Source organism: Lissotriton vulgaris, chromosome 1_1 (assembly GCF_964263255.1).
Source record: "Lissotriton vulgaris chromosome 1_1, aLisVul1.2, whole genome shotgun sequence".
Lineage (NCBI taxonomy): Eukaryota > Metazoa > Chordata > Amphibia > Caudata > Salamandridae > Lissotriton > Lissotriton vulgaris.
The window spans coordinates 202,583,319-202,653,476 of NC_141685.1; the positions used below are offsets into that span (position 1 = coordinate 202,583,319).

Sequence of the window (70,158 nt, forward strand, 5' to 3'; positions counted from 1 at the left end):
TCTGCCCCCCCCCTACCCTCACGTGTCTCTGCCCCGGTCTCCCCTTCCTGCCCAGGGTGCCCACTCCTTTTTCAATTTCCCAAGCCCCACCCCTTCTCCTGTCACTCTGCCCAGTTCTGCTGTCTGCCCTCCGGGCTTCGGTCTGCCCCCTGTGCCACTCTGCCTCCCTACCCTCACGTGTCTCTGCTCTGGTCTCCCTCCCTGCCCAGGGTGCCCACTCCTTTTTCAATGCCCCCACGCCCCACCCCCTTCTCCTGTCACTCTGCCCAGTTCTGCTGTCTGCCCTCTGGGCTTCAGCCTGCACCCTGTGTCACTCTACCCCCCCCCCCCCTCCCCCCTACCCTCACGTGTCTCTGCCAGGTCTCCCCTCCCTGCCCAGGGTGCCCACTCCTTTTTCACTGCCCCCACCACCCTTCTCCTGTCACTCTGCCCAGGTCTGCTGTCTTCCCTCTGGGCTTCAGTATGCCCCCCTGTGCCACTCTGCACCCCCCTACCCCCACGTGTCTCTACCCAGGTCTCCCCTCCCTGCCCAGGGTGCCCACTCCTTTTTCAATGCCCCCACGCCCCCCCCCCCCCCTCTTCTCCTGTCACTCTGCCCAGTTCTGCTGTCTGCCCTCTGGGCTTCAGTCTGCCCCATGTGTCACTCTGCCCCCCGCCCCCCTATCCTCACGTGTCTCTGCCAGGTCTCCCCTCCCTGCCCAGTGTGCCCAGCCCGGGCCTGACCTGCGCCCGCCTCCTGATCGTGCCCTGTTTCATTTGGAAACTATGAAAGTAAATAAATACACAACTGTCCCTTAGCAACCCTGCTCCAGAGCAGGGGAAGTGATGTCACGCCCACCCTGCTCGCGAGGTGGAGTGGAGCTCTCAGGGTGTGAGAGTGAAAGAGACAGCCCAGGAGCGGCAGGAGAGAGGCGGGGCAGGGGTGGGTGGGGATGCCAGGGGGTGAGTGAGTGAAAGCGTGTGCTGGAGTCAGAGCTGTCAGGGAGGCTGTGGGGAGAGGGTGGAGAGACAGCTGGACTGCACTACAGGGACAGAAAGAGACAACACTGGACAGAGGAAGAAGAGGCAGCGAGACTGCACTGCACGGAGAGAAAGAAACAACCCTGGACAGACAAGAGGAGAGGCAGTGGAGATAGGGCAAGAGACAGCACTAGAGGGAAGGAAAGAGACAGCACAGCACTGGACAGAGAGTGAAGAGGCAGTACAGATTGAGAGAGGAGACATTGCAGAGAGGAAAAGTGAGAGACGGCAGTGCGGACAGGGAAGGGGCAGTGTGGGGAGAGACGGCAGGGCAGTGAGAGGACAGTACAGAAAGAGACATTTATAATTAGTGTGTTCTGGAAAGGGTTCACAGAGAGACATTTCAGGATCCGCGCGTAGGGGAGACCCTGGCACGGAGACCCTTCTGGAGGGGTTTGGAGAGCCTGGCAGGAGAGTGCACCGGGAGACCCCCTGCTGCTGGCACCGCGATGCCCTGGGTGCCCCCACCCCCCTCCGCCCTGGCATGCTTCTGCCTCCTGCTACTAGGGGTACTCGGGTCCCAGGGGTACCGGGGGGAGCCGGCTGTGCCCAGGGCAGCAGGGCAGAGGCACCAGGGGAAGGTAGCCTTTTCCAGGGCAGGTGGGCTAGAGCACCCGGGAGAACAGGCTCTGCCAAGGGCAGCACGCATGGGGCACACGAGAGAGCAGCCGGTGCCAATGGCAGGGGGCAAGGGACGCGCGACAGAACAGCCTGTGCCAAGGGCAGGGGGCACGGGGCACCTGGGAGAGCAGCCTGTGCCTAGGGCACTAGGACAGATACCCATGGGAGAACAGGCTGTGCCCAGGGCTGCAGGGCAAAGTCTCCAGGGGGAGCCCGCTGTGCCCAGGGCCGGGGGCACGGGGCACCTGGGAGAGGAGGCTGTGCCAAGGGCAGGGGGCGAATTACACACGACAGAAGAGGCTGTGCCAAGGGCAGGGGGCATGGGGCACCTGGGAGAGGAGGCTGTGCCCAGGGCCGCAGGGCAGAGCCTCCAGGGGGAGCCCGCTGTGCCCAGGGCCGCAGGGCAGAGCCTCCAGGGGGAGCCCGCTGTGCCCAAGGCCGCAGGGCAGAGCCTCCAGGGGGAGCCAGCTGTGCCCAGGTCAGGAGGGCAGAAGCTGGCACGGCGACAGGAGAGCTCCGGGGCAGGAGCAGAGGAGCCGGCGAACCCCCAGCCAGGTCTGGTGCAGAAGCAGGTAGAAGCGGCGCTGGACTTCTCGAGGCGCTATTGGCACCACATGTCTCGCCAGTTGTGGCCAGAGGAGTGCATCGACGAGGTTGACGCCGTAAAGCCAGGTAAGAGCCGCCCCTCCGGGCTCCGCGGACCTCGCAGCGCCCGGTTCATGTCCATGGCTAGCGCCTGGTTCATGTCCATGGCTAGCGCCTAGCAGCCTCTCGCGGCACAGACGGCGCTCATTCTGTGGCTGCGAACTCTGCAGTAGGCTCTTTTATTTCTCTCTGTGGTGCCATCAAAGTGACTGTCTCCCTCCCCTTTGTCCTTAGCGCTGTGACTGCACTGGCATACAAAGGAGAGAGATGAATGAAGATAGCGAGAGATAGACAGAGTGAGAGAGAGAGAGTGAGAAAGAGACAGAGAGAAAGAAAGAGAGAGATAGATAGAGAGAGGGGGGTAGAGAGAGAAAGAGAGGGGGAGAGAGGGAGAGAGAGAGAAAGAAAGAGAGAGACACAGAGAGACAGAAAGATAGAGGGATAGAGAGAGAAAGAGAGAGAGATAGACCGAGAGAGAAAGAGACAGAGAGAAAGAAAGAGAGAGATAGATAGAGAGAGGGAGATAGAGAGAGAAAGAGAGATTTGGGGAGAGGGAGACAGAAAGCGAGAGAGAGATAGATAAAGAGAGAGAGAGAAAGAAAGAGAGAGACACACAGAGAGACAGAGAGACAGAGAGCGAAAGAGAGGGAGAAAGAGAGAGGGATAGAGAGAGAAAGAGAGAGAGATAGACTGAGAGGGAGAGAGAGAGAAAGAGAGGAGAAAGATGAGAGAGAAAAAGAAAAGAGAGAGAGAGAGGAGAGAGAGAGAGAGAGAGAGAGAGAGAGAGAGAGAGAGAGAGAGAGAGAGAGAGAGAGAGAGAGAGAGAGAGAGAGAGAGAGAGAGTTAGTTAGTTAGTTAGTTAGTTAGTTAGTTCCAGGGCCGGGCAGAGAGTTATGAGGGAGGACAGTGAGAGTACCAGGGCCTGGCAGAGAGTTAGACATCATGTAGGACAGTGAGAGTACCAGGGCCTGGGAGAGAGTTATGAGGGAGGACAGTGAGAGTACCAGGGCCTGGCAGAGAGTTAGACATCATGTAGGACAGTGAGAGTACCAGGGTCTGGCAGTGAGCTATGAGGGAGGACAGTGAGAGTACCAGGGCCTGGCAGAGAGTTATGAGGGAGGACAGTGAGAGTACCAGGGCCGGGCAGAGAGTTATGAGGGAGGACAGCGAGAGTACCAGAGCCTGACAGAGAGTTATGAGGGAGGACAGTGAGAGTACCAGGGCCTGGCAGAGAGTTATGAGGGAGGACAGTGAGAGTACCAGGGCCTGGCAGAGAGTTATGAGGGTGAGAGTACCAGGGCCTGGCAGAGTTATGAGGGAGGACAGTGAGAAAACCAGGGCCTGGCAGAGAGTTATGAGGAGGACAGTGAGAGTACCAGGGCCTGGTAGAGAGTTATGAGGGAGGACAGTGAGAGTTCCAGGGCCTGGTAGAGAGTTATGAGGGAGGACAGTGGGAGTACCAGGGCCTGGCGGAGAGTTATGAGGGAGGACAGTGAGAGTACCAGGGCCTGGTAGAGAGTTATGAGGGAGGACAGTGAGAGTACCAGGGCTTGGTAGAGAGTTATGAGGGAGGACAGTGAGAGTTCCAGGGCCTGGTAGAGAGTTATGAGGGAGGACAGTGAGAGTACCAGGGCCTGACAGAGAGTTATGAGGAGGACAGTGAGAGTACCAGGGCCTGGCAGAGAGTTTTGAGGGAGGACAGTGAGAGTACCAGGGCCTGGCAAAGAGTTATGAGGGAGGACAGTGAGAGTTCCAGGGCCTGGTAGAGAGTTATGAGGGAGGACAGTGAGAGTACCAGGGCCTGGCAGAGAGTTATGAGGGAGGACAGTGAGAGTACCAGGGCCTGGTAGAGAGTTATGAGGGAGGACAGTGAGAGTACCAGAGCCTGGCTGAGAGTTATGAGGAGGACAGTGAGAGTACCAGGGCCTGGTAGAGAGTTATGAGGGAGGACAGTGAGAGTATCAGGGCCTGGCAGAGAGTTAGACATCATGTAGGACAGTGAGAGTACCAGGGCCTGGGAGAGAGTTATGAGGGAGGACAGTGAGAGTACCAGGGCCTGGCAGAGAGTTATGAGGGAGGACAGTGAGAGTACCAGGGCCTGGTAGAGAGTTATGAGGGAGGACAGTGAGAGTACCAGAGCCTGGCTGAGAGTTATGAGGAGGACAGTGAGAGTACCAGGGCCTGGTAGAGAGTTATGAGGGAGGACAGTGAGAGTATCAGGGCCTGGCAGAGAGTTAGACATCATGTAGGACAGTGAGAGTACCAGGGCCTGGGAGAGAGTTATGAGGGAGGACAGTGAGAGTACCAGGGCCTGGCAGAGAGTTATGAGGGAGGACAGTGAGAGTACCAGGGCCTGGTATAGAGTTATGAGGAGGACAGTGAGAGTACCAGGGCCTGGCAGAGAGTTATGAGGGAGGACAGTGAGAGTACCAGGGCCTGGTAGAGAGTTATGATGGGGGACAGTGAGAGTAGCAGGACCTGGCAGAGAGTTAGACATCAGGAAGGACAGTGAGAGTACCAGGGCCTGGGAGAGAGTTATGAGGGAGGACAGTGAGAGTACCAGGGCCTGGCAGAGAGTTATGAGGGAGGACAGTGAGAGTACCAGGGCCTGGTAGAGAGTTATGAGGAGGACAGTGAGAGTACCAGGGCCTGGCAGAGAGTTATGAGGGAAGACAGTGAGAGTACCAGGGCCTGGTAGAGAGTTATGATGGGGGACAGTGAGAGTAGCAGGACCTGGCAGAGAGTTAGACATCAGGAAGGACTGGGAGAGTAGCAGGGCCTGGTAGAGAGTTATGAGGGAGGACAGTGAGTGTAGCAGGGCCGGGCAGAGAGTTATGAGGGCCTGGCAGAGAGTTAGACATCAGGGAGGACAGGGAGAGTACCAGGGCCTGGTAGAGAGTTATGAGGGCCTGGCAGAGAGTTAGACATCAGGGGGGACAGTGAGAGTACCAGGGCCTGGCAGAGAGTTATGAGGGAGGGCAGTGAGAGTACCAGGGCCTGGCAGAGAGTTATGAGGGAGGACAGTGAGAGTACCAGGGCCGGGCAGAGAGTTATGAGGGAGGACAGCGAGAGTACCAGAGCCTGACAGAGAGTTATGAGGGAGGACAGTGAGAGTACCAGAGCCTGGTAGAGAGTTATGAGGGAGGACAGTGAGAGTACCAGGGCATGGCAGAGAGTTATGAGGGAGGACAGTGAGAGTACCAGGGCCTGGCAGAGAGTTATGAGGGAGGACAGTGAGAGTACCAGAGCCTGGTAGAGAGTTATGAGGGAGGACAGTGAGAGTACCAGAGCCTGACAGAGAGTTATGAGGGAGGACAGTGAGAGTACCAGAGCCTGGTAGAGAGTTATGAGGGAGGACAGTGAGAGTACCAGGGCATGGCTGAGAGTTATGAGGGAGGACAGTGAGAGTACCAGAGCCTGGCTGAGAGTTATGATGGGGGACAGTGAGAGTAGCAGGACCTGGCAGAGAGTTAGACATCAGGAAGGACTGGGAGAGTAGCAGGGCCTGGTAGAGAGTTATGAGGGAGGACAGTGAGAGTAGCAGGGCCGGGCAGAGAGTTAGACATCAGGAAGGACTGGGAGAGTAGCAGGGCCTGGTAGAGAGTTATGAGGGAGGACAGTGAGAGTAGCAGGGCCGGGCAGAGAGTTAGACATCAGGAAGGACTGGGAGAGTAGCAGGGCCTGGTAGAGAGTTATGAGGGGGGACTGGGAGAGTAGCAGGGCCTGGTAGAGAGTTATGAGGGAGGACAGTGAGAGTAGCAGGGCCGGGCAGAGAGTTAGACATCAGGGAGGACAGTGAGAGTAGCAGGGCCTGGCAGAGAGTTATGAGGGCCTGGCAGAGAGTTAGACATCAGGGAGGACAGGGAGAGTACTAGGGCCTGGCAGAGAGTTATGAGGGCCTGGCAGAGAGTTAGACATCAGGGAGGACAGGGAGAGTACTAGGGCCTGGCAGAGAGTTATGAGGGCCTGGCAGAGAGTTAGACATCAGGGAGGACAGGGAGAGTACTAGGGCCTGGCAGAGAGTTATATGGAGGTGTGGTGGAGGAGTCTGTGATACCTCTGTGGGTCGGTGGGGCATCTTCAGGGAGTGCTCTGAGTGTCTGTCTCTGGGACATCTCATTGGTGTCCGAGGTGTGCATGGAGTATCAGTGGGTGTCTCTGGTGGCTGGCCGTGTGAAGAGTCTGTGTGGTGTTTCTGTACGGTGTGTCTTTAGTGTGGCTGTCTCTCCTCGGCGTGTGTCTCGCCTCCTCGGTCACTGCTGCTGTGTGTGGAGTGTCTGTGGGTGTCTCTCTGCGGTGTGGCTGTCTCTCCTCGGTGTGTGTCTCGCCTCCTGCTCAGTCACTGCTGCTGTGTATGGAGTGTCTGTGGGGTCTCTGGTGACTGGGAAGTGAAGGGTTCGTGTGGTGTGCCTGCAGGGTGTCTCTCTAGTGTGGCTGTCTCTCCTCGGCGTGTGTCTCTCCTCCTCGGTCACTGCTGCTGTGTATGGAGTGTCTGTGGGTGTCTCTCTGCTGTGTGGCTGTCTCTCCTCGGTGTGTCTCGCCTCCTCCTCAGTCACTGCTGCTGTATGTGGAGTGTCTGTGGATGTCTCTCTGCGGTGTGGCTGTCTCTCCTCGGTGTGTCTCGCCTCCTCCTCAGTCACTGCTGCTGTGTGTGGAGTGTCTGTGGATGTCTCTCTGCGGTGTGGCTGTCTCTCCTCTGCGTGTGTCTCTCCTCCTCGGTCTCTGCTGCTGTGTGTGGAGTGTCTGTGGGTGTCTCTTTAGTGTGGCTGTCTCTCCTCTGCGTGTGTCTCTCCTCCTCGGTCTCTGCTGCTGTGTGTGGAGTGTCTGTGGGTGTCTCTTTAGTGTGGCTGTCTCTCCTCTGCGTGTGTCTCTCCTTGGTCTCCGCTGCTGTGTGTGGAGTGTCTGTGGGTGTCTCTTTAGTGTGGCTGTCTCTCCTCGGTGTGTCTCGCCTCCTCCTCAGTCACTGCTGCTGTGTGTGGAGTGTCTGTGGATGTCTCTCTGCGGTGTGGCTGTCTCTCCTCTGCGTGTGCCTCTCCTCCTCGGTCTCTGCTGCTGTGTGTGGAGTGTCTGTGGGTGTCTCTTTAGTGTGGCTGTCTCTCCTCTGCGTGTGTCTCTCCTCCTCTGTCTCTGCTGCTGTGTGTGAAGTGTCTGTGGGTGTCTCTTTAGTGTGGCTGTCTCTCCTCTGCGTGTGCCTCTCCTCCTCGGTCTCTGCTGCTGTGTGTGGAGTCTCTGTGGGTGTCTCTTTAGTGTGGCTGTCTCTCCTCGGCGTGTGTCTCTCCTCCTCGGTCTCTGCTGCTGTGTGTGGAGTGTCTGTGGGTGTCTCTTTAGTGTGGCTGTCTCTCCTCTGCGTGTGCCTCTCCTCCTCGGTCTCTGCTGCTGTGTGTGGAGTGTCTGTGGGTGTCTCTTTAGTGTGGCTGTCTCTCCTCTGCGTGTGTCTCTCCTCCTCGGTCTCTGCTGCTGTGTGTGGAGTGTCTGTGGGTGTCTCTTTAGTTTGGCTGTCTCTCCTCTGCGTGTGTCTCTCCTCCTCGGTCTCTGCTGCTGTGTGCAGTGTGTGGAGTGTCTGTGGGTGTCTCTTTAGTGTGGCTGTCTCTCCTCTGCGTGTGTCTCTCCTCCTCGGTCTCCGCTGCTGTGTGTGGAGTGTCTGTGGGTGTCTCTTTAGTGTGGCTGTCTCTCCTCTGCGTGTGCCTCTCCTCCTCGGTCTCTGCTGCTGTGTGTGGAGTGTCTGTGGGTGTCTCTTTAGTGTGGCTGTCTCTCCTCGGCGTGTGTCTCTCCTCCTCGGTCTCTGCTGCTGTGTGTGGAGTGTCTGTGGGTGTCTCTTTAGTGTGGCTGTCTCTCCTCTGCGTGTGTCTCTCCTCCTCGGTCTCTGCTGCTGTGTGCAGTGTGTGGAGTGTCTGTGGGTGTCTCTTTAGTGTGGCTGTCTCTCCTCTGCGTGTGTCTCTCCTCCTCGGTCTCCGCTGCTGTGTGTGGAGTGTCTGTGGGTGTCTCTTTAGTGTGGCTGTCTCTCCTCTGCGTGCTCCTCTCCTCCTCGGTCTCTGCTGCTGTGTGTGGAGTGTCTGTGGGTGTCTCTTTAGTGTGGCTGTCTCTCCTCTGCGTGTGTCTCTCCTCCTCGGTCTCTGCTGCTGTGTGTGGAGTGTCTGTGGGTGTCTCTTTAGTGTGGCTGTCTCTCCTCTGCGTGTGTCTCTCCTCCTCGGTCTCTGCTGCTGTGTGCAGTGTGTGGAGTGTCTGTGGGTGTCTCTTTAGTGTGGCTGTCTCTCCTCTGCGTGTGTCTCTCCTCCTCGGTCTCCGCTGCTGTGTGTGGAGTGTCTGTGGGTGTCTCTTTAGTGTGGCTGTCTCTCCTCTGCGTGTGCCTCTCCTCCTCGGTCTCTGCTGCTGTGTGTGGAGTGTCTGTGGGTGTCTCTTTAGTGTGGCTGTCTCTCCTCGGCGTGTGTCTCTCCTCCTCGGTCTCTGCTGCTGTGTGTGGAGTGTCTGTGGGTGTCTCTTTAGTGTGGCTGTCTCTCCTCTGCGTGTGTCTCTCCTCCTCGGTCTCTGCTGCTGTGTGCAGTGTGTGGAGTGTCTGTGGGTGTCTCTTTAGTGTGGCGGTCTCTCCTCTGCGTGTGTCTCTCCTCCTCGGTCTCCGCTGCTGTGTGTGGAGTGTCTGTGGGTGTCTCTTTAGTGTGGCTGTCTCTCCTCTGCGTGTGCCTCTCCTCCTCGGTCTCTGCTGCTGTGTGTGGAGTGTCTGTGGGTGTCTCTTTAGTGTGGCTGTCTCTCCTCTGCGTGTGCCTCTCCTCCTCGGTCTCTGCTGCTGTGTGTGGAGTGTCTGTGGGTGTCTCTTTAGTGTGGCTGTCTCTCCTCTGCGTGTGTCTCTCCTCCTCGGTCTCTGCTGCTGTGTGTGGAGTGTCTGTGGGTGTCTCTTTAGTGTGGCTGTCTCTCCTCTGCGTGTGCCTCTCCTCCTCGGTCTCTGCTGCTGTGTGTGGAGTGTCTGTGGGTGTCTCTTTAGTGTGGCTGTCTCTCCTCTGCGTGTGTCTCTCCTCCTCGGTCTCTGCTGCTGTGTGTGGAGTGTCTGTGGGTGTCTCTTTAGTGTGGCTGTCTCTCCTCTGCGTGTGCCTCTCCTCCTCGGTCTCTGCTGCTGTGTGTGGAGTGTCTGTGGGTGTCTCTTTAGTGTGGCTGTCTCTCCTCGGCGTGTGTCTCTCCTCCTCGGTCTCTGCTGCTGTGTGTGGAGTGTCTGTGGGTGTCTCTTTAGTGTGGCTGTCTCTCCTCTGCGTGTGTCTCTCCTCCTCGGTCTCTGCTGCTGTGTGTGGAGTGTCTGTGGGTGTCTCTTTAGTGTGGCTGTCTCTCCTCTGCGTGTGTCTCTCCTCCTCGGTCTCTGCTGCTGTGTGCAGTGTGTGGAGTGTCTGTGGGTGTCTCTTTAGTGTGGCTGTCTCTCCTCTGCGTGTGTCTCTCCTCCTCGGTCTCCGCTGCTGTGTGTGGAGTGTCTGTGGGTGTCTCTTTAGTGTGGCTGTCTCTCCTCTGCGTGTGCCTCTCCTCCTCGGTCTCTGCTGCTGTGTGTGGAGTGTCTGTGGGTGTCTCTTTAGTGTGGCTGTCTCTCCTCTGCGTGTGTCTCTCCTCCTCGGTCTCTGCTGCTGTGTGCAGTGTGTGGAGTGTCTGTGGGTGTCTCTTTAGTGTGGCTGTCTCTCCTCTGCGTGTGTCTCTCCTCCTCGGTCTCCGCTGCTGTGTGTGGAGTGTCTGTGGGTGTCTCTTTAGTGTGGCCGTCTCTCCTCTGCGTGTGCCTCTCCTCCTCGGTCTCTGCTGCTGTGTGTGGAGTGTCTGTGGGTGTCTCTTTAGTGTGGCTGTCTCTCCTCTGCGTGTGTCTCTCCTCATCGGTCTCTGCTGCTGTGTGTGGAGTGTCTGTGGGTGTCTCTTTAGTGTGGCTGTCTCTCCTCTGTGTGTGCCTCTCCTCCTTGGTCTCTGCTGCTGTGTGTGGAGTGTCTGTGGGTGTCTCTTTAGTGTGGCTGTCACTCCTCTGCGTGTGTCTCTCCTACTAGGTCTCTGCTGCTGTGTGTGGAGTGTCTGTGGGTGTCTCTTTAGTGTGGCTGTCTCTCCTCTGCATGTGCCTCTCCTCCTCGGTCTCTGCTGCTGTGCGTGGAGTGTCTGTGGGTGTCTCTTTAGTGTGGCTGTCTCTCCTCTGCGTGTGCCTCTCCTCCTCGGTCTCTGCTGCTGTGTGTGGAGTGTCTGTGGGTGTCTCTTTAGTGTGGCTGTCTCTCCTCGGCGTGTGCCTCTCCTCCTCGGTCTCTGCTGCTGTGTGTGGAGTGTCTGTGGGTGTCTCTTTAGTGTGGCTGTCTCTCCTCGGCGTGTGTCTCTCCTCCTCGGTCTCTGCTGCTGTGTGTGGAGTGTCTGTGGGTGTCTCTTTAGTGTGGCCGTCTCTCCTCTGCGTGTGCCTCTCCTCCTCGGTCTCTGCTGCTGTGTGTGGAGTGTCTGTGGGTGTCTCTTTAGTGTGGCTGTCTCTCCTCGGCGTGTGCCTCTCCTCCTCGGTCTCTGCTGCTGTGTGTGGAGTGTCTGTGGGTGTCTCTTTAGTGTGGCCGTCTCTCCTCTGCGTGTGCCTCTCCTCCTCGGTCTCTGCTGCTGTGTGTGGAGTGTCTGTGGGTGTCTCTTTAGTGTGTCTGTCTCTCTCGGCGGGTGTCTCTCCTCCTCGGTCACTGCTGCTGTGTATGGAGTGTCTGTGGCTGTCTCTCCTCGGTGTCTGTCTCTCCTCCTCGGTCACTCCTCTGTCTTCTCTTCACAGGCTGGAGCCTGCCTCTGGTGGGGCGAGTCTACCTGGAGATGCTGGCCAGCTGGTACTGCGGCGTGTGGGGGTGTGAACCCTGGGACTGTAAGGTGCCCCTCAATCTAACAGGTAATGGGTGTGCTCCCAGCGCCTCTGCTGCTTCTAAGCGCCTGCGCTCGACTCTTCCTTCCATGTTTGTCCAGGCCTGCATTGCCTTTGCTCTGGCGTCTGTCTGAGGGGGCCGGATTACCAACAAGGCCGCACCCAGAAACTACAAAATGCCTCAGCACGCCGTCCGTCCGTGTGTGTGTGGTGGTGGCGGGGTGTTTGCTTCTTGATCACGTGACCAGGTCACCACTGGCCTGCAGTCTACCAAGGGCTGAGTGCAAGACCCTGCACCAGGCGATTAGTGTGAACTGACCTAAAACAAACACTGAACAAGATATGTGTGTAACCGGCACACCCCTTTATTTTTAAACCTTAGTGTTACTTGATTTTAAACAAATCGGTGCAGACCCGCTACCTGACTAGCCCCTGTCAGGTCTTTCAAAGAACTGTACTTGCAGACACAACTATGTCTAATGCAGGAATGCACTGTTCGAACTTGCACAGGTGCAACTACATTTTTCTTCATTTACTACATATTTTTCAAATATTTCAACATTATTTTAAACATTTAAACGTAACATGTAATACATGCGTTAGTCAATATTATGCCTCTTTTTCAAAACAGAAGTAACCAACTCAATTATAGTTCATTGATTGTTTACTATCAGTTTTCACAACATTCTTTATATTTCAACTTTTTCAGTTATTCATGAACATATTCTTAATTCATCTTCATTAGAAATATGATTTACTTTTTTCTAACAAGAGCCAAACTAATACTGGTGTGATAAAGTGATTTCATCAGAACTCGCGATGACTCCCAATGCATTTCGATGCTTCAGCATCTTCGTCAGGGGAAATACTGGGTAAAAAAATGTTTTAGAATATGAGATCAAATGATGATATATACATGTTTCTCAAACAATCATTTTTCAACGTGTGCTTATACATTATACAATTTGTAAACATGCACTCTAAGTTATCATGCTGTTGCATTATCTCTTTTTAACCAAGCGAACTAGCAATTCAAAAGTCAAACAGTTATTTATGTTGTGATTGTGCCCTATATATGCCATCAAGTGTGGTATAGTGTATCCAACATGTGTATTACGCTACATGTACCAGTGCAAAAAATGGAAAAAAATGTATGAATATTAAACATACCCTCCAGACGGGTGTGCTGTCTCTTAATCAAAACCTCTGATAAAAACGACTGTATCTGAATCTGAAAACAAGACGGGACTCCTATAAGTAAACACCTACGCCATCGCAATTGTTTTTGAGCCAACTTTTTGAAATACATCACTTACTTCCTCTTATTCCTCCTTTCGGCTCGATTAATCTGTATACGCTGTTTGTCCTGTAAAACAAATGAACTGTCCTTACTATCTAAGTTGCTTAAGATCTGTACTACCCAACTCTCGCATCTACTCAACAACCAAAAAGACTGCCCCCGTATCCTACCTTCGGCTTCCTACCGACCGCTGACACCGGCTCCCTGTTTCACTTCCGTGTACTGAAAACACGCGATATCTCAGAGTCGCGTGTTGGAACGTCTTTTAGTGTCCAACATCAACGACGGACTGGTGTCCCTAGCCCCTTTTATTTACACATCAACACTATTAAAAATGCCGAGCTGTTCACAATGAAAGATACTGCGAAAATACTGGAAAGTGAAATCTATACTGAAAAGACCAATTTACATTTATCGACATGTTTCTTGAATCATCAAAATCAAAAACGGACTACCGCTTTTCGCTAACTACAGATATCGCCTCCTCACACTAGTAATAGAAGACAGACCATCGCTTAGCTTGAACATCTATTTAGATCTAAAAAGCGAGTCTATTACGTCTCACGTATGTGAATCCGAAGTAAACAATAACTAGATTCACGGGTGTGTAGGTAGTGAACCTAAAAATAACATAAGTAAAAATGAAAATGAACAAAGTGCTTCTAGTCGTACATGTATGTGTGCACAATTGTTGGTAACACTTTATCAGAACTTGATCCTGTATTCACACCTCATTGAACACCACAATCACATAGGTATAAATTCATCATAAATAACACTTCATCATAAATAACAAGCAAATTCAATTTTGTCATTCAGCCCTCCAGGTTTAACGGTATTCAAGTACCTCATCCAGAATGTCTCTCTTTGGGTTATCCGTATGTTGGGATCCACATGGGGCTCAACCAACACCTGCTCCAGTACAGTATATCTTAATTGAGGGATAGTGTGTTGCCTCTCCTTCCAATGTTGTGCTAGACTCGATTTCTCATTCCCTAATCTTATATTAGATTTATGCTCTGTGAGCCTAACCTTGATCTTCCTGGTAGAGCGTATATCACTGAGCTTGTATTACAATCCGAGGTATGTCTGAGTTTGATCTGTTTTCCTGTATGAGGATGCGTGAATGTGTCTCCCAATAATACGTTACCACAATGTCCGCAGTTGAAACACTTGCACATTCCTTTTATCCTCTCCTGTGGTGTCTTTATTTGTTTTAGTTTCAGAAGTTCTTTTAAGTTTTTTGATCTCGAAAGTGCAAAAATAGGTTTGTCTATGAAAACTGTTCTAAAGTCTTCCTCTTGTTCAATTAGTTCCCATCTCCGCAATATGCACTTCTTAATCTTGGGTGTCAACGTTGATTGTTTCAACACACAAATTTCTCTTCTCGTTGGATTTCTTTCTACTTTCTTCAATAGAACTTCCCGAGGTTTTGATAAAGCTTTCCGTTTTGCTTCAGTTAGTATCTTGTCTAGGTATCCTCTAATGCTGTATTGTTGCGCCATTTCTTCTATATCCACCCTGGCTTGTGTTTCATCGCAGCTGATCCTCTTGATTCTCACAAATTGCGAGAATGGCAGGTGATTCTTCAGAGTCTGGGAATGAAAGCTAGAGTAATGCAGTGCATTATTTCTATCCGTCGGTTTCTTGAATGTTTTGGTTGAAATCTGGTTACCCTGTTTGGTTATGGTGATATCTAGAAAGTTTCTGGTTTTCTGGTCAATGTGGTTAGTAAATTTGATCATAGAATGACACTGATTTAGAGTTTCAATGGCCTTTTCCAATTGTATCCTGGTTCCTTGCCAAATTACCAAAATGTCGTCTATATAACCCAGGTAAAAAAGGTTAGAAACCTGGGCGTCATATATGTCGAAAACTTTTGCAGCTCAGGTGAATACACTCGCCTCCTTCAACACTTTGAGAACAGTAAAAAAATATCTTCCTTTTATCCCCCTTGAACTCCAGGAAACAGTAATAGTTACCTAGTCCTGCCAAAAATCGACTACTTCAATGCTTTGTACTTCAACATGCAAGAAAGTCTGCTAAAAAGCTGCAGATATTACAGAATGCAGCTGCCTGGGTGCTGCTAACAATCCCCAAGTTCCAGCCAACCTCCCAAGCACTGCACAGACTCCACTGGCTCCCCACTAAGAAACGTATCCCCTTTAAAGCCCTCTGTAGAGCTCACAAGGCCCTACATGGCCCAGGTCCAGAGTGTTTCAGACAGAACCTCCATTGCTATACCCCTGGCAGGACACTGTGCTCGGGCTCAGCAAAAAACGTGAGCAACCCCCGTTTTAAAGTGACAACCTGGGGAGACAGAAGTTTCATCGGCAGCACTCCCAAACTTTGGAACAGTCTCCCTCGCCACCTAAAATCAGAGAAAAGTTCAAGTTTTTATTTATTTATGTTTTGGAACTCATAACAGAGGTCCACATAAAATCACCAAACATTAGAATTTATACAATTATAACAAATGTAACAAAAAAAGAAGAGAGAGAAAAAAAGGAGACTAATATATATCTAAAAAACTTTTTAAAAAGTTAAAAATTGTACAACAAAACCTCTCATTAGGCGGATTACAAATAGCATCTAAGAAAGCAGGGGCAGACAAGATACTTAGTCTTAAACAAATAGGTCTTAACCATTTAAGACGATGTTGTTTTAGAGCCGGACATACCAATAATACATGCTTAACATCCTGATTTGGGTTATTACAAAAATTGCACATTACTGATGAGTCATACCATCTTGACAATAGATTATTTAAAGAGAGTAGGTCCTGCCTCAAAAGGAAGTTAAAACGACGTACCCCATGGGAGAGATTCCAGGAAACATAAGGTTAAATAATCCTAATTTGACAGGAATTAATAACTAGTAGGGGACCTCTCTTTGCAATGAGAGCCTCCCTATCCATTACAAAGCTTAGTGTCCATGAAGCCAGTTTTAAGGTGGATTTTACTGGTATGCAGATAAGGAAAAAAGAGTCGATTCATCTAATTTCAAGAGATCAACTGCTAATCTAAAATTCTTTATAGTTAAGGAGTACTCTTTTAGAGTTCCATGAAGTTCTTTTTGGATCAAATATCTTAAAGTACCCGGTTCTCCCTTTGCCAAACTGGAAACCCACCGTACTACCCCAGCAAGGCCCTGGACCCAGGCACTACGTAGGCCAAATTCCAGCCTAAGAGCCGCTGCATTACAAGCGGTATTAACCGTGATCAAATTCCGTAAAATTTTTCTTTCCGTGGTGTTCAGAAAACCCCATTTCCCCACTTCAAGTAGTTCAAAACCATATAGTAGGGAGGCCGGGACTATAGCTCTAAAGACCTCCAACAAATAAGCAAAATGTCTCTGGCCAGTAGATCTATAAAGGGTGTTTAAACCCTTCCCATGAGCCATTGCCTTCCGAATGTTATTTGCTATATGGGCCTTGTCACTTAACGTACTGGAAATTATTTTCCCCAGGAAAACATAGGATTGAACCACTTCTAACCCTTGACCCCCTATATTCCAGGAGAAACGCCCATATTTTGGCCTTTTCCTTCCTACAATACACATAACTTTGCTCTTAGACACATTTATCCTCAAATGGTGTGTCTCTGCAAATCCATGGAGTGCTTGCAGGCGATTATTCAAACCACTAGGAGTCAAGTCCAAAATTAATATATCATCTGCATATAACAGACATACAATTGGTTTGCACCCCAGTACTGGGGCAATACCATCACTTGACGATAAGGTCTGGGGAAGATCTGATAGGTATAAGGAAAATAGTAGTGGGGCCAACAGGCAGCCTTGTTTCAACCCATTGGCGGACGGGAAAGCTTGAGAGAGGCCTCTTTCCCCTCCCAAAAGCACTCTACACCATGTATCGGAATGAAGCACCAGGACCAAGTCCGAGAGCTCAGCTGGCATACCAAGGTCCGATAGTTTTCTCAATAGCAGAGGACGATCAACTTTGTCAAACGCTGTGGAGAAGTCTATAAATGCAGCATAAATTCTCCCTCCCCGGATCCTGATGTATTTCTCTGATAAAACTTGCAGAGCGGTCAAATTGTCCATGGTGCCATGCCTTTGCCGGAACCCCGTCGGCTTGAGGGGCAATATATTATTCTCCGCTACCCAATCATTAATCAACTGCAAAAGGCATTTAGCAAAAACTTTGCCAATAGCGTCCAAAAGGGCAATTTGACAGTAATTTTGAGGAGCATTTCTGTCTCCCTTCTTAAACAGGGGGACCAGTATGCTCCCCTTCCAGGAGGGAAGTATTATTTTGTGCAAAAAACAAAACTTAAACACAGGGAAGAGAATCTTACTCCAGAGGACACTATTTTGTTTTAAAACAGAAATAGGTAACTCGTCCGGGCCCATAGCTCCCGAGGAACGCATGCCCTTAATAGCCAAAATCAGAGACCAACCTTCTTAGGTTCAGGAAGGACCTGAAAACTTGGCTCTTTGTTGCTAAACCCACCAAACCCTGTTAATCTCTTTTCTTCAGACATACTACACTCCAAGCCCCTAACTCCTGAGCGCCAGAATGCCTCTGGGCATTCGCACGCTTTACAAAAATGTAACATTAACATTGATTTCTACTTGGTCATGGCAATATTTTTATTCTATTTATTTATGTAAATAGTTTTTTATAGCGCAAACATGATCCTTTTGGGTATCAGAGCGCTTTACAAACTTACAGAGAGCAGAGCAATACCTGCAGTATCATATTCGAGAAAAAATTCAAGATAAGGTAGTACCCCGAAAAAGGAGGGTATGCATAACGATGATCAGAGAGCAGAGGAGAGAAACCAATAAACACAACACTATCATAGTCAAGGAAACTGAATGATCAGGCAGTGTAGAGAAAAGGGAGGGTAAAGTCAAAACCACTACAGTAGCCGGTGAGAAGTAGTCATGAGTGTGAGTGGGGAATCAGGGTGGTATCTTAGGCTCTAAGGAAGAAATGTGTTCATAAGGAGTACTTTGACATCTTTCTTGAAGGATACAGTTGAGGGATTCATTCTGACTTTTGGGGGCAGGATGTTCCAAATTCTCAGGGCAATCCTAGTGAAAGATCGGTTGTTCGTTTTCTTCTTGTGGAATCTCTGTAGTTTCAGCAGTAGGGTGATGGTGCTTCTGAATGGGTGGGGCCACCAGAAATTTTAAGCTTCTGAGTGAGCTATATAGGATTTTTGGAAGTGGAGGGATTTACTAGTGATACAGTCAATCTTTAGCTGGATTCTTGCCTCGTAGGGGAGCCAGTTGAGGGATTTCAGATCAGGGTGATGTAGTTGTTGCTTTTTGAGCCGGTGATGAGCCTTGCAGCAGAGTTGAGCGAGGCCCTTAGAGGAGCCATTTTGGATCTGGGCAGTCTAGAGAGGGTTGCACTTCCATAGTCCACCCTGGCAATCACTCAGGCTGTCACTGCCTGCTTGAAGTCATTGGGGGGAGAAATGGTTTTAATTTTCTTAAAATGTTCATTTGGTGATTTGCTCCTTTGGTGGCGGCACTGATGTACTTCTGCTTGTTGAGGTTCTTGTCAAGAGTTAATTTCAGTGAACTCACTGAGTCAATACCTTGTGGAATGCAGTTGAGGGCAAGATTGGTTCTGATCCAGCATTTTTAGTGCATCGTCCACCGTGTGTGTCATGGCCGATTTATAGAGTAGAAGGGTTGTCATAGACTAGCAGGGGAGGCGCTTTAGCATCATGACCTATAAATAGAGGATGGACAGCCTGATTAATCACCACAGCACATATGACTCATCACTAAACATCAAACAGTCAGGGTAAAATGAATCATGGATGGGATTGTGACACTACTGCTTCACCGGGGTCTATCCTATTCTCCTTCCTCCTGGAGCTCATTGTTTGATGCTGCTTCACGGGTGCTCCCGTACTCATGGTTCACATTGGTTGTTCACCACTGTCTCACCAGGGTCCTGGGTATTCAACAATAGTTAAAGGTGCTTGCTCACTGCTTTCTCATAATAGTCTGTTCTCATAGTTGAAGCTGGATGGTGATATCTGTTGGTTCTCTGGGCCATTGGTAGTTCTCATGGTTGATGTTCGTTTCTCACTACTGTCTCACAAGGGTCTACTGTACTCCCCATGGTTTCCTATCAGTCGGTCTCTTTCATGCCTCATGGTTAGAGTTGACTGCTGACCGGGGTTTCTTGTACTCCTGTCGGTTAGAACTCATTGCTCGCCATTGGGTCACCAGGGTATCTCTTACTCCTGATGCTTGGAGCTCATTGTTCACCATTGGCTCACCAAGAGGGTCTCTGGCACTCCTGATGGTTGGAGCTAATTGCTCACTGTTGACTCACCAGAGTCCCTCGTTCTCCTGTTGATTGGAGCTCATTGCTCACCATCGGCTCACCAGGGTCCCTCGTGCTCATAATGGTTGGAACTCCTTACTCACCAGGGACTCTCGTGCTTCTGATGGTTGGAGCTCATTGCTCACCGTCGGTTCAACAAGTTCCATCGTATTCCTGATAGTTGGAGCTCATTGTTCACCATTGGCTCACCAGGGTCTCTGTCACTCCTGATGGTTGGAGCTCATTGTTCACCATTGGCTCACCAGGGTCCATCGTGTTCCTGATGGTTGGAGCTCATTGCCCACCATTGGCTCACCCGGGTCTCTAGTGCTCCTGATGGTTGGAGCTCATTGCTCATCGTTGGCTCAGAAGGTTCCCTCGTACTCCTGATGGTTAGAGCTTATTGCTCACCATTGGCTCACTAGGGTCCCTCGTGCTCCTGTTGATTGGAGCTCATTGCTCACCATTGGTTCACCAGGGTCTCTCTGGCTCCTGTTGATTGGAGCTCATTGCTCACCATTGGCTTACCGGGGTCTCTAGTGCTCCTGATGGTTGGAGCTCATTGCTCACCATTGGCTCACCAGGGTCTCTAGTGCTCCTGATGATTGGAGCTCATTGCTCACCATTGGCTCACCAGGGTCCCTCGTGCTCCTGATGGTTGAAGCTCATTGCTCACCATTGGCTCACCAGGGTCCCTCGTGCTCCTGATGTTTGTAGCTCATTGCTAACCATTGGCTCACTAGGGTCCCTCGTGCTCCTGTAGATTGAAGCTCATTGCTCACCATTGGCTCACCAAGGTCTCTAGTACTCCTGATGGTTGGAGCTCATTGCTCACCATTGGCTCACCAGGGACCCTCGTACTCCTGATGGTTGAAGCTCATTGATCACCATTGGCTCACCAGGGACCCTCGTACTCCTGATGGTTGAAGCTCATTGCTCACCATTAGCTCACCAGGATCTCTCTGGCTCCTGATGGTTGGAGCTCCTGTTGATTGGAGCTCATGGCTCACCATCGTCTCGCCAGGGTCCCTCGTGCTCCTGATGGTTGGAGCTCATTGCTCACCATTGGCTCACCAGGGTCCCTCGTGCTCCTGTTGTTTGGATCTCATTGCTCACCATTGGCTCACCAGGGTCTCTCTGGCTCCTGATGGTTGGAGCTCCTGTTGATTGGAGCTCATGGCTCACCATCGGCTCGCCAGGGTCCCTCGTGCTCCTGATGGTTGGAGCTCATTGCTCACCATTGGCTCACCAGGGTCCCTCGTGCTCCTAATGGTTGGAGCTCATTGCTCACCATTGGCTCACCAGGGTCCCTCGTGCTCCTGTTGTTTGGATCTCATTGCTCACCATTGGCTCACCAGGGTCTCTCTGGCTACTAATGGTTGGAGCTCATTGTTGACCGTTGTATCATCAGGAACTCTTGTATCCTTCTAGTTGCCATAGGTTGTTCACTGCTGTGTCACCAGATTCTCTCACACTCATCTAGGGCGAATGTAGCCGTTCACCACTGTCTCACCAGAGGCTCTATTACTCTTCCCAGGATTGGAGCTGGACTTGAACCGAAGGCTTCATGGCCAGCACCTTGCCCGCCAGGTCATTCTGAAGGTCGTACCTCTCTTCCTCCGGGACAGACAGCCGGACAAGGCCCTTACACTGTCGTTTCACGGATGGTCTGGCACCGGAAAGAACTTTGTGGCCCGGATGATGGCGGAGCACTTTTACCGAGATGGGATGAACAGTGACTGTGTCAAGGTGTTCATAGCACAACTGCACTTCCCCCACGCACGATACGTCGAACTTTACAAGGTGAGGAGGTGGGCTTCGGCTGTGCACAAGTGGCTGTTGTGAAACTGCAGAGGGGGCCATTGGGTGTGAGAGGTTCAAAACAGGAAGTGAATGATTGTGTCTACAGCCAAGTGATAACTTCCTCACCCCAAACATTCCCTGCCTCCCCGACAAGAGGCACAAAAGGGTCTCACAGCTCTCACAGTCCTTGCCTCCCCAACAAGAGGTAGGAAAGGGTCTCAAAACTCTTGGAGCATAATACCAAGGAAGTAGCAGAGAGAGGAATTAGCCGTCTTGGCTCAACGCCTCTCTCCGCCACTTCAGAAACGCTAGGCTGCACCATATATAATTAATAAGGATATCGCGCAGCTGTGCGTTTCCACCTGCGATGGCGCTAAGTTACACAACTTAGCGCAGGCACCCTTGCACCACAGTGAAAGGGTGCCTGCGAGCAGGGAGGTTTCTTTATGTTCAGGAAGGAGTTCTTTCCTGCACATAAACAAACCTAAAATGCCGTTTAGTAACTTACATGTGTGCTGCTTCCTGCAGCACACATGTAAGTTACAAAATGGCATTTTGCTTTTTCCATGTGTGCTGCACAAGCAGCACACATGGAAAAAGTAAAAACGAGGAGAAATAAAGCATTTTTCCTCGTTTCACCACCTTAAGACCAAGATTTTTCTGGTCTTAAGTTTGGCGCTGTCACCTATTATGGCCAAACTTGATAATAGGTGGCAGCGTCGACTTCAATGATTGTTGCGGAGGAACGCCCACCGCAACACCCACTGTACGCCCCCTTTCGCGCTAAGTTTAGCATGAAAGAGGAATTTTACCAAGGCAGCGTCAAGCCACTTAACAGGGATTTACGCCACATTGCGTGGCTTAACGCTGTCTTGATATTAGGGCGCTGACCCTATCGCCACCACCTTTGTCACAAAAAGTGACGTTCATGTCGCGATAGGGGCTTGATAATATGCCCCTTACTGTCCCTGCATCCCCAACAAGAGGTAGGAAAGGGTCTCACAGCTCTTCAGTGGTGGCTCCCCCGCTATGGCGGAGGAGCGTGGCCCCCCCCCACCCTCAAAAACATCAGGAAAGGAAAAATAAAACAACCCTCGTTTTATTTTTCCTTTCCTGCTGATTCTTGTGGGTGTGGCCTGGTGATGACAGGCACTGAGGGGAATGGTAGTGCACTCCTTTCACTGTGCATGAGGGTTTGGCTGGCTGACTCTGGCTGGCCAAACCATCATGCCCAGTGAAAGCTCTCTCCATCCCAGCAACGCAGCTGGGTTGGACAGAGCAGGCGCAGACTCACAGTCTGTTCTGGAGCGCACATCGAAGGTGCCAGGCCAATCCTGAGGCTGCTCTCATGCACAAGAGCAGCTTCAGGATTGGCCACAGGGCATTCTGGGAGCCTTTGCCTTCCTGAACAGGAGCAGAAGAGTGCGACGGGGACGGCTGCAAGTAGGTTTTTTTATTTATATATTTTTTTATTCGCCCCCTCGAACCTTAGTGCCCCTTTCCCACTCTCCTGCCCATGCTCCTCCAGCATACCGGCTCCTCCTGCAGCTCTTACCATCCCTGCTTCCCCAACAAAAGGTAGGAAAAGGCCTCACAGCTCCGACAGTTCCAGTCTAACCATGAGGAAGCAGTGAACCTCACAGCATATCAGGGCGGCTTCTAATGGATTGACCAGGTCAACTCAAAGTATCCTTCTGGCCCTCCCTCAGCCTGTATGTCAAAATATTCTATAGAAATATAGTGTGACAATATTATCATGGACAGAATCTCTAAGACCAAAATATAGAGACGTTAAGTGCATATAGGTAGTATGGATTTATTATTCTTATCTCTGCAGCTATATATAATTAAAGTAATTAAAGATTTGCCGTATTTTCCACATACTCAATCATCTGCCATATAATCTACAGATTTTAACAAAGAATACAGCTTGGGCCCAATTCGCAAAGGTAAACTGAGACGAAAGTCTAACTTTACGATTTTCGGTATTCACAAAGACAATTGATGAGTAGGAAAGTTAGACATGTGTCTCAGTTAAACGTACCATTTGGCCGTAAGTTTAACAATTTGGATTCAGTTAAACTTTAGACCCAAACGTAAGTTTTACTGAGACAAAAGTCTAACTTTACTACTCGTAAATGCCCTTTGTGAATACAGAAAGTCGTAAAGTTAGACTTCCGTCTCAGTTTACCTTTGTGAATTGGCCCCTTTGTTACTAGCTCAGTATACGTAGATGCAGAGTTAAGAATAATAAATCTGTATCTACCTATACGTCTCTATATATGTGAGACCCTTTCCTACCTTTTGTTGGGGAAGCAGGGTCGATAAGAGCTGCTGGAGGACTAATGCAGAGTCAGTGATCGGACGGAGCCTGTGAAGGATGTTGCTTCCCAAGAGAAAGGAAACAAAAACATGCACACAATTAGAATGTAAATCTTCATAGCAATTTCTTTACTTTTGTTGCTGCTGGGGGGGCTGGTCATGACATGTACTACTAAGTACAACGTAAATTAAGAGTAAACTGTGCAAAATAAATATTGCATCCTGAACTTGGGTACAGGAAATAGCTGTCAATCATTCTACTGAATACTCAGGATATGCAGGTGTGTCTAGGGTTGCCAGTGGACCAGGACTGTGCTGTCTGCAGGAATCTGCATGTAATGGACAGGGCACAAGTGTAAACCCCACCAGGAGCAGTCCAAGCTTCCATCCTTCTGTGATTGATAAAGTGAGTATCCCTGAGGAGACTAATGACTACGGGCTCGATTCACAAAGGTAAAGTGAGATGAAAGTCTAACTTTACGACTTTCAGTATTCACAAAGGGCATTTACGAATAAGAAAAGTCTTTAGACTTTTGGTCTCAGTTTAACTTAAGACCAAAACTTACATTCAACTGAGACAAAAGTCGAGCTTTACTACTCATAGATGCCTTTTGTGAATACCGAAAGTCGTAACGTTAGACATTCGTCCTTGAACTTTTAGTCTCAATGAAACATAAAATTAGGTAGAGGGAATTTGTGTAGTCGCGCTACGCAAAGCTCAGTGAAACGGTAAAAAATCTCAGCGAGCACGCAAAAGTTTTGCAAACATGCGTAATTGCTTGTTTTGCCCGTTCGCGAATGCTGTTTGCGTGCACGGGGAGAAATATCTTGCAAACACGCATTTTGAAAGTACGAACAAACAAAAAATTCAGCAAAGCCGCGGATCGTGGCATTTTTGGCAATTCCGCGTTCTCCGCAGAACACGAAATTACCCAAATTCCGGAAATGGAACATAATTTATCGCCCAGGCCTATCAAAACGTAAGTTTAAATGAGACAAGAGTCTAACTTTACTAGTCGTAAATGCCCTTCGTGAAAACTGAAAGTCGTAAAGTTAGACTTTTCACCTCCGTTTCCCATTGTGAATCAGGCCCATGACTTGTTGTTTACAGGGCTACTACATTTACAGTGCTACTAAATGCATAAGAGTCTGCGCTAACGGGCGCTACAATAAGCAGAAATCATTGTATATTTGATAAAGGTTGCAAACCACACGCCCATCAAAAGAAAAAGTCACGAACACCTGAAACACAGCAGTACAGGTGCCCAGCGAAAGAATACCTTCTGATGCTATACAAATACTATAAAGGGTGCCGGACGAGTCAAGGTTTTTTTGTAGCAATGTTGTTTATCTCAAAAGTACCTTCGCCTTTGAGACATCTTGTGCAAGGGAGGTCTGCACACTTTGCCCCCTTGCCCCTATAGAAAGGTTTGTATCAGTGAATGATACTAGCTGAGTAGCGTTGCACAGAGTACAGTGCGACATTGTCCACTTTGAAGATGTATTATTAAATTTTTATTTTTATGTAGCACGAGAACAAGCCGTATACTTTTGCCCGGATGTGTTGGGGTACTTCTTTGATTGTCAGGTCATTAAGTACAGGTTCAGAGGACTTTTGTTAACGTGTTTTAGATTGGTAGCACACTAGAAATATCAGATTTATTTTCATAGCCCTTAATATAAGTTCTGCAAAGAAGACTTGTTTTACAGCACAAGTACTGGTTTATTTAATATAGATTGATTAATTTACGGATATATTAAACAGTAACACGTCAGAATTGCACACAGTCTAGGGTCATACGTTTATAGATTCTTTTTGTACAGAACAATTGAACATCTAACACGTTTCATTTCTTCCAATGGGCCTTTTTCAAGGCTGTGACTACGAAAACATTGTTGTATATTTTTTGGTACATATGAATCTGTTTTGAGTACATGCGTTTAAAAATTACATCTGTATTTATCAAGCCATTATCAATAACACACATCCCAGTGAGTTAAAGAAGTACATGTGTGTGGGAGCCGCATTGTACCTTGTCACATACAAATACATCTGAACAATGTTAATAATACAAGAAGCACATTGAATCTGAGTGTACGGAAGATCAAAAGCCAACCTGAACCAATATCTTGGTTCAATATATGTGGTATTGAGGCTTATGACAATATGCAAGTGAAGGCGGAATGCCCATACCCAGGGCCACTGGAATTATGCGTCAGGAGAGGGTCAAATTATGCGGAAGGGTTGAGTAAATTTTGTGGCAAGAAAAGGCAAATTATAATGGATAATGTGCCACATTTTCCATTAGTAATACCTCATTATTTCATCAGTTTTACACTTGGTAACACTGTCTGGGCATTGGTTGATTCTCATAAGTACTTATTTAATACCCAAATATAGCAATAATGCAACAGAAAGGTGACCAGTCCAGGCTTGCAAAGTGCCTCCCACTGTGCAGCAGTAAATGCTGATGCATTTTTAGTAACTTAGTTTTGAACTGTCTGAGCAAGAAGCACATTTTATTTGGTTAAAATCTGTAGATTATGTGGCAGATGATGGAGTATGTGGGAAATGCGGCAAATCTATAATTTGCAAAAAAGTGCAGCTGCCGCACAATCGCATATTTCCAGTGGTCTGCCCATACCTACGTTGATGTGTTGAATAGGCGTACAACCAAACCGAGGTGCTCGGATCCATGGCATACATTATGAGATTGAGGCCAGAGGGTAAGATTTAGGGTCTATAAGGCAAGTAATATCTGGGTTTCTGAAATGTGATCAATCACAGGAATGCACATACCAGGCTCGGCGCAAGGCTCCTGGGAGGGTGATCTTCAGGGTCATCAAACTTTTCTGTACCGAGAGCTACTTATGTTCAATGAAACGCATTGAGAGCAACTATATTATTAGTGTAGTAGGATCTCAATTTTGTTACATGTATTAATAATTCAACCAAGCAAAAGCGTTCTAATTTAATAAGCTGGGCTGCACACAGGTGAGCTACTCAGATGTAGCTGGAGAGCTACAGTAGCTCACTTGCTCTCATTGGTCAGATTCCCTTTTCCTTATCACCGAACCTGTTGTCCTCTGATTGCTCAGCTTCCTGTTATCTCATGAATGAGCCTGTTCTCTGATTGGTCAGATCCATTTCACCGCATTAAGGAGCCTGTTGTTCTCTGATTGGTCAGATGCTCTGACTGGTCAGATTCATTGCACCTCATTAAGGAGCCTGTTGTCCTCTGATTGGTCAGTCCCCTTGCTCCTCGTTAATGAGTCTCTTGTCCTCTGGTTTGCTACAGGTCCAGCTCGAGAAGCACTTGAAAGAGACCAATTGGCGCTGTAAGCGGTCACTCTTCATTTTCGATGAAGCCGAAAAGTTGCACCCCGACTTAGTTGACACCATCAGACCTTATGTGTCTCGCTACAAGGAGGCTGGTGAAGAAGACTACCGCCAGTCCATCTTCCTCTTCCTCAGGTAACGGCGGATGGCAGAAAGAAGCCGGGTTGCATTCTGTGAAATAAATACCACATAACTGACTAACCTATCCACCACTTAAAATGTACTTGCATGTTTCACTATACTAATTCAAAACTAATCCTCTGTGGGTCCCGGAGTAGCGTGCTACCCGCCGAAAAAGCGCTTTGACGCCTCGTCACGGGTAGTAAGCGCTATATAAATCCAATTACAATACAATACAATATTAGCAGGAAGAATCTGAAAATGCAGTAGAAAGGGTATTGTTTGAGGTGCTTTCTGTGCCACATGGTAGGGTTTGTGGTCCAGACTATCCTGACCACCGATCTTTCTCCCTGTGCTTTAACTTCATTTTCATTTCTTCATTTTCTACTCTTTTCTTTCTCTTATTGGGTTTTCCTGAATTTCAAATATCTGCCAGACCTGGTGGGGACCAAGCAGGAACTTCAAGTGTCACTCATCGCGAGTGAGACTCACACATTTGGATGTCAATGTCAGCTCTCACTCACAAGAGGCCAAATGTCACGCCTGCTGGGACGGGCTAGAACCTGATCTCTAAAGGCACGTCTGTTTAGAGCTCTGCTTTCTGCGGAGCATCCCTGGGAGCGGCAGAGGATCAGGAGGCAACAGCAACTAATTAATTATCCATTCTAAGACGTTTCAAAACCTTAGAGCTCTGGGGATTCGTTGGACTCGTGGGTTAGAAATGTGAGAAGAAAGACCACAGCGCCAATCGCGTGCACCTGTGCCTGGCGTCTCGTTGTACCAGAATACCCTACGGGCAGTGCACTATCTGATCTGTATAAGCTGGCTTTGTGCCCGGTTGGCACATGTTAGCGCAGTGTTTGCACATCAGTGCCCGCCGGGTAGTACATCGTGGTGAGTGTCAGGAGTGAGTGCTGTTTGCTGCAACACTAGAAGAATACCCGTTTGTGGTTTTATTATCATTGGCACCCTGGTGTAAATGAACCCTTTCAATGCTGCCCATTGGTGCAGACTCTTCTAGGGCGTCCAAGCAGCAAGTGCCCCCCTTGGTTCGGGTTCGATGGGACCCCTGCAGGTGATGACCCACCAGTATAGAGCAATGAGACATTTGTATTAGCTCCGCGAAGGAATGAAATATCTTGCTAAGTGCAGCGTATACCTGGGGGCCTCTTGGCGCTAAAGGGAAGAGGTCAGAGGAGCACAAAAAATATGCACTGTTCAAATAGCCAGGGTTTTAAAGATGTCACTAAACCTAAGACAGATGTGGCAGTTTTAAGGTCCTGGGGCAGTCCATTCCAGTTCATGGCAGTGCAAGTGACAAAGCTCCTACCTTCCCAGGCAGAGCGCGTGAAGGGGTGGGGGGGGGGGGGGGGGGGTTGGGCGTGTCCATGGGCGTGTTGGGGCAGTTCTGTCACTGTTCTATGAGAGGGTAGTTCTATTGCTGCCCTAAGAAAGGGCAGTTCTATCACTGCTCCATGAGTAGGTGGTTCGCCTGCTGTCCCAATAGAGGGCAGTTCTCTTTCTACCCTAAGAGAGGGCAGTTCCTGCGTTCTCCTATGCAATTGCCCATTCTCACTGCCCTACGAGAGGGTAGTTCTTTCGCTGCCCTGGGAAAGGGCAGTTCTCCGCTGCTCTATGAGAGGGGGTTCCCCTGCCCATCGACCTCCCAAGCACTTCTTGGTACCGAAGGAGATGCAACTGTTCAGGTAGATGGGGCCTAAGTTGTGTAGTGCCTCGAATGTGTGTGTGAGAAGTTTGAAATGAGCCATTGGAATATCTTACTCAGCATTGTCAGGGTCTTTTTGTTCTGGTTAAATTGTTAATGGGGTGGGGATGGTACCCGCAGTAAGAACCACGACACAGAAGGGGCTGAGGTGGTAAAGTATCAATCATCTGAAGCCCGGGTACAGAGCCCTTTCACTTAATCCCATTCATGTAAGGCCCTGCCTCGGGCCCTTTCACTGGGTACCAAGGTCCTGTACCTTATCACTTCATACCCCGTCTCTGCGCTGTTTTGCTCGATACCTCCTCTGTGCCAGTCCCCTACTTCCCTTTCTCAGTGTCACTCACTTAATGACCTGTCTCAGTGTGACTTATCTCATGCCCTATCTGTGTGCTTGATGCCCTGTCTCAATGTCACCTACCTCATGCCCTGTCAGTGTCACTCACTTGTGCCCTGTCTCAGTGTCAATTACCTCATGCCCTGTCTCAGTGTCACTTACCTCAATCCCTGTATGTGTGCTTGATTTCCTGTGTCGGTGTCACTTACCTCAAACCCTGTCTGTGTGATTGATGTCCTGTCTCAATGTCACTTACCTCATGCCCAGTCCGTGTCACTCACTTGTGCCCTGTCTCAGTGTCACTTACATCAAGCCCTGTCAGTGTCACTCACTTGATGACCTGTCTCAGTGCCACTTACCTCATGCCCTGTCAGTGGCACTCACCTGATGCCCTGTCTCAGTGTCACTTACATAATGCCCTGTCAGTGTCACTCACTTGATGCCCTGTCTCAGTGCCACTTACCTCATGCCCTGTCAGTGTCACTTACCTCATGCCCTGTCTGTGTCACTCACTTGATGCCTTGTCTCAGTGTCACTTACCTCAAGCCCTGTCTGTGTGCCTGATGCCCTGTCTCAGTGTCACTTACCTCATGCCCTGTCTCTGTGTCATTTCTTCTGAAACTCTGTGCCCCCTCACCTGATGCCCTGGTCCAGTGCCCTTTCCCCCAGTAGATTTCATCAGCCCTCTCCACAGACCGCTTCTGCTGCACTCCGCTAACAGAGTCTGCATGCTCCCCCCTCCCTTCTCTCCCCCTGTGGTGTTTCCGCAAAACACGTAGTCACTCAATCGATACTATATTTGGCTTTTTAGAACCATAAAAGTACATAAAACAAATACAATGCCAAAAAACAAGAAAAACTGCATAAAACATCCAAACTCAATTCTCATCAGCAACGATCCCAGGTCTAATCGCATTTAAAACCGATCACGAATAAATCTAGACTCCAATATAAATAGGGCCCCCGGTTTTATGGTATTTATTTTTTTGCCATTTCCATCTGTATTCATCCATATTTATTTTTGGGGCATTTTTTTCTGTATTTATCCACATTTATTTTTGTCACAAGCCAAAGACGATGCTACAGCTAGTATTTTTCAATATTTATTTAAATTGACAATTGTATTTGTTTTCTAGTACAATATAGGCTATATTGTACTGGAAAACGAATACAAATGTGGTTAAAAAAAGGGCAGGAAGTGTAGGGTGGAGAGAGAAGCGTGAGGTGGAAGCATGACTGTAGAGCCTTTGGTGTTTGGTAACCCGGAGGATACTAACAAAAAACTCTGGGCCTATATAATCCGACCCTTACCCCGGGGGCACACTATGAGATAAAGAAGAGCAGCATCCAATGATGGTCAAATGGTTGTAGGAATCTTCTCCTGGTGCCTCCTGTGTCTTCTCCTGGTGCTCTCTGTGCCTTCTCTGGGTGAGCCGTATCTTCTCCTGGCGCTCCCTGTGTCTTATCCTGGTGCTCCCTTTGTATTCCTAGGGTACTCCCTGTATCTTCCCCTTGTGTTCCCTATGTCTTCTCCTGGTGCTCCCTGTGTATTTTCAGAGTGCTCCATGTATCTTTCCCTTGAGTTCCCTATGCCTTCTCCTGGTGCTCCCTTTGTCTTCTCCTGGTGCTCCCTGTGCTTTCTCCTGGTACCTTCTGTGTCTTCTCCTGGTGCCTCCTGTGTCTTCTCCTGGTGCTCTCTTTGCCTTATCCTGGTGCTCCCTGTGTCTTCTCCTGGTGCTCCCTGTCTTCTCCTGGTGCCTCCTGTGCCTTCTCTTGGTGCCTCCTGTGCCTGCTCCTGGGACTCCTTGTGTCTTCTCCTGGTGCTCCCTCTGTCTTCTCCTAATGCTGCTTGTGTCTTCTCCTGGCGCTCCCTATGTCTTCTCCTGGTGCTCTCTGTACCTTCTCCTGGTGCTCCCTGTGTCTTCTCCTGGTGCTCCCTGTCTTCTCCTGGTGCCTCCTGTGCCTTCTCCTAGTGCCTCCTGTGCCTGCTCCTGGGACTCCTTGTGTCTTCTCCTGGTGCTCCCTGTGTCGTCTCCTAATGCTGCTTGTGTCTTCTCCTGGTGCTCCCTATGTCTTCTCCTGGTGCTCCCTATGTCTTCTCCTGGTGCTCTCTGAGCCTTCTCCTGGTGCTCCCTGTGTCTTCTCCTGGTGCTCTCTGAGCCTTCTCCTGGTGCTCCCTGTGTCTTCTCCTGGTGCTCCCTGTCTTCTCCTGGTGCCTCCTGTGCCTTCTACTGGTGCCTCCTGTGCCTGCTCCTGGTGCTCAGTGTCTTCTCCTGGTGCTCCTTGTGTCTTCTCCTGGTGCTCCCTATGTCGTCTCCTGGTGCTCCATATGTCTTCTCCTGGTGCTCCCTGTGTCTTCTGCTGGTGCTCCCTGTGTCTTCTGCTGATGCTCCTTGTGTATGTTCTGTGATGCTCCCATTGTCTTCTGCTGATGCTCCTTGTGTCTTATCCTGGTGCTCCTCGAGTCTTATCCTGGTGCTCCCTGTGTCTTTTCCTGGTGCTCCCATTGTCTTCTGCTGGTGCTCCTCAAGTCTTATCTTGGTGCTCCTCAAGTCTTATCCTGGTGCTCCTCGTATCTTATCCTGGTGCTTCCTGTGTCTTCTCCTGGTGCTCCCATTGTCTTCTGCTGGTGCTCCTCGTGTATTATCCTGGTGCTCCTCGTATCTTCTCCTGCTGCACCTCGTGTCTTATCCTGGTGCTCCAATTGTCTTCTGCTGGTGCTCCTCGTATCTTATCCTGGTGCTCCCTGTGTCTTCTCCTGGTGCTCCCTATGTCGTCTCCTGGTGCTCCATATGTCTTCTCCTGGTGCTCCCTGTGTCGGTTCCTGGTGCTCCTTGTGTCATCTCCTGGTGCTCCCTGTGTCTTCTCCTAGTGCTCCTTCTGTCTTCTCCTGGTGCTCATAGTGTACTCTTCTGGTGCTGCCTGTGCCATCTCTGGGGGCCTCTTATGTCTTCTCCTGATGTTCCTTGTGCCTTCTCCTGCTGCTCCCTGTGTCTTCTCCTGGGATTCCTTGTGTCTTCTCCTGGTGCTCCTTGTGCCTTTTCCTGGTGCTCCTTGTGCCTTATCCTGGTGCACCTTGTACTTTTTACTGGGACTCCTTGTATCTTCTGCTTCCTGTGTCTCCTCCAGGTGCTCATTGTGTTTTCTCTTGGGGCTCCCTGTGTCTTCTCCTTATGCTCCCTGTGTCTTCTCCATATGCTCCCTCTGTCTTCTCCTGCTGCACCTCGTGTCTTATCCTGATTCTCCCATTGTCTTCTGCTGGTGCTCCTTGTGTCTTATCCTGGTGCTCCCTGTGTCTTCTCCTTGTGCTCCCCGTGTCTTCTCCTTGTGCTCCCCGTGTCTTCTCCTGGTGCTCCCTATGTCATCTCCTGGTGCTCCATATGTCTTCTCCTGGTGCTCCCTGTGTCTTCTGCTGGTGCTCCTTCTGTATGTTCCGTGTTGCTCTCATTGTCTTCTGCTGGTGCTCCTCGTGTCTTATCCTGGTGCTCCTCGTGTCCTATCCTGGTGCTCCTCGTATCTTATCCTGGTGCTCCCTGTGTCTTCTCCTGGTGCTCCCTGTGTCTTCTCCTGGTGCTCCCTATGTTGTCTCTTGGTGCTCCGTATGTCTTCTCCTGGTGCTCCCTGTGTCAGTTCCTGGTGCTCCTTGTGTCGGTTCCTGGTGCTCCTTGTGTCGTCTCCTGGTGCTCCCTGTGTCTTCTCCTGGTGCTCCCTGTGTCTTCTCCTGGTTCCCCCTGTGTCTTCTCCTGGTGCTCCCTGTGCCTTCTCCTGGTGCTCCCTGGGTCTTCTCCCGGTGCTCCCTATGTCTTATCCTGGTGCTCCTCGTGTCCTATCCTGGTGCTCCTCGTATCTTATCCTGGTGCTCCCTGTGTCTTCTCCTGGTGCTCCCTGTGTCTTCTCCTGGGGCTCCCTATGTCGTCTCCTGGTGCTCCGTATGTCTTCTCCTGGTGCTCCCTGTGTCAGTTCCTGGTGCTCCTTCTGCTCCTTGTGCCTTTTCCTAGTGCTCCTTCTGCCTTCTCCTGGTACTCATTGTGTTTTCTTCTGGTGCTGCCTGTGCCATCTCTGGGGGCCTCTTGTGTCTTCTCCTGGTGCTCCCTGTGCTGTCTCCTGGTGCTCCCTGTGCCTTCTCCTGGTGCTCCCTGTGTCTTCTCCTGGGACTCCTTGTGTCTTCTCCTGGTGCTCCCTGTGTCTTCTCCTAATGCTGCTTGTGTCTTCTCCTGGTGCTCCCTATGTCTTCGCCTGGTGCTCCCTGTCTTCTCGTGGTGCTCCCTGTGCCTTCTCCTGGTGCTCCCTGTGTCTTTCCCTGGTGCTCCGTGCCTTCTCCTAGTGCTCTATGGGTCTTGTCCTGGTGCTCCCTGTGTCTTCTCCTGCTACTCCCTCTCCTTCTCCTGGTGCCCCTTGTGTCTTCTCCTGGTGCTCCCTGTGTCTTTTCCTGGTGCTCCCTCCGAGTTCTCCTGGTGCTCCTTGTGCTCCTTCTACCTTCTGCCGGTGCTCATTGTGTATTCTTCTGGTGCTGCCTGTGCCATCTCTGGGGGCCTCTTGTGTCTTCTCCTGCTGCTGTTTGTTCTTTGTCCTGGTGCTCCTTGTGTCTCCTCCCGGTGCTCCCTCTGTCTTCTCCTGGTGCACCTTGTGTCTTCTCCTGGTGCTCCCTGTGACTTCTCCTGGGATTCCTTTGTCTTCTCCTGGTGCTTCTTGTGCCTTCTCCTGGTGCTCCTTGTGCCTTCTCCTGGTGCTCCTTGTGCCTTCTCCTTGTGCACCTTTTACTTTCTCCTGGGACTCCTTGTGTCTTCTGCTTCCTGTGTCTCCTTCTGTTGCTCATTGTGTTTTCTCTTTGTGCTCCCTATGTCTTCTCCTGGTGCTCCGTGTGTCTTCTCCTGGTGCTGCCTGTGCCTTCTTCTGGTGCTCCCTCTGTCTTCTCCTGGTGCTCCTTGGGTCTTCTCCTGGTGCTCCCTGTGTCTTCCCCTGGTTCTCCCTGTGTCTTTTCCTAGTGCTCCCTGTGTCTTCTCCTGGTGATCCTTGTGTCTTCTCCCGGTGCTCCGTGTGTCTTCTCTTGGTGCTCCCTGTGTCTTCTGCCGGTGCTCCCTGTGTCTTCTCCTGGTGCCTCCTGCGCCATCTCTGGGTGCCTTCTGTGTCGTCTCCTGGTGCTCCCTGGGTCTTTTCCTGGTGCTCCCTGTGTCTTCTCCTGGTGCTCCCTGTGCCTTCTCCTGGTGCTCCCTGTGTCTTCTCCCGGTGCTCCCTGTGTCTTCTCCCGGTGCTCCCTGTGCCTTCTCCCGGTGCTCCCTGTGCCTTCTCCTGGTGCCTCCTGTGTCTTCTCCTGGTGCTCCCTGTGTCTTCTCCTGATGCTCCCTGTGTCTTCTTCTGATGCTCCCTGTGTCTACTCCTGGTTCTCCCTGTGTTTTCTCCTGGTGCTGCCTGTGCCTTCTCTGGGTGCCTTCTGTGTCTTCTCCTGGTGCTCCGAGTCTTCTCCTGGCGCTCCCTGTGTCTTCTCCTGGTTTTTCCTGTGTCTTCCCCAGGTTCTCACTCTGTCTTCTCCTGGTGCTCCCTGCGTCTTCTCCTGGTGCTCCCTGTGTCTTCTCCTGGTGCTCCTTGTGCCTTCTCCTGGTGCTCTCTGGGTCTTCTCCCGGTGCTCCCTGTGCCTTCTCCTGGTAACTCCTGTGTCTTCTCCTGGTGCTCCCTGTGTCTTCTCCTGGTGCTCCCTGTGTCTTCTCCTGGTGCTCCCTGTGTCTTCCCCTGTTGCTCCCTGTGCCTTCCCTGGGTGCCTCCTGTGTCTTCTCTGGGTGCCTCCTGTGTCTTCTCTGGGTGCCATCTGTGTCTTCTCCTGGTACTCCCTGTGTCTTCTCCTGGTGCTCCCCATGTCTTCTCCTGATACTCTTTGTGCCTTGTCCTGGTGCTCCTTGTGTCTTCTCCTGGTGCCTCCTGTGCCTTCTTCTGGTGCTCTGTGTGCCTTCTCCTGGTGCTCCCTGGTCCTTCTCTGGGTCCCTCCTTTGTCTTCTCCTGGTGCTCCCGGTGTCTTCTCCTGGTGCTCCCGGTGTCTTCTCCTGATGCTCTTTGTGCCTTGTCCTGGTGCTTCTTGTGTCTTCTCCTAGGGCCTCCTGTGCCTTCTCCTGGTGCTCCCTGTGCCTTCTCCTGGTGCTCCCTGTGCCTTCTCTGGGTGCCTCCTGTGTCTTCTCCTGGTGCTCCTGGTGTCTTCTCCTGGTGCTCCCTGTGTCTTCTCCTGGTGCTCCCTGTGTCTTCTCCTGGTGCTCCCGGTGTCTTCTCCTGGTGCTCCCGGTGTCTTCTCCTGATGCTCTTTGTGCCTTGTCCTGGTGCTTCTTGTGTCTTCTCCTAGGGCCTCCTGTGCCTTCTCCTGGTGCTCCCTGAGCCTTCTCCTGGTGCTCCCTGTGTCTTCTCCTGGTGCTCCCGGTGTCTTCTCCTGGTGCTCCCTGTGTGTTAGACGGACCGGGAGGGTCGGCCGAGGATAAGGGGAGAGGTCTCCGGGGAGAGCCGTCTCCAGCGATCGTACAGACAAGTAACTTCCCCCCCACAGACGGACACCACACCAGGGTAAAGTTCAACGAGACTTTATAGGCAATTCTTTAAGGTTACGATGGAATGGTACAAGGAGGTCTGGACTCAGGGGTCCCCTCGGTTCTGGTCTCTGGCTTGGGAAAAGGGTAGCGGGACAGTCTTGTTACCAAAAGATGAAACTAGCTCTCAATCCTCGAGCTCGGCGTTCTAGATGATCGGGTCGCGGCGGAGCCAGCAGGTCCCGAGATGGACGAAGGAAACGACAGTCCGCGGCGGAGCCAGCAGGTCCCGATGAAGATGGTGAATGCAAACGGTCCGCGGCCACGCCAGCAGGTCCCGACGACGATGAAGGATATGAAGGTTACGAAGGTTGCGGCAGCGCCAGCAGGCAAGACGATGGTGCACGAGACAGAGCTATGGCAGCGCCAGTAGTCCGTCAAGGATGAGTTCTTCTCTGCGTCTCTCGACTCCAAGATACAACTGCCTTCCTGCTCTGGAGCTGCCCCAGTTATAGGGCTGGTGTTCTTTGATGTCCGGACCCTCACACTTGGAGGTCGGGAGGTCCGGGATGAGGGAGTTCAGACACCCAGCAGGGGGGTGGAGCCGGCGCCCGGGGAGGCGATGGGCGAGCGGCACCTGGCGGGGGAGAGCCATCGACACCTCTTTCCCCCAGTGACTTGCCAAGTAGCCCGCTCACCTCCTGGGTGGATGGTGGTGCCGGGATGTCTGAGACCTGGCCAGGCCCAGGGTTGAGGTCGATCTGGGGCCAGGCGGCCTCGTGGTGGAGTGTCCAAGATGGCGCCCAGGATGGGCGCGCAGGCCGGCGGTGAATCAGGCCCACGAGGTCGACGTGTTCGAGGGTAGGGGTCCCGGAGGGGACGGAGGACGTGTAATGGTGGTGTGTGGTACCTGCGTGACCGGGCTCGGGCCTGGTCGGGCCGGGGGAGAGTGGCCCTTCATGTGGCCTGTCCAACATGCGTCCCCCCCAGCTGAAGGCGGGGAGAGTCACCCATCCTCTTGGGGACTCTCCTCGTCGAGGCGGAAGAACCGGGACAGGCCATCCGCGTTGGCGTGATCTGGCCCGGGCCGATGTTCAACTGTGAAGTCCATCCCTTGGAGGGAGATGGACCAACGTAGTAGCTTCGGGTTTTCTCCCCGCATCTGCATCAGCCACTGCAGGGGTCGGTGGTCGGTCTGCACCCGGAAGTGTGTGCCAAAGAGGTAGGGCCGGAGTTTCTTGAGGGCCCATACCACGGCGAAGGCCTCCCTCTCAATGGTGCTCCAGCGTTGTTCTCGTGGTAGGAGTCGCCTGCTGATGAAGGCCACTGGCTGATCAAGGCCTTCGGTGTTCACTTGAGACAGGACTGCCCCGATGCCATGGTCGGGGGCATCCGTCTGGACGACGAACTCCCGGCTGTAGTCGGGGGCCTGGAGCACAGGGGCGGAACACATGGCGGCTTTCAATTGTTCGAATGCTGTTTGACACTCTGGGGTCCAGTTGACTTCCTTGGGTTGATTTTTTGACGTGAGTTCCGTGAGGGGACCCACTATAGTACCATAGTCTTTCACGAACCTTCGGTAGTAGCCCGTGAGGCCCAGGAAGGCTCGTACCTCGGTCTGGGTGATGGGGGGCTGCCAGGACTGGATGGCGGCAATTTTGAGCTGCAGAGGGGCCACCAGGCCGCTCCCCACCTGGTGTCCGAGGTAGGTTACAGACCCTTGACCAATTTGACATTTGCTGGCCTTGATCGTGAGGCCAGCTCGCTGAAGGGCTTGTAGCACGGCTCGGAGGTGGTGGAGGTGCTCGGTCCAATGGTGGCTGTATACAGCGATGTCATCTAGGTAGGCGGCGCTGAACCCTTCGAGCCCCGCCAGGACTTGATTGACGAGCCGCTGAAAGGTTGCTGGGGCATTCTTCATGCCAAAGGGCATGACCTTGAAATGGTAATGGCCATCGGGGGTGGAAAAGGCAGAACGTTCTTGGGCCCGGGGTGTGAGGCCGATTTGCCAGTAGCCCGCCGTCAGGTCGAAAATACTGAGGTAGCGGGCAGCTCCCATGCGGTCGATTAGTTCATCTGCCCGGGGGATGGGATGTGCGTCTGTTCTGGTGACCGCATTTAAGCCCCGGTAGTCGACGCAGAACCGGAGTTCCGGCGTGGTGCCAGGGGCGGCTGCTTTGGGGACCAGTACTACAGGACTGGCCCAGGGGCTATCTGAGGGCTCGATGACCCCGAGCGTGAGCATTCTTGCTACCTCTTCCTGGATGCAGGCCCGTACCCGATCTGGCACGCGGTAGGCCCGGTGGCGGATAGGGGGGCTGTCCCCTGTGTCCACATCGTGCACACACCAGGAAGTGACACCTGGGGCGAGGGAGAACAGGCTGGCGAACTGTGACAGGAGGACTCGACACTCCTGGTGTTGCTCTCGGGTGAGGGCCTCCGAGAGTCGGACCCCATCCACGGAGCCGTCTTTCTCCTGAGTCCGTAGGAGGTCAGGGAGGGGCTCGGAGTCCTCTTCAGCCCCATTGTCTGTGGCCATCAGGAGGCTGAGTTCTGAACGCACAAAGTGGGGTTTCAGTCTGTTAGCGTGGAGGACCCGGAGGGGGTTCCGGGGAGATTCCATGTCGATGAGATAGGTGGCAGGACCCTTGCGCTCGACTACTTTGAAGGGCCCTGTCCACTTGTCTTGCAGGGCGCAGGGTTCGGTGGGGGACATCACCCATACCTGTTGCCCCGGTTCAAATTCGATGGAGGAGGCATTCCGGTCATACCACTTTTTCATGTCCTCTTGACTGGCCTCTAGGTTGGCTTTTGCCAGCTCTCTGAACCGCCGGGTCTGGTTGCGGAGGGTTAGGAGGTATCGGAAAACATCTGGTGGGTTCTTTAGAGGGGGCATCTCCCAGCCTTCCTTGACTAGGCTGAGCGGCCCCCGCACTGGGTGTCCATATAGTAGTTCAAACGGGCTGAAGCCCAGGGACTTCTGGGGAACCTCTCGATAGGCGAAGAGGAGGCACGGCAGCAGCACGTCCCACTGGCGACGGAGGGGCTCTTCCAACCCCCCGATCATCCCTTTGAGTGTGCGGTTGAACCGCTCAACGAGTCCGTTTCCTTGAGGGTGATAGGGGGTCGTGAATCGGTAGGTAACCCCGCACTGTTGCCAGAGGGACTTCATATATTTAGAAATAAAGTTCGTGCCTCTGTCGCTGACGACTTCTCGGGGGAAGCCCACACGGGAGAAGATCCCCAACAGAGCCCGGCCGACTACCGGGGCTGTCACGGTTCGCAGGGGAACAGCCTCGGGGTAGCGGGTGGCGTGGTCCACTAGCACCAGGATGAATCGATGGCCTTGTTTGGTACGCGGGTCCAGGGGTCCCACGATGTCTATCCCGACCCTCTCGAACGGGGTGGTGACCACGGGAAAAGGTTGCAGGGGGGCTTTTAGTTTGCGGCCGCTCTTTCCACTGGCTTGGCACGTGGGGCAAGATCGGCAATGCTGGTGTACATCGTTCCTCATTTTGGGCCAGAAGAAGTGGGTCACCAGACGACTATAGGTTTTATCTTGACCCAGGTGTCCCGCCAGGGGGACATCGTGGGCCAGGTTTAGCAGAAAGTCTCTAAAACGGAGGGGCACCACCAGTACTCGGCTAGCCCCCAGCTCCGCGATTCTTTGCTCACTGTACAGCAGTTCATTGTCCCAGTAGACCCAGTGCGTTCCGGAGGTATCCCCTGCACTTTGGGCGAGCGCTTGTTGGCGGAGTCCCTCGAGGGAGGGACAGGTCTTCTGTTCTTGGCGAAATTGTTCTTGCGTGGGCCCCCCCTCTTGAGGCCACTGGTCGATGTTAGCGAGGTCTGGAGGTTGAGCTGGTTCTGGGGGGACGTCACGGTCGGTGGTTTCGGCTGGGGCGACCGGAGGCTGTGGCGCCGGCCATTCGGGTTCCTCTCGGCGGGGGTTGGCACGGGCGGCCATGGACCGGGTGGTGACGCACGCCCAGTCCGGGATGCCTAACATCCCCAGGTGTTCTCTTCGTTCTACGGCTGCCCACGGAGAGCTTTCAAGGTCATTCCCCAGGAGGCAGTCTACGGGGGCATCGTCTCGGACCGTTACCTTCAACATGCCGGAGACCCCTCCCCATTCGAAGGGGACGCAGGCCATCCGACACAGACTTTCCGAGTTATCGGCTGAACGTACAGGGCAGAGAATGTTCGGTAGATATTGTTCTGGGGTCACCAGGTGACAGCGGACGGCTGTTACACTGGCCCCAGTGTCACGAAGGGCTTCGGCCCGGCGTCCATTGATGCTCACCCATTGGCTGTATTTCTGGGTGTTAGCGGGTAGGGGGACCCGCGGAACCATGTCTCTCCCCCCTAAGCAGGCTAGAGCCATGGCGGCTGGCTCCCATTCTTGGTGTTCCTGTTCATATTCCTCCTGTTCCTCTGAGATCTGTTCCTCCCCCAGAGCAGCAGCGGCTACTTGGCGGGGTCTTGGGCTCTGGTACTGGGGGCAGTTTGGGTCGTTTGCATAGTGTCCGACTCGTTGGCATCAATGGCACGTAACATTGGCTCGATATCCCGGTCGCGCCGGGGTGCTGCCCCGGTTGGCCGGGGGGGTGGTGCTGGTAGCGGGGGCGACCGGAACGTTGTCTCTTCCGCGTCCTTGGCCTCCTCCTCCTCCTCGGGGACGGTGTTGACCACTGTTGTTCCGGTTTTGTTCGTAGGACCCATTTCGGCCCACTCTGGTGATTTCCCACCGGTCAGCTTCGGCTGCGAGCTGCCGGGGATCCGTTAACTTGCTGTCGAGGAGGTGCTGGCGGAGTTCAATGAAGCAATTGTTCGACAGATGCTCCCAGACCATAAGATTGAACAGTTGTTCGTAGGTTGTGACCTTGCTTCCTTTGATCCAGCCTTCGAAGGCTCGGCTAAAGTAGTTTACATAGTCCACCCAAGTTGTACCCGGGATGCGGGTGCAGTCTCGGAACCTCTGACGGTACATCTCGGGTGTGAGGCCATAGCGGGTGAGGAGTGCAGCTTTCATATGGTCATAGGAGGTCATCTGGTGGTCCGGGAGTTGCAGCAGGGCGTCGCGGCCCTCATTGAGGAATCTCCCCCATAGACCGGCTCCCCAATCGCTTCTATCGATCCGGTGTGCAGTCATAGCGATTTCATAGGCCTTAAACCATTGCTGGATGTCGTCCTCTCGGAAGTACTCTCGAACGACATCCTTGGGGATGTGTACCTTTTTCTCTGTTGCCCCTGGGGTGTGGGGTTGCTCGGACACCCCTACTTCTTTATTCTGCTTGCGTAGGTCGATCTCAGCTAGTTTCCGCTCATGCTCATATGCCAGTTTCTTTTCCTCGAGCTCCCTTTGTCTCTGTTTCTCCTCTCTTTCTTCTCGGAGACGCAGGTGCTCTAAGTTGATTTTTTGTTCGGCCAATTTAAGTTCAATGTCCATTTTGAGCCGGGCCATTTCCAGCTCGTGTAGTCGGGTTTTCTCTCGTTCCTTGATCTCGTCTTGCGAGAGACCCGTTCTTCGCTCCTCAGGGGCCGTGGTGGTTTTTGCTGCGATGCTTTGATCCGAGGTTCCGGCAGCCCCGGTTTCTGCCCAAGATTCTAGGGCCTGCTTAAAATCGTCTTTGGTACTTAGTCCGGTGGTAGCGATACCTAGTTCGATGCAGAACTGCTTTAGTTCACGATGGCTGTACTCGTCCAATTTCTCCATCTGGAATTTCTCCGTTGATCCGCTTTCTTTAGTTGACATCGTGATTCGCCGTGGGGTGAGCTACTCTCTGTACGGTTATGCGGTGATTCGGATCGCGCCGCTGGCCACCAATGTTAGACGGACCGGGAGGGTCGGCCGAGGATAAGGGGAGAGGTCTCCGGGGAGAGCCGTCTCCAGCGATCGTACAGACAAGTAACTTCCCCCCCACAGACGGACACCACACCAGGGTAAAGTTCAACGAGACTTTATAGGCAATTCTTTAAGGTTACGATGGAATGGTACAAGGAGGTCTGGACTCAGGGGTCCCCTCGGTTCTGGTCTCTGGCTTGGGAAAAGGGTAGCGGGACAGTCTTGTTACCAAAAGATGAAACTAGCTCTCAATCCTCGAGCTCGGCGTTCTAGATGATCGGGTCGCGGCGGAGCCAGCAGGTCCCGAGATGGACGAAGGAAACGACGGTCCGCGGCGGAGCCAGCAGGTCCCGATGAAGATGGTGAATGCAAACGGTCCGCGGCCACGCCAGCAGGTCCCGACGACGATGAAGGATATGAAGGTTACGAAGGTTGCGGCAGCGCCAGCAGGCAAGACGATGGTGCACGAGACAGAGCTATGGCAGCGCCAGTAGTCCGTCAAGGATGAGTTCTTCTCTGCGTCTCTCGACTCCAAGATACAACTGCCTTCCTGCTCTGGAGCTGCCCCAGTTATAGGGCTGGTGTTCTTTGATGTCCGGACCCTCGCACTTGGAGGTCGGGAGGTCCGGGATGAGGGAGTTCAGACACCCAGCAGGGGGGTGGAGCCGGCGCCCGGGGAGGCGATGGGCGAGCGGCACCTGGCGGGGGAGAGCCATCGACACCTCTTTCCCCCAGTGACTTGCCAAGTAGCCCGCTCACCTCCTGGGTGGATGGTGGTGCCGGGATGTCTGAGACCTGGCCAGGCCCAGGGTTGAGGTCGATCTGGGGCCAGGCGGCCTCGTGGTGGAGTGTCCAAGATGGCGCCCAGGATGGGCGCGCAGGCCGGCGGTGAATCAGGCCCACGAGGTCGACGTGTTCGAGGGTAGGGGTCCCGGAGGGGACGGAGGACGTGTAATGGTGGTGTGTGGTACCTGCGTGACCGGGCTCGGGCCTGGTCGGGCCGGGGGAGAGTGGCCCTTCATGTGGCCTGTCCAACACTGTGTCTTCTCCTGGTGCTCCCTGTGCCTTCTCCTGGTGCCCCCTGGGTCTTCTCCCGGTACTCCTTGTGCCTTCTCCTGGTGCTCCATGTGTCTTCTCCTGGTGCTCCCCGTGTCTTCCCCTGTTGCTCCCTGTGCCTTCCCTGGGTGCCTCCTGTGTCTTCTCTGGGTGCCTCCTGTGTCTTCTCCTGGTACTCCCTGTGTCTTCTCCTGGTGCTCCCCGTGTATTCTCCTGATGCTCTTTGTGCCTTGTCCTGGTGCTCTTTGTGCCTTGTCCTGGTGCTCTTTGTGTCTTCTCCTGGTGCTCCCTGTGCCTTCTCTGGGTGCCACCTGTGCCTTTCCCTGGTGCCCCTTGTGTCTTCTCCTGTTGCTCCCTGTGCCTTCTCCTGTTGCTCCCTGTGCCTTCTCCTGGTGCTCCCGGTGTCTTCTGATGCTCCTTGTGTCTTCTCCTGGTGCTTCCTCTGTCTTATCCTGGTGCTCCTTGAGTATGTTCCGTGATGCTCCTGTGTCTTCTCCTAGCGCTTCCAGGGTTAAACTAAACTTCCTTCTGGGAAAGCATAAAGCAGAAACATGGTAGAACCAGCCCCGACGTCATCCAGTGCACTCAGGACCCGAGCCCTAGGTACTGCTGCCCGAAGGCACGTCCACCCCCCCCCCCCCCCCCCCCATAATCCCGCAGACACGCGGGGCCCCCATGGACGCACCCGGTGGCCTCTTTGGCTCAGACCTGAGCTGACCCCGTTATCAGGCTCTGCAGAGCACTAGAGACGTGTGACCTTTGGCACCAGTCGGCCCAGCGCCAGGGCTGCTGCCCCCAGTCGGCGACCTATGCCCTCTGCAGTCCTTGGCATTAGTAGCAAGGAGGCGGGGTGAGGAGCCCCCGCCGGCAGTGTGCAGGGCGCACGCAGGGGTGTATGGAGCATGCAGGGGTGTATGGAGCACGCAGGGGTGTATGGAGCATGCAGGGGTGTATGGAGCATGCAGGGGTACAGGGCGCACGCAGCGGTGTATGGAGCATGCAGTGGTGTATGGAGCACGCAGGGGTGTATGGAGCACGCAGGGGTGTATGGAGCACGCAGGGGTGTATGGAGCACGCAGGGGTGTATGGAGCACGCAGGGGTATATGGAGCACGCAGGGGTGCAGTGAGCACGCAGGGGTCTATGGCGCACGCAGGGGTGCATGGAGCACCCAGGGGTGCATGGAGCACGCAGGGGTGTATGGAGCACGCAGGGGTGCAGTGAGCACGCAGGGGTCTATGGCGCACGCAGGGGTGCATGGAGCACCCAGGGGTGCATGGAGCACGCAGGGGTGTATGGAGCACGCAGGGGTGTATGGAGCATGCAGGGGTGTATGGAGCACGCAGGGGTGCAGGGCGCACGCAGGGGTGTATGGAGCACGCAGGGGTGTATGGAGTACGCAAGGGTGTATGGAGCACGCAGGGGTGTATGGAGCACGCAGGGGGTGTATAGAGTACGCAAGGGTGTATGGAGCACGCAGGGGTGTATGGAGCACGCAGGGGTGCAGGGAGCACGCAGGGGTGTATGGAGCATGCAGGGGTGTATGGAGCACGCAGGGGTATATGGAGCACGCAGGGGTGTATGGAGCATGCAGGGGTGTATGGAGCACGCAGAGGTCTATGGCGCACGCAGGGGTGTATGGAGCACGCAGGGGTGTATGGAGCACGCAGGGGGTGTATAGAGTACGCAAGGGTGTATGGAGCACGCAGGGGTGTATGGAGCACGCAGGGGTGCAGGGAGCACGCAGGGGTGTATGGAGCATGCAGGGGTGTATGGAGCACGCAGGGGTGCAGGGCGCACGCAGGGGTGTATGGAGCACGCAGGGGTGTATGGAGTACGCAAGGGTGTATGGAGCACGCAGGGGTGTATGGAGCACGCAGGGGTGTATGGAGCACGCAGGGGGTGTATAGAGTACGCAAGGGTGTATGGAGCACGCAGCGGTGTATGGAGCACGCAGGGGTGTATGGAGCATTCAGGGGTGCAGGGCGCATGCAGGGGTGTATGGAGCATGCAGGGGTGTATGGAGCATGCATACCTGACGTATCACGCAGTTTGGTGCTTACTTTCCCTACATTCATTGTGGTCTGCCACTACCCCTCCTGCTCACCACAGTCTCTTTGAACCCTAGTCCTGCCACTTACGCATGTGGTAATCTGTTTCCATTGGTGACCCGTTGTTGGTTTAGATCTGCCGGATTCCTTCCGATCCCACCTGCAGTGAAGGGATCTAACCTGTGCTCCTCTCTCTCCCTGCAGTAACATCGGTGGGAATGCCATCAACGAAGTGGTGCGGAACTTCTGGCGCGCGGGGCGGCGGCGCGAGGAGATCACTGAGGGCGACCTGGAGCGACCACTCAAGGCCGAGATGCTATCTTCCAAAGGTACTGGTGATGTATGAGGGTCACAGGGTGCACCAGGGAGGGACTCAACCACAGACACTGACCCCAGGTCTTACCCCCAAAGGGCTGAAGCCAGCCTCAACCCCTGCGTCATCTTCTCAGAAACTGACACCAGGTCTTATTCCAAAGCCTGGAGCCAGACTCAACCCAGACGTCCGCTCCACAGGCACTGACCACAGGTTTTACCCCCAAACAACTGAACAAGACTCAACCAGACGTCAGCTCCACAGACACTGACCCCAGGTCTCAACCCCAAAGGACTGAAGCCAGACTCAGCCCAGAGGTCAGCTCCTCAGACACTGACCCCAGGTCTCAACCCCAAGGGCTGGAGTCAGACTCAACCCAGACGTCAGCTCCACAGGCACTGACCACAGGTTTTACCCCCAAACAACTGAACAAGACTCAACCAGACGTCAGCTCCACAGACACTGACCCCAGGTCTCAACCCCAAAGGACTGAAGCCAGACTCAGCCCAGAGGTCAGCTCCTCAGACACTGACCCCAGGTCTCAACCCCAAGGGCTGGAGTCAGACTCAACCCAGACGTCAGCTCCACAGGCACTGACCACAGGTTTTACCCCCAAACAACTGAACAAGACTCAACCAGACGTCAGCTCCACAGACACTGACCCCAGGTCTCAACCCCAAAGGGCTGAAGCCAGATGCAGCCCAGACGTCAGCGCCACAGACACTGACCACAGGTCTTACCCCAAAGGGCTGAAGCCAGACTCAACCCAGACATCAGCTCACAGACAATAACCAAAGGTCATAACCCCTAAGGGCTGGAGCCAGACTCAACCCAGACGTCAGCTCCACAGGCACTTACCACAGGTCTTACCCTTAAAGGGCTGAAGCCAGACTCATCTCAGACTTCAGCTCCGCAGACACTGACCCCAGGTCTCAACCCCAAAGGACTGAAGCCAGACTCAGCCCAGAGGTCAGCTCCTCAGACACTGACCCCAGGTCTCAACCCCAAGGGCTGGAGTCAGACTCAACCCAGACGTCAGCTCCACAGGCACTGACCACAGGTCTTACCCCAAAGGGCTGAAGCCAGACTCAACCCAGACGCCAGCTCACAGACAATAACCAAAGGTCATAACCCCTAAGGGCTGTAGCCAGACTCATCGTAGATGTCAGCTCCACAGACACACACTGACCCCAGGTCTTACCCCAAAGGGCTGAAACCAACTCAAACCAGGACATCAGCTCCACAGACACTGACCCCAGGTCTTACCCCAAAGGGCTGAAACCAACTCAAACCAGGACATCAGCTCCACAGACACTGACCCCAGGTCTTACCCCAAAGGGATGAAGCCAGACTCAACCCAGACGTCAGCTCCACAGACAATAACCAAAGGTCATATCCCCAAAGGGCTGTAGCCAGACTCATCCTAGACGTCAGCTCCACAGACACTGACCCCAGGTCTTACCTCAAAGGGCTGAAGCCAGATGCAACCCAGACGTCAGCGCCACAGACACTGACCACAGGTCTTACCCCAAAGGGCTGGAGCCAGACTCAACCCAGACATCAGTTCCACAGACACTGACCCCAGGTCTTACCCTAAAGGGCTGAAGCCAGGCTCAACCCAGCTGTCAGCTCCACAGACAATAACCAAAGGTCATACCCCCAAAGGGCTGTAGCCAGACTCATCCTAGACGTCAAATTACCGAAAATGCATGTTTTTTATCCCCCTACATCTCCATGGCCATTTACCGGCCGGTAAATGGCCAAAATCTCCCACCTACATCTGGCCCTAAATCCTGACTTTACTCCGGAGACCAGACTTAGAGACTAAACCCTGGCTTTACTCCGGAGACCAGACTTAGAAACTAAATCCTGGCTTTACTCCGGAGACCAGACTTAGAGACTAAACCCTGGCTTAACCCCGGAGACCAGATTTAGAGACTGAACCCTGGTTTTACTCCGGAGACCAGACTTAGAGACTTAGCCCTGGCTTTACTCCGGAGACCAGACTTAGACTCTGAACCCTGGCTTTACACCGGAGACCAGACTTAGACTTTGAACCCTGGCTTTACTCCTGAATCCAGACGTAGAGATTAACGCCTGTCTTTACACCTGAATCCAGACTTAGAGTCTGAACCCTGGCTTTACTCCTGAATCCAGACTTAGAGACTAAACCCTGGCTTTACTCCTGAATCCAGACTTAGAGTCAGAACCCTGGCTTTACTCGGGAGAGCAGACTTAGAGACAAAACCCTGGCTTTACTACTGAATCCAGACTTAGAGTCAGAACCCTGGCTTTACTCCTGAATCTAGACTTAGAGTCTGAACCCTGACTTTACTCATGAATCCAGACTTAAGTCTGAACCCTGGACTTTACTCCTGAATCCAGACTTAGAGTCTGAACCCAGACTTTACTCTGGAGACCAGACTTAAGAGACAAAACCCTGGCTTTACTCGGGAGAGCAGACTTAGAGACAAAACCCTGGCTTTACTACTGAATCCAGACTTAGAGTCTGAACTCAGACTTTACTCTGGAGACCAGACTTAAGAGACAAAACCCTGGCTTTACTCGGGAGAGCAGACTTAGAGGCAAAACCCTGGCTTTACTCGGGAGAGCAGACTTAGAGACAAAACCCTGGCTTTACTACTGAATCCAGACTTAGAGTCTGAACCCTGGCTTTACTCTGGAGACCAGACTTAGAGACTAAATCCCGGCTTTACTCCAGAGACCAGACTTAGAGTCTGAACCCTGGCTTTACTCCGTAGACCAGACATAGAGTCTGAACCCTGTCTTTACTCCTGAATCCAGACGTAGAGACTAACGCCTGTCTTTACACCTGAATCCAGACTTAGAGTCTGAACCCTGGCTTTACTCCTGAATCCAGACTTAGAGACTAAACCCTGGCTTTACTCCTGAATCAAGACTTAGAGTCAGAACCCTGGCTTTACTCGGGAGAGCAGACTTAGAGACAAAACCCTGGCTTTACTACTGAATCCAGACTTAGAGTCAGAACCCTGGCTTTACTCCTGAATCTAGACTTAGAGTCTGAACCCTGACTTTACTCATGAATCCAGACTTAAGTCTGAACCCTGGACTTTACTCCTGAATCCAGACTTAGAGTCTGAACCCAGACTTTACTCTGGAGACCAGACTTAAGAGACAAAACCCTGGCTTTACTCGGGAGAGCAGACTTAGAGACAAAACCCTGGCTTTACTACTGAATCCAGACTTAGAGTCTGAACTCAGACTTTACTCTGGAGACCAGACTTAAGAGACAAAACCCTGGCTTTACTCGGGAGAGCAGACTTAGAGACAAAACCCTGGCTTTACTCGGGAGAGCAGACTTAGAGACAAAACCCTGGCTTTACTACTGAATCCAGACTTAGAGTCTGAACTCTGACTTTACTCTGGAGACCAGACTTAAGAGACAAAACCCTGGCTTTACTCGGGAGAGCAGACTTAGAGACAAAACCCCGGCTTTACTACTAAATCCAGACTTAGAGTCTGAACCCTGGCTTTACTCTGGAGACCAGACTTAGAGACTAAATCCCGGCTTTACTCCAGAGACCAGACTTAGAGTCTGAACCCTGGCTTTACTTCGTAGACCAGACATAGAGTCTGAACCCTGGCTTTACTCCTGAATCCAGACTTAGAGTCTCAACCCTGGTTTTACTCCTGAATCCTGACTTAGACTCTGAACCCTGACTTTACTCCGGAGAGCAGTCTTAAGAGACTAAACCCTGGCTTTACTCTTGAATCCAGACTTAGAGTCTGAACCCTGGCTTTACTCCTGAATCCAGACGTAGAGACTAACACCTGTCTTTACACCTGAATCCAGACTTAGAGTCTGAACCCTGGCTTTACTCCTGAATCCAGACTTAGACTCTGAACCCTGGCTTTACACTGGAGACTAGACTTAGAAACTAAACCCTGGCTTTACTCCAGAGACCAGACTTAGAGTCTGAACCCTGGCTTTACTCCTGAATCCAGACTTAGACTCTGAACCCTGGCTCTACACTGGAGACTAGACTTAGAGTCTGAACCCTGGCTTTACTCCTGAATCCAGACGTAGAGACTAACGCCTGTCTTTACACCTGAATCCAGACTTAGAGTCTGAACCCTGGCTTTACTCCTGAATCCATACTTAGAGACTAAACCCTGGCTTTACTCCTGAATCTAGACTTAGACTCTGAACCCCGACTTTACTCCGGAGAGCAGTCTTAAGAGACTAAACCCTGGTTTTACTCTTGAATCCAGACTTAGAGTCTGAACCCTGGCTTTACTCCGGAGAGCAGTCTTAAGAGACTAAACCCTGGCTTTACTCTTGAATCCAGACTTAGAGTCTCAACCCTGGTTTTACTCTTGAATCCTGACTTAGACTCTGAACCCTCACTTTCCTCCGGAGAGCAGTCTTAAGAGACTAAACCCTGGCTTTACTCTTGAATCCAGACTTAGACTCTGAACCCTGACTTTACTCCGGAGAGAAGTCTTAAGAGACTAAACCCTGGTTTTACTCTTGAATCCAGACTTAGATTCTGAACCCTGTCTTTACTCCTGAATCCAGACGTAGAGACTAACACCTGTCTTTACACCTGAATCAAGACTTAGAGTCTGAACCCTGGCTTTACTCCTGAATCCAGACTTAGAGACTAAACCCTGGCTTTACTCCTGAATCCAGACTTAGAGTCAGAACCCTGGCTTTACTCGGGAGAGCAGACTTAGAGTCTGAACCCTGGCTTTACTCCTGAATCCAGACTTAGACTCTGAACCCTGGCTCTACACTGGAGACTAGACTTAGAGTCTGAACCCTGGCTTTACTCCTGAATCCAGACGTAGAGACTAACGCCTGTCTTTACCCCTGAATCCAGACTTAGAGACTGAACCCTGGCTTTACTCCTGAATCCAGACTTAGAGACTAAACCCTGGCTTTACTCCTGAATCTAGACTTAGACTCTGAACCCTGACTTTACTCCGGAGAGCAGTCTTAAGAGACTGAACCCTGGTTTTACTCTTGAATCCAGACTTAGAGTCTGAACCCTGGCTTTACTCCTGAATCCAGACGTAGAGACTAACGCCTGTCTTTACCCCTGAATCCAGACTTAGAGACTGAACCCTGGCTTTACTCCTGAATCCAGACTTAGAGACTAAACCCTGGCTTTACTCCTGAATCTAGACTTAGACTGTGAACCCTGACTTTACTCCGGAGAGCAGTCTTAAGAGACTGAACCCTGGTTTTACTCTTGAATCCAGACTTAGAGTCTGAACCCTGGCTTTACTCCGGAGAGCAGTCTTAAGAGACTAAACCCTGGCTTTACTCTTGAATCCAGACTTAGAGTCTGAACCCTGGCTTTATTCCGGAGACCAGACTTAGAGACTACACCCTGACTTTACTCTGGAGACCAGACTTAAGAGACCAACCCCTGGCTTTACTTCCGAACCCAGACTTACGTAGGGACTGAACCCAGGCCCTCCCCCTAGAGGCACTGAATACAGACTTCACCCTCACATATCTAGATCCCAGGCTTCCCCCCACATCCCCTAGGGATAAAGCCCAGACTTCAGTTTCACAGACCCCGATTCCGGGCTATACTCCTGAACCCAGACTTACGTAGGGACTGAGCCCAGGCTCTACACCCAATCTAATTAAATCCAGACTTCACACAGCCTGATCCAGAATGTTAATATCCAAGAAGTGCAGTCTGGGACAGCGCTCACAATCACATTGAGAAACGCACCATATCTTGCACAGCTTCACTGAGGAAAGCACATTATAGAAAGACACAGACGCAGAGGGAGATTTATCAATATTTCACGCACCGTAGTCGGATATTGTGCTGCGCTGCGCTGCGCTGTGTGATAGGGAAAGGGCAGGGATGCACCATATCTTGCACAGGTGCGAACTCTGACAGTTCACAGCTGCATGGAGGAAAGCACAATATAGAAAGACACAGATGCAGGGGTAGATTTATCATTATTTCATGCAGCGCAGTAAGATATCTTGCTGTGCTGCATGATAGGGAAAGGGCATTAATGCGCCATATTTAACATTATACTAACCCTGGGCGTAGGACTATGGTACGCTTGCGGAGCGTGCGTATTTTGTGCAACTACTCGCTACGCGAATTGCACGTAGCACTGTGCAAAAACGTGTAGCGGGCATTTTTTGCTTGCTTGCGGTCCTCAACGTCAAGTTGGCGACCACGAGCGAGCAAAATCATCATCCCGGCGAGACTTTTTCCTCGTTCGCGATCAGCAACATCAAGTTGCCAAACGCGGGCGTGGAAATTATACGTCCCGGTGAGATTCTCAACACGGGGAGGTCAGGTTTCTCATTGCGAGTGGTCGGGTATGCTCACGACCGCTCGCGATGAGAAATCACCAGTCCGCGTTCAGAAAGCTGCCGCTCGAGATTACAAATCTACTCAAGCGGCAGAAAACGATCACTTTCACTGTGCAAAATGCCGTTTGCAATGATTTCACAGTGCGGACAAGCATCTGGCTCTGTGCAATCAGTGCGAACAGCATTTTCCCTACCGCACTACGCAGTTAGCGTAGCTACGCGTAGCTTGCGTAGTGTGATGTGCACTTCACGTAGCTACGCGCAGTGCTACTATGCGAACTACGCCCAGGGTTACATTATACAGCACATCCATGTCCTTTCCTTGAACTGGCGCACAATGTGCTGCCTTGCTTGCTTGCGGTCCTCAACGTCAAGTTGGCGACCACGAGCGAGCAAAATCATCATCCCGGCGAGACTTTTTCCTCGTTCGCGATCAGCAACATCAAGTTGCCGATCGCGAGTGTGGAAATTATACGTCCCGGTGAGATTCTCAACACGGGGAGGTCAGGTTTCTCATTGCGAGCCTGGGAATGTGTTAAAATCTCACCCCTCCCCAGGGCAGGCATAACGGGGAGAAATATTATTATTTCACCTCTTCCTACGTGTAAAAAAGGAGGAAAAGGCCGCTATGGATTGTTTTTGTGCAGGGAGGTACCCCTTCCTGCACCAAAATCTCCCTTAGCCCTCAGAGCAACTCTAAATGTAGCAGCCAGGACGGTCACTGGAGTTAAGAAATACAAACACATCTCTTCTGCTCTCGGAGAACTTAAATGGCTCCTAATCGAAATGTGCGCCCGATTCAGAACCGCCTGCCTCACACACAAAGCCCTGCATAATGGTAAGCCAGCATACCTAGCCTCCAAAGTCATCTAAGCCGGTCAGACAAGGAACCTCAGGAGTACCAACACGCTACTTCTCATTCCTCCAAAAACTCGCAAACAAAAAGCCTTATCGCACTCCTTCTCTGGAAACGCGCCCAAAATTTGGAACTCCATCCCAGTCCATATCAGGACTAACCCATCCTTTTCAAAATTCAAAAACCAGCTCAAAGACGTATTTCTCAACAGACCTCGTCTGAACGGATAGCTCACGCTCAACATGGAATCTCGCACATTGAAACATACATTCATCTCGATTAGAAGGCCCCCACTTCACCTACCTCCTGTCTCACTCCTTTGTCACCCCTCCCTGAACTGGATTCGTCACGAGTCAATATGCTTATTACTATTACTTTCTATGTTTGAACTAGGTTTTTACTGTTATTTTTTGTGTTGACTGCATTATGATACTTGATGTAACCCTCGGGTCTTGCTAGTGCTATATAAAACTCTTAAATAAATAAATAAAAACAATCCTGCCTACAACACAGGTGCCCTCACACCATGGTGCAAGGGTGCCTGCATTGGCACTCGGCTGCTGACAGGGCGCCAGCGCAGGGGGAAAGGACAGGAATGCACTGTATTCAGGTCCGGGCTGGCCATAGCGGGAACTGGGCATTTCCCCATCGGGCCGCTAGGGTGGGGGCCGATTTTGGGCTCCTCAGGCCTTTTTGTTACAGGGCCGTTTTTGCAGCATAGCTGCAAAATCAGCCCCTGTAACAAGATCGGCCGAAACCGGCCCTGGCAAACAGCTCAGCCGCTCCCAGGGGGCCGGTTGAGCTCTTTGCCATGGCCAGTTTTGGTTCCCAGTCCGGCCCTGACTGTATTGGATAAGTACAGTGCATTCAAGTTCAACTTCAAGTTCCAAAATTTGTATAGCGCACTACTCACCCAGAGGGTCTCAAGGCGCTTGAGGGAGGGTGGTGATTTACTTATCGAATATCCAGGTTTTTAGTTGCTTTCTGAAAGAGAGGTGGTTCTGAGTGAGGCGGAGGTGGGCGGGGAGGGAATTCCAGGTTTTAGCCGCTAGGTAGGAGAAGGATCTTCCCCCCATGGTGGATCTGTGGATGCGCGGAATAGCGGCGAGGGCTTGATTGGATGATCGTAGTTGGCGGGAGGGGGTGTAGAAGGATAGGCGCGTGTTGAGGCATTCCGGTCCCAGGTCGTAGAGGGCTTTGTGTGCGTGGGTGAGGAGACGGAACGTTATTCTCTTGTTGACAGGGAGCCAATGGAGGTCTTTCAGGTGGTCGGAGATGTGAGCTTGCCGAGGGATGTTTATTCCTGCCCTTTCACTTTGGCATAGGACAGCGCACCAAGGTGACTTACTGCGCTGCCCTACACCGAAACCCCATAAATGAGGCCCTGGGTCCCACTGTGAAGGCATGGCTGGGTTCCTCCCTGCAGATGGGTGATTGAGTGACTGCATCTGCCTGCAAGTGATGCCTGAGGGTCTCTGGGACTTCCATGCCCCTCTCCCAAGGGATGCTCTCAGGAGACACACTGACTGGGAACCCTCTCTGTGTGCCCTACAGTCAGTGCCCTCCCTGCTGGCTGCCCTTCTTTTCAGCTCAAACTTACGTCTGTAATATGAGGCAAAAGAAAGGACATCCTCGTTTTCATTGGACCATCAGTCACCGCCAGTGCATGTACGGTGGGGTGGTGAGGCGGGGGCATGGTGGGGCCGGTGGGGGAGGGGGAAGTCGATAGACAATGAGGGAAAATAAAATTTAAAAAAAGAAACATACTTACTTGCGCCTGGCGATGAGGCGAGCAGAAGGTAAGTGGTTTTCTTTTTTTTTGTATTTTCACTCATCGTTGTCTGTCGACTACCTACACCGCCTGCCATGCCCCCGTCCCTCGCTCCACTGCTCTTACCTGCACCGCTGTGACTGTGGACCACTCCCACGCAGAGGAGTGCACACCTTTTGGGATATCCTGCGCACTTTGAGCATCCATGCAACCCTTATTACTCAGGCATCTACGACCCCTTCTGTAGAAGCAAGGTGCCCTGGGGGCACAAAAAGCAGGCAGATATGCACCCCCGGGGCAACTAGACCGCTGCTAGTGTGCAGAGATAAGGGGAGGTACTCGTTTGAGGACAAAAATTGCATTTAAAAAAATGAAAATGGAGGCATGAAGGGTGCACGGATTGCATGAGTTGCCCTGGGTGCTTTTTGTAACCCTGGGCGTAGGACTACGCTACGCTGGCGGAGCGTGCGTAGTTTGTGCTACTACGCGCTACGTGAATTGCACATAGCACTGTGCAAAAAGCTGTAGCGTAGCGGGCATTTTTTTGCTTGCAGTCCTCAACGTCAAGTTGGCGACCGCGAGCGAGCCAAATCAACATCCCGGCGAGACTTTTTACTTGTTCGCGATCGGCAACATCAAGTTGCCAATCGCGAGCGTGGAAAATATACCTCCCAGCGAGATTCTCAAAGCAGGGAGGTCAGGTGTCTCATTGCGATTGGTCGCGTATGCTCACGACCCCTCGAGATGAGAAACTACTAGTCCACGCTGAGAAAGCTGCTGCTCGAGTACAAATCTACTCGAGCGGCAGAAAGCAACCGCTTGCACTGTGCAAGATCCCGTTTGCAATGATTGCACAGTGTGGACAAGCATCCGGCACTGTGCAATCAGTGCAAATAGCATTTTTCCTACCGCACTACGCAGTTCGCCTAGCTATGCGTAGCTCGCGTAGTGCGAAGTGCACTTCGCGTAGCTATGCGTAGCACTACTATGCAAACTACGCCCAGGGTTAGCTTTTGCTGCCAGCTATGTCTAGGCCCCCCAAGCGCCCCCTAGTGACCCTGTCTTGTCTTTTCACCCTCTCTGCAGGCGAGGAGTTTGCCCAGAGCCGCCTCCAGGCCTCAGGCCTCATTGATGCCCTGGTGCCCTTCCTGCCCCTGGAGTACCGGCACGTGAAGCTGTGCGCGCGGGACGCCTTCGTGGCGCGTGGGCTCCCCTACACCGAGGCCGCATTGGACCAGGTGGCACAGATGATGGTCTTCGTGCCCAAAGAGGAGAAGCTCTTCTCAGCCAGCGGCTGCAAGTCTGTCTCCCAGAGGATCAGCTACCTGTGACGGAGCCGAGGGGCCCCTGTGGGCCACTGCAGGCACAGACTTACAGAGAACTTTAGCATGAGAGGTTTTTGAGTCCATGGGGACCACTGCAAAGACGCTGTGACTCAACACCTAGGATGGTCCAAGAATAAGGGCCCCTAGGGGCCACAACAGAAACAGTGTCACATGAGAGGTATCAGGGCCCCTGGGGACCACTGCAAAGACTCGGTGACACACCATCTAGGATGGTCCAAGAAGAAGGGCCCCTGGGGGCCACAACAGAAACAGTGTCACATGTGAGGTATAAGTGCACCTGGGACCACTACAAAGACTCTGTGACACCCCACCTAGGATGGTCCGAGAAGAAGGGCCCCTGGGGGCCACTGCAAGAGAGACTTACAGAGAACTCTGGTTAGCATGAGATGTAAAAGGACCCCTGGGGGCCACTGCAAAGACACTGTTACAGAGTATAGAGGGAGTTGGGGGGCTGGGGGCTCGTTTCAAAGACAGTCTGAGAGATAATAGCGCTCCTGGGGCCACTGCAGACTGTTACAAAGAACATTGTTTAGACATAGATGTACAACTGCCCCCCGGGACCCCTGCAAATCACTGTTGCACAGCACCTAGGGTGGTCCAAGATGAAGGCCCCTGGGGGCCACTGCAACACACTGTTACACAGCACTAGGGTGGTCCAAGATGAAGGCCCTTGGGGGCCACTGCAAATCACTGTTTCACAGCACCTAGGGTGGTCCAAGATGAAGGCCCCTGGGGCCACTACAAATCACTGTTGCACAGCACCTAGGGTGGTCCAAGATGAAGGCCCCTGGGGGCCACTGCAACACACTGTTACACAGCACTAGGGGGGTCCAAGCTGAAGGCCCCTGGGGGCCACTGCAAATCACTGTTTCACAGCACCTAGGGTGGTCCAAGATGAAGGCCCCTGGGGCCACTGCAAATCACTGTTGCACAGCACCTAGGGTGGTCCAAGATGAAGGCCCCTGGGGGCCACTGCAAATCACTGTTTCACAGCACCTAGGGTTGTCCAAGATGAAGGCCCCTGGGGGCCACTGCAACACACTGTTACACAGCACTAGGGTGGTCCAAGATGAAGGCCCTTGGGGGCCACTGCAAATCACTGTTTCACAGCACCTAGGGGGGTCCAAGATGAAGGCCCCTGGGGGCCACTGCAAATCACTGTTGCACAGCACCTAGGGTGGTCCAAGATGAAGGCCCCTGGGGCCACTGCAACACACTGTTACACAGCACTAGGGTGGTCCGAGGTGATGGGCCCCTGGGGGCCACTGGAAAACATTGTTACACAGGACTAGGGTGGTCCAAGGTGAAGGGCCCCTGGGGTCCCCTACAAAACACTTACACAGCACCTAGGGTGGTCCATGGTGAAGGGCCCCTGGGGGCCACTGCAAAACACTGTTACACAACACCTAGGGGGGGTGCAAGGTGAAGGGCCCCTGGGGTCCCCTACAAAACACTTACACAGCACCTAGGGTCGTCCATGGTGAAGGGCCCCTGGGGCCACTGCAAAGCACTGTTACACAACACCTAGGTAGTCCAAGGTGAAGGGGCCCTGGGGTCCCTACACTTACACAGCACCTAGGGTCGTCCATGGCGAAGGGCCCCTGGGGGCCACTGCAAAACACTGTTACACAGCACCTACGGAGTCCAGGGTGAAGGGCCCCTGGGGGCCACTGTAAAACACTGTTACACAACACCTAGGGGGGTCCAAGGTGAAGGGCCCCTGGGGTCCCCTACAAAACACTTACACCGCACCTAGGGGGGTCCAAGGTGAAGGTTCCCTGGGAGCCACTGCAGGTACAGTATGAAGGACAACGGTGGTTCGGCTGAAAGGTAGAGGGGACCCCGGGGTCACTGCAAAGACCGTGTTACAGACATATAAGGGGCCACTACAGGAGTGCAGCGAATGAGGAGCTTGGTTACTGCAGGAGGTGTAAGGGCTTCCGGGGCCACATCAATGAGTGTTGAACAGCGGGTTGAAGCGAAGAGCCTCTACAAAGTCTGTCTAAAAGATTAAAGGACTCCTGGGGGCCCTACAGAAAGACTCTTACACATCACAGAGGGGGCCCCTAAGAAAAAAAACCCTGACCCCTGCTGCACGCAAGAGGGATTGTTACACTACACTGAGGATACCTCCATGAGGCGAAACACGCACAGTGCGCTTGACTCTGGGTGGGGCCAGTGACCACACTGCTGCAGGCGATTGGTGGATCTTTCAGCCTATAAAGAAGCAGAGACAAGGAAAAGGAGCCTTGCATACAGTAGCTGGCCAGACCTAAATCTTTCAGAACAGACCAGGCTTAAAACTCGCAATCAGAGACCAGACCCATATCCCACAGTGACACCAGAACAAAAACTCATAGCCACAGGCTGGGCCTAAAACTCATAGCCATAGGCCGGGCCTAAAACTCATAGCCACATGCCGGGCCTAAAACTCATAGCCATAGGCCGGGCCTAAAACTCATAGCCACATGCCGGGCCTAATAATCATAGCCATAGGCCGGGCCTAAAACTCATAGCCACAGGCCTGGCCTAAAACTCATAGCCGCAGGCCGGGCCTAAAACTCATATCCGCAGGCCGGGCTTAAAACTCACAGCCACAGGCCGGGATTAAAACTCATAGCCACAGGCCGGGCCTAAAACTTATAGCCATGGGCCGGGCCTAAAACTCATAGCCACATGCCGGGCCTAAAACTCATAGCCATAGGCCGGGCCTAAAACTCATAGCCATAGGCCGGGCCTAAAACTCATAGCCACAGGCTGGGCCTAAAACTCATAGCCATAGGCCGGGCCTAAAACTCATAGCCACATGCCGGGCCTAAAACTTATAGCCATAGGCCGGGCCTAAATCTCATAGCCACAATCCGGGCCTAAAACTCATATCCGCAGGCCGGGCCTAAAACTCATAGCCATAGGCCGGGCCTAAAACTCATAGCCATTGGCCGGGACTAAAACGTACAAGGACAGCTGCCAAGTAGTTCATGGTCTCAAAAGGACGTGAAAGAGCACACCTACATCTCACAGTGACAGACCAGGCCTAACCTTCACAGTGAAAGACCAGAGGAAACCCTCACAATGACAGACCAGGCCAAACCCTCACAGTGAAAGACCAGAGGAAACCCTCACAGTGACAGACCATGCCTAACCCTCTCAGTTAAAGACCAGACGAAACCTTCACAGTGACAGGCCAGATGAAACTCTCACAGTGACAGAACAGGCCTAACCCTCACAGTGAAAGACCAGGTCTAACCCTCACAGTGACAGACCAGGACTAACCTTCACAGTGGCTGACCAGGCCTAACCCTCACAGTAACAGACCAGGCCTAACAGTGACAGACCAGGCCTAACCCTCACAGTGACAGACCAGGCCTAGCCCTCACAGTAACAGACCAGGCCTAACAGTGACAGACCAGGCCTAACCCTCACAGTGAAAGACTAGATGAAACCCTCACAGTGAAAGACCAGACAAAACCCTCACAGTGACAGGCCAGGCCTAACCCTCACAGTAGCAGACCAGGCCTAACAGTGACAGACCAGGCCTAACCCTCACAGTGACAGACCAGGCCTAACCCTCACAGTGAAAGACCAGAGGAAACCCTCACAGTGAAAGACCAGACGAAACCCTCACAGTGACAGACCAGGCCTAACCCTCACAGTGACAGACCAAGCCTACCCCTCACAGTGACAGACCAGGCCTAACCCTCACAGTGACTGGCCAGGCCTAACGCTAACTGTAACAGGCCAGGCCTAACCTTCACAGTGAAAGACCAGGCCTAACCCTCACAGTGAAAGAACAGACAAAACCCTCACAGTGACCGACCAGGCCTAACCCTCACAGTGACAGACCAGGCCTAACCCTCACAGTAAAAGAACAGACAAACCCTCACAGTGACCGACCAGGCCTAACCCTCACAGTGACAGACCAGGCCTAACCCTCACAGTGAAATACCAGACGAAACCTTCACAGTGACAGACCAGGCCTAACCCTGACAGTGACAGGTCAGGCCTAACCCTCACAGTGACAGACCAGACATACCCTCAAAGTGACAGACCAGGCCTAACCCTCACAGTGAAAGGCCAGATGAAACCCTCACAGTGACAGGCCAGGCCTAACCCTCACAGTGACAGAGCAGGCCTAAGCCTCACAGGAACGGACCAGACCTAACATTCACAGTGGTAGACCAGCACTCACCCTCAAAGTGAAAGACCAGTCCTAACCCTCACAGTGACAGACCAGGCCTAACCCTCACAGTGACAGACAAGGCCTAACCCTCACAGTGACAGACCAGGCCTAACCCTCACAGTGACAGTCCAGATCTAACCTTCAGAGTGGCAGACCAGCCCTCACCCACACAGAGACAGACCAGGCCTAACCCTCACAGTGAAAGTCCAGACCTAACCCTCGCAGTGACAGACCAGGTCTAACGCTTGCAGTGACAGGCTAAGTGTTACCTTCACAGTGACAGACCCGATCTAACCCTGTAAGCGAGAGGCTGAGTGCTACCCTCACAGTGGTGACACACGGCCCTAGGATAAACAAGCCTCGGGTAACTAGATAAAGCAACTTTAGCTTTACTTGCTAAAAAGCATGTAGCAAGTTAATAAAAGTGAGCTTTGAAGTATATATCAGGAAATGAGAGAGGTGATAATTTTGGGGTCCCCCCTAAACTAGTGGGAGGACCAAGCAGATGCCTTGAACATAAAGAGCATATCATGTTGAACGATTTGGTGGTGGTCCCATCCTCTCAGGACCACCCCAAGCAGGAGGATGGGACCACCACTGAATCGTTCAGCATGATGTGCTCTTTGTGTTCAAGGCATCTGCTTGGTTCTCTCCCTGGGTTAGTGAGGACACCAAAATCATCACCTCTCTCACTGCTTTCTTTTCAATATCACTTTTGAGAGATTACTATTTGCATTTTAGGTGTAAAGATAGAGTTGCTTGTTGTTTTACCAAAGGTAATGCAGGTTTCTGTTTTATTAATTGGGATGAGGCAGAATTCCCGCCTGCACGCACCTGTCTGTCTCACTCAGCACAGACGCCTGTGCCAGCTTGCATGCCTGTGCTCACCACAGATCACCTTTACAGGCTCCATGCCCTGGCTGAGCACAGACCATATAGCCTGTATGTCTGTATTCATCACTGGCCACCTTTACCAGGTTCTATGTCTCCGCTCATTACAGACCACCTTTACCATCCTCCATGCCTGTGCTCACCACAGATTGCCATTACCAACCTCTGCTTATCACAGACCACCCTACCAGCCTGTGCTCGCCACAGATCGCCTTTACCAGCCTGTGCTCACCACAGACCCCCTTTACCAGCCTGTGCACACCACAGATCGCCTTTACCAGCCTGTGCACACCACAGACCACCTTTACCAGCATGTGCTTACCAAAGATCGCCTTTACCAGCCTGTGCTCACCACCGATCGCCTTTACCAGCCTGTGCACACCACAGACACCTTTAACCGGCTGCATGCTCTGGTTCAGCAGAGCACAGACCGCCCTTGCCAGCCTCCCTCAGTGCTCAGCACACACCACCTCCCCCCTCTGCCCCCCCCCCCCCCCCGTGGCATTGTGGGGCCCCTGCCAGCCCCCCCTCCCCCGTTGGCATTCTGGGGCCCCTGCCAGCCCCGCCACACCCCGGCTGCCTCTCCCTGCAGAGCTGGGGTCTGTGAGTCACGCTCCACATGGAAACACTGAGGCGGAGACGTGACGAGACGCGCCAGGAATTGTGACATTTGTAAACGGAATTGTACAGATTAAAGTTTCTATTTTTTTTAAGTGTTGCAGTGATTTGTTTGGAGAATAAAAGGGCAGTGCCCGGAAGGATGGGCCGGGGGTGCTGGCACGTCTGCCCCACGCCGAGCCAGCACATGGCCGCCGGAACGGGCTGTGGGGGTCTCCTGGTCTGTTATCACCTGTCTGTCTGTCTGTGTGTCGTCTCCCCCCCCTCCCCCACGCCTCAAGCTCCCCTGCTGGATATCTCACCCTCAGGCCGTCTTAGCTCCTCAAACTGCCTCCCGCTGCCTCGAAGACACTGTCCCTTTACAGCCCCCGCCTGCCCCCACCCCAAACTCTGCCTGTCTCTCCCTGCAAAACGGTCTCCTCTCCCTCTTCCTAAACGCTGCCTGTCTCTGTACATTCAACTCTCTCTCTCCTGCTGCCTTAAATGTACGCCCCCCACCCTCCCCCCGCCCGCCTGTCCTCCCAGCCCCAAACCTGCCTCCTCTCCCCAAACTCTGCCTGTCTCGCTGCAAAACTGTAAAGTTTCTCCTCTCCCACAAACTGTCTCTCTCTTCTGAAGTTTCTCTCCCACAAACTGTATGTCTCTCTCTTCTAAAGTTTCTCCTCTCCCACAAACTGTCTCTCTCTTCTGAAGTTTCTCTCCCACAAACTGTATGTCTCTCTCTTCTAAAGTTTCTCCTCTCCCACAAACTGTCTCTCTCTTCTAAAGTTTCTCCTCTTCCACAAACTGTCTGTCTCTCTCTTCTAAAGTTTCTCCTCTTCCACAAACTGTCTGTCTCTCTCTTCTAAAGTTTCTCCTCTTCCTCAAACTGTGGGCCCGATTCACAGAATGAATTTAAGACTCAATCCTAAACTTACTACTATTTTGGTATTCACAGAATGCACTTACTCATTTCGGTATTCACAGAAGGCACTTACTCATTTCGGTATTCACAGAAGGCACTTACTCATGTCGGTATTCACAGAAGTTAGTAGTCCTAACTTTAGGACTCCTAAATGCCTTCTGTGAATACCGAAAGTCTTGGAATTAGGATTTTTCTCAGTTTAGGAGTCCTAAAGTTAGGAGTCCTAACTTTACTACTACTAAATTGAGAAAAATCCTAATTTTAAGACAAAATGCAGCAAAATGTTTTCCCACAAACAAGTCTCGCGGTTATTTATTGCTGTGCATGCCATGTCTCGATGTTGGGGTGAGTTGCCTATATTGGCACTATGGTGTCAGCTCCAAGGACTGAACTTGTAACTGGGAAAGAGCGTTCCCTCTCCTGGCTTCAGTAGGCTCAGAAAGAAGAGGCGAGGCTCTGGCCTCATCAAGTTTGGAGGACTCGTCCTCTGTCACAAACATGACGGATATCCCGTCTGCTTTGTCACACCTCCACCCTATCCTGTGGCACTTGTAATAGGGTGGGCGGGGCATCTGATATGCTTGTCACTTAGTTCCCGTCCGCTAAACTCTGAACCAGGCCCTTGGTCTGCTGTGGAGACGCAGGCCAGAGACATCCCTGAAGGAACTCTGTCAAGTTTGGAAGCTGTGAACAGTGGCTGGTGCACAAGCCACTGACTCTCATCCAGCCCCTCTGGTCTTGGAAGGCCAACAGCGGCCCGGAGCTGCGCTGTGTGACTGCAGGGGGAGGAGTGCCCAGGGGCCGCGGGAGGTTTAATCGACTAGCCATACAGAGTGGAGGAGCCGTGCGGAATGAACTGTTACCTTGAAGCGCTATGACTTAGCAGTGACTGTCGTTTGTCTTATTTTAACCATACAATACGTTTTGATTTTACTAAATTGGTCTGGTTTGCTTTACGGAGTGATTTCTTGGTTCAGGTACCCTGCTGATACTGCTGACACTAGTACCAGTGGCGGCTCCTCCACTGTGGGGGAGGAGCGTTGTCCCATTGCTTTCAAGCAGTACGAAGTAGAAATATGAAATAATAATAACTTTGAGTTATAATCCCTTTATGCTACGTGTCCTGCTGCTTTGCGGGCCGGTGGGCGGGCAGAGCTGCTCTGCTCTCGGAGCAGGGCAGGGGGGAGTGGTTTGCCCACTCCTAAGTGCGCAATGACTGTTTGGTCGACCCTCTCGGGGTCGCCCAAACCAGTCATGCGCACTTTCCCTGTTCTCCAAACAGGCTGCATCATAGCCTGCGTGGAGAACATACCCAGGCCCCCATTCCCTGGCTGAGCGTCGAAAGAGGGCGCTCAGACCAAACGCAACGCTGCAATGCAGCTTTGTGATTGGTCAGTGGGGACTGACTGTGCTTCCTTTTCCTTGAGGAGAGCAGGAGTAGAGACGCAGAATCCAGCGTCAAGGTAAGATGTTTTTATTTTATTGCGCTCTGCCCTCCCTGCATGACCCTCCCCCTCAACACCCCCCACGAGTCATGCCACTGCTTAATACACCTTATCTGAAGTCATCTTCTGTCCCAGTTCTGCACTATTAAGGAGGAGATGAGGGAGTCTTAGAGCAGCAGTGTTTGCCTGACTAGGAGCTAGTTCTGTAGGGTGGTGGGAGAACTTGACTCACCGACAACCTGGTTTCCTGTACACGTTAAAAGGGCATCGCTTGAGAGCTGCTTATATGTGTCTGGTACAGGACCACAAGAAAGGGATATACAACTTCAGAGGCAGCCATGATGGACTGGCTTCTTCCAGGAAGAAATGGCTAACATCTATGACAAACTTTATAAATACAATGTTTCCCATCCCTCTCCATCCATGTGCCACCTCTCCAGTGCCTCAACAAGCATTGGAAGCCAGAGTCCAACTCCCGAAAGACCCTCAGCCAAGTAGGGAAGAGAATTTAGGCACAAGCACAGCACAGTGGCCCTCTGTCAATGTGAGTCTTGTGAAACCCAGGTGCGTAAATGGTTCAACGAGAGAGGGTGAACTGCACCCGGCCAACACATCCAGGAAAGAAGTGAAGGTGCCCGAGGGATGCAAGCCTTCCAAACTGTGCCACGAGGCTGGCGAGTACAGCTGGTCCCAGAGCCGCAGATGTATGCAGAAAAAGTACTGATTAACAACCTTACTATGTCACCACGAGTGCCCGCTGGATCTCTTGCACGTCACTACCAGAAAAAATAAATAAATAAACAACACTCCAAACAAGCCGTTTCTCCCAGTATTTAGTTGGAGGTGTAGTTTTATTAGGTCAAAGCCAACCTGACAGCACAGCTGTCTGGCTGCAAAGACATACTGGGGTCAGGCTGAAAGCCTCCCTAGGAATGCACTCCATTTTTATTGCTTACCATTGGTTTGGTGTTTTGTAACTCACATTTGTTCGCTTTCTATTTGCTGGCTGTATTTGATACAGGCTGTCCAGCGTATCTTTGTCCCTCCTGTGGAGCATAGCCTGTTTTCCACCGCTCTGACTGGGTCCTTGTATTGTTCCACGAGCGCTCCCCTTTTGGGAACTCTCTTTATCTTTTTCGTGATACACATAAGTTTTCAGTTGTCTCCTGTATGCTAGTACATGCAGTATACATGCTGTATTCTTTTCAAAAGGTTTCCTGCCTCCCATCTTTCTGCTTGACCTATTTTACTTATCTCAACCAGTGCCTGTGTGGAAAATGTTTCTAGCTACAAGCTTGTTTATTTGGCCTGTGCTCTTTACTAATAGCATAACTTAAACAATCCTCGTCCTCAGTTTCACACCCATGCCATAGGCGCTGGAATTATTGTAGTTCAGAAGTAAATGAGCAATAAACAAGCCTTTAAAGTTTTGTTGTTTTCTTGTCACATTCGCTGTGCATTCAAAGACAGATGTGAATTGTTAGGCTCTGCCTTCCAGGGAGCTTGGTGTTTACTTTTCTTTCTCTAACTGCAAAGTGAGAAGATTTACGTGGCAATCATGCTGGCTCTGGGGAAGTCAAAAGAAAAACTGTAGGAAAATATTTTTTCTAGCTCTAGCACACAGCACAATTTAAATGCCACTAAAAGAACTGTATAAATATTTCAGAAAACATCAGAATTAGGAAACCACAAAAGAAGCATGATAGACTTGGCATTGTTTGCCGTGTTTCCCCTGAGTTTTTGCTTTCTGACCTTCCTTTTTTAACTCGGTTTTAGCTGGCATAGTGTTTCTGCGCACTTTTCTCACTGCGGATAAGTGGTAAAGTGCAAGTGCTCCTGTGGTAAATTGTGTTTCCATGATTGGATATTTCATTTACTTGTTAGTCCCTAGTAAAGTGCACTGAGTGTACGAGAGCCTGTGAATCAAATGCTACTAGCTGGCCTACAGTACTGATTGTGCCACCCACGTGAGTAGCCCTGAAAAGGTAACTCAGACCCGCCATTGCGGAGTCTACGCGCAGTTTGTAACTGCCATGTCGACTTGGCCAGTGCACACACTTGCCTGTCCCTCACCTTTCCTTTTCTTACATGGCAGCCACCCCCTAAGATAGGCCCAAGGTACCTCTGTGGGCTGGGTGCAGTGTATGTGAAAGGTAGAACATGCCCTGGTGTGTGTGGCATGTCCTGATAGTGAATTACAGGCAATTTTGTTTTTCGCTATTGCAAGGCTGCCTGTTCCCCTTAGGACAGAATAGGGGGTTTGTTTATAATATCTTATAAACATAACTGGCCCAGGGTATTAGGTAGGAAAATAAAGTTTAGCATGCATGAACTCAGAATCTAAAGATGCATCTTTTAGTGAAGGTGATTTTTACATTCTGTGTTTGAAAATACCACTTTTAGAAAGTAGGTATTTTCTTGCTCAGTCATCCCGTGTGCCTCTGCTGGTATATGGATTGCCTGTCTGGGTTTTGGATGAAAGAGGCTGGGGAGCAGGAGTGACTCAGATAGCCTAGGTGGGTCAGCAAAGGGCTGAATAGACCTGGGCTGCAATTGGGGAAAAGGGAGGAGATTTCCTTGCACCTTAAAGTGCCTGGTCTGCCTCCGACCATGCTGTCTCCATCTCCTGCCAGTAAGTCACACCAGAGAAGGCAGAACTTGTTCTGGCTGGGCACAGAAACTCTCTACCTAAGAGGTCAAAGGATTTTGGGATATAAATATTGGGGTCCAGACCCCTGAACTTTAGAACTCTTTTGGACCAAGAAGACTGCCAAGAAGAAGAGATGGAGAAGCTATGTTGGCCTGCAGTGGCTGCTTCTGTCTTGGGCAGTGAAAGTACTGGACTGAACTTTCTCCAAGCGCTTGAGGTAGAGCTTGCCCCCTGTTCAAGAAGTCTCAGGAACAGCAAAGACTTCAAGCTCTACTGCACTGGGAATTGTGTGTTTTGTGCTGCAACTGAAGAAAAAGCAACCTGATGACCTCAACGCCGCTGCCAACTCTTGATATTTGATATTTGAAGGTGTATTTCTAAAGCGCGGCGTTCACTCCGGAGGGAGCATCATGGCGCTGAAAGTCCCTGGAGCCAGGTCGAAGAGTGGTATGGGGGAGGTTAGATGGCAGCTTTGGTCCAGTCGTCGGGAAGGTTAAAAATCCACGTTTTGAGAAGTTTTCTAAAAGGCTTCTCTAGGGTCTGTTGTCTTAGGTGTTTGGGCATGCTATTCCAGGCTTTGATGGCAAGGGAGCTTAAAGTTTTCCCCCCTTTAGACTTCAGGTTGAACCTGGCGGAGGACATGAGATTTTCTTGGGCGGAGCGAAGGGAACGACTCGGGTTGTAGTGTGGGGAAGCGTCTGGTTAAATATTTAGGGCCCGTTTTGTTAAAGGCCCGAAAGGCAACGGTGAGTATCTTGAAAAGTATTCTCTTGTGCAGGGGTAGCCAGTGTAGGGGCTTTAGGGCTGCAGAGATTGAAGATTTGCGGGGTAATTTTAGGACAAGGCGGGCGGCGGTGTGTAGGACGCTTTGGAGTTTGGAAAGAGTGGACTTCTTGGTCCCAGCCAGGAGGCCGTTCAGTAGTCCACACGCGAGATAATGAGGGCCACTGTTACCGTTTTTCTGGCCTCAAGGGGGAGAAAGTCAAAAAACTTTCTGAGAGATTTAATTATACCGAAGCATCTGCCGGCCATGGTCATGACATGTTGGTCAAATGAAAGATCAGAGTCAAAAAGTACCCCAAAGTTTCTAGCAGTGGTGACGGTCTGGGGGGGGGGGGGAGGGCAACAGAGTTATCCGGCCACCAAAGGGCTGGACAGAAGGAGGTGTTCTTTCCGATGGGGAGGATCTCTGTTTTACTAGAGTTGCACCGGAGGTGGTTGGAGTCCATCCATTGGAAGACAGCAGTTAGGCAGTTTTTGAGATTGAGCTCTGCAATGTTGGAATTGTCGTCTAGGGGTACGATCAACTGAGTATCATCGGCATACGAGGTGACAGGTATGCCGAATGATTCAATCAGGGTGAGGAGAGGGATAAGGTAAATATTAAAAAGGAGGGGACTTAGGATGGACCCTTGAGGTACTCCAGAGGAGACCTTTTTCTCTTTAGATTGAAAAGGGCCCAGGGCGACAGTTTGGAACCTGTCGCTGAGGAAAGATCTGATCCATGATAGGGCTGCGTCTGAGATGCCAATGTCCATTAATCTGTTGATCAGGATAGAGTGGGATATGGTGTCGAACGCTGCCGTGAGGTCGAGAAGTATCAGAATGGCTTTCTTCCTCTGGTCTTGCAACGTTTTGATGGTGTCAGTCAATTCGATCAGAGCAGTTTCAGTTGAATGTTTAGGCCGGAAACCGGATTGCTGAGGATGAAGTATGTTGTGGGTTTCCAGGTAGGATTTGAGTTCTTTGTAGACTAGCTGTTCGGTTATTTTTCCCAAAGCTGGGAGAAGGGTGATTGGACGGAGATTGGTCAAGTCCACTGGGGATTTATTAGCTTTCTTCATGAGTGGTTTGACTACACCCTTTTTCCATAAGCGAGGAACAGATCCAGAACTGAGAGCCAGGTTGACTATGTCATTGATGGTAGTGTTTATCTCATCAATGATTTGATGGAGAATCTTGGGGGGACAGGGGTCGGAGGGGGAGCCGGATTTGCAGGATAGAATCGCATCTCTGGTTTGGGCTGGAGTGACCGGGGTGACATTTTTAAGACTGCCAACTGTCGAGCAAAGTTGGTCGGGATGGGGAGGTGCATGGGGGGTTTGGGGAGGGGGGAAGTTCTTTTGGATGGAGGCGATTTTTTCGTCGAAGTAGTCTGAGATCTTGTCGCATAGATCTTGGGATGGGGGGATTTCGGGTTGGAGAGCTTTGGGCTGAGTGAAAGTTTTTACTATCGAGAATAAGGTTTTTTGTTTTTGACTGGCTTCTTTGATGGCTTTTAGGTAAAAAATTCTCTTGGCCGATTTAATGTTAGAGAGGTAGTTTTTCCTCTGATGGATATAGGCGAGGTGGTCGTCGTTGTCATAGGTTCGACGCAATTTACGCTCAGCTTTCCTGCAAAGTAGGTGAGTGGAGGCTAAGTCAGGGGTGAACCAGGGAGCGTTGTTTTTAGTTTTCTTCTGAATTCTATCAGGGTGATTGGTGGGGCTCCGTTTTGTAATTTCTTGTGTGATCCAGTTATGGAAGAGGTCGGCATCCCTTTCAATGTTTCCGGATAGAGAGGGGAAGTGGGCTTGAAGAATGGGATTAAGAATAAGGTTTTCCTGGACGATTTTCCAGTTGACAGAGTGGTCGCGATGAAGATTGGTTTTATTGATAGTTTGAGGGTGGCTACTAGTGATGTGGAATGGGATCAGGCTGGGATCTGTCCATATCTGGGGGAGGGGGGGCTGGGTGGTGAGAGATGGGAGATTAGAGCAGACACCGTTGAGGGTGTGTCCTAGTAGATGAGTGGGCAACGTGACACTTTGTTGAAGATGGAAGATTTCAAGTGTCTGAAGGAAATTACTGGTTTGTGAATCGGATGGGGACTCAAGGTGCAAATTTAAGTCTCCTAGAAGGGTAAAATGTGGATAACGAAGTAGGAAGTGTCCCAGAGCGTCGTTAAGGGAGTCAAGGAATTTGGAAGCATTGCCGGGTGGGCGGTAGATCAGACCACCTGAGAAGGAAAGGGATTGGCTAAGTTTGATGGAGAAGCCCATACCTTCTATGTCGGTGAGTGGGTCTAGGCTGAATGTATGACAGTTAAAGGTGTTTTTCAGAATAATTGCAACACCTCCGCCTCTTCCTTTCAATCTGTCCTGTCTGTGAAAGGAGTAACCTTGGGGGAGGGCAATGGCTATGTCTGGGTTGCTGTCTTCTGTGAGCCAGGTTTCGGTAATCATGAGACAGTCTAGATCAGAGTCTATGATGAGGTCATGGATATCTTGGCTATGTTTACACATAGACCGGGCATTTATCAGGCCACCTTTGAAGGATGGTAGAGGGTTCATGGGTGGGGGTGGAGTTGGATGGGCTGGGGCGATGGTCAGTAAACAGCGGCATTGAGTGCAGCAAGCCGTGCCGACTACCTTTGAAAGGTCGAGTTTGCAAGAGCAGTAGAGGGTACCTCGGAGTCGATGGAGGTCGCTAGACAGGTACCTGATATGTGAGGGGATTAGGGCAGGGTTTCCTGCGCCTGGCGCGGTCTTGGCGCGGACGGGCGCAGATGGGCTTGCCTTAGGCGCGCCTTCGGCGCGCAAACGGCGCTCCCGCTGCGCTCGTCCGCTGCACGTCCTGTGTTCTGCAGGCACCACAGAAGGCACCGCTGCAACACCGCATAGCGACCCTGGTCTCACCAATGATGCCTGTTGATGCTGGCTCCGAGCCACTGCTCGCACCACAACCTGTGAGCCCTGAACTCTGTGCCGCCTCGCTTCACGACACCGCCTTGGTATCCTCGACGACTCCGCTCCATGCCGAAATTGATGCAGCTGCTTGCTCCATGGTTCGAGGGCACCGCTTGTTAATTTACACAATGCACCACTCATCCCACACCGCAGCCTTGGCCTACAGACACCGGCGCCAGCGACTCCAGTTCATCAGCCGATGACAGCGCTTTAGCAAAGATGACGCTGCTGCTTGCACCACGACCTACCAGCACTGCGACGGGCACCGCATTCACTCGCACCGCGACCCTGGTCTCACCAACAATGCCATCTGCTGCTGCCACCGAGCTGCTGCTCGCACCACGACCTGAGGGGCACCGCACCACAGCACCTGACGCCTACCGATGCCAGCGCTCCTGAATTCAACAGAGAGGAATTCGATTTGCAATGCGTGTGACTTCGAGGGCCCCGACGACTTCTGCACCGACCTCTGGAACCGACACCTGCCGACAACGTGCTTTCGGAAGCTCAACGAGAGGTCGCCCATGTGAGAAGTTGGCCCGATATGCAGTGTTCACTATTCTAGTGACCTCTATGCATCGGTCCAAACGACCCTTATGGTGATTGGTTGTAAGCCAACCTTAGACCAGCTATCCTAGTAGCGTGGATACGAGCAGTCTTCGGGCTAAACTCTAGAGGGCGTGTTAAGCCAGCTGTTATACCATCACATACCCCTTGAACACCAAGTGAAAGGACACCACACAAGTGCTATGAAAATAAACAGTGTATTTATTAGAATCACAACAGCCCTGGACTCTTTATGAGGACAGGGTACTAAGCACAGAACAAAACTCTTAGGAAAATACTTCAAGTGCACAATTATTACAAGTGCCCGAGGGCACGGAAAGTTTAGTGGTCTCGGGCGGACCCGATAAGGCAAGTCGGAAGCGAGGGACTCGGGACCCTTAAGTAAGGAGGCTATGCGGGCACCGAAATGCCGAAGTTACCTAGCCACCAGGGCTGCGGCTGCACAAGTCTTACAGGCGTCGGGGGTCTTCGCTGACGAGCCAGGAGCCGGTAGGAAGGAGTTGCTGGCCGGCGACCAGTGGAGAACAGTTCGTAGAGATCCAAGCCTGGATCAGAGATAGATGACACCTGAAAGCAGAGGGGACCAAGTTCGTACTACTAGCCAGTAGTGAGAGGGTACCAGGAGGGCACCGGATGATCGTCACCTCGACTAGGTGAGTGGGCGATGCTAGGCTCTGCAGTCTCACGGACCAGGAGGCGTTGTCGGCGACCAGGATGGAGGTGCGAGCTG

At 51.9% G+C, this 70,158-nt stretch overlaps 1 protein-coding gene across 2 annotated transcripts; it reads left to right on the forward strand.

Annotated features, from left to right (window-relative positions):
* The first annotated feature begins 971 nt into the window (after positions 1 to 971).
* Positions 972 to 59,145, forward strand: LOC147740877 (torsin-3A-like). Of its 2 annotated transcripts, XR_015307476.1 has the most exons (7): positions 972 to 2,313; positions 11,024 to 11,134; positions 20,261 to 20,526; positions 26,148 to 26,323; positions 44,027 to 44,151; positions 54,186 to 55,983; positions 56,155 to 59,145. XR_015307476.1 is itself a non-coding variant. In XM_086952179.1 (6 exons), the coding sequence occupies exons 1-6, from the start codon at positions 1,470 to 1,472 to the stop codon at positions 54,428 to 54,430; spliced, it is 1,767 nt and encodes a 588-aa protein (XP_086808305.1). In that variant the 5' UTR covers positions 972 to 1,469; the 3' UTR covers positions 54,431 to 59,145. The 2 variants fall into 2 exon arrangements, 1 of the variants encoding a protein (XP_086808305.1); XM_086952179.1 differs by having other exon boundaries at positions 54,186 to 59,145.
* Positions 59,146 to 70,158: the final 11,013 nt, after the last annotated feature.

What these genes read in the sequence shown, in the direction of transcription:
- LOC147740877 (XM_086952179.1), top strand. Translation starts at nt 1,470, where the DNA reads ATGCCCTGGGTGCCCCCACCCCCCTCCGCCCTGGCATGCTTCTGCCTC. An exon ending in GATACGTCGAACTTTACAAG is followed by an intron (nt 20,527 to 26,147) that starts GTGAGGAGGTGG and finishes GGTTTGCTACAG; the next exon opens with GTCCAGCTCGAGAAGCACTT. An exon ending in CGAGATGCTATCTTCCAAAG is followed by an intron (nt 44,152 to 54,185) that starts GTACTGGTGATG and finishes CCCTCTCTGCAG; the next exon opens with GCGAGGAGTTTGCCCAGAGC.